The sequence below is a fragment of the Cajanus cajan genome, chromosome 5, assembly GCF_000230855.2.
Source record: "Cajanus cajan strain Asha chromosome 5, NIPB_CcT2T_4, whole genome shotgun sequence".
NCBI lineage: Eukaryota > Viridiplantae > Streptophyta > Magnoliopsida > Fabales > Fabaceae > Cajanus > Cajanus cajan.
Genome location: NC_138521.1, coordinates 7,712,672 through 7,784,760, shown reverse-complemented (window position 1 = coordinate 7,784,760; position 72,089 = coordinate 7,712,672). Strand labels below are relative to the sequence as shown.

At 30.4% G+C, this 72,089-nt stretch overlaps 3 protein-coding genes, 1 long non-coding RNA gene and 1 other non-coding gene across 7 annotated transcripts; 3 read left to right on the top strand and 2 right to left on the bottom strand.

Moving 5' to 3' along the window:
* Positions 1-17,165: 17,165 nt before the first annotated feature.
* On the top strand, positions 17,166-19,794 carry LOC109795854 (B3 domain-containing protein Os03g0120900). Of its 2 annotated transcripts, none has more exons than XM_020355424.3 (3): positions 17,166-17,275; positions 17,773-17,917; positions 18,131-19,794. In XM_020355424.3, exons 2-3 carry the CDS (start codon positions 17,818-17,820, stop codon positions 19,426-19,428), a joined length of 1,398 nt encoding a protein of 465 aa, XP_020211013.1. In that variant the 5' UTR covers positions 17,166-17,275; positions 17,773-17,817; the 3' UTR covers positions 19,429-19,794. The 2 variants fall into 2 exon arrangements, with proteins under 2 accessions (XP_020211013.1, XP_020211006.1); XM_020355417.3 differs by lacking the exon at positions 17,166-17,275 and adding an exon at positions 17,283-17,553.
* A 333-nt stretch (positions 19,795-20,127) lies between these two features.
* LOC109795875 (uncharacterized) lies at positions 20,128-22,304 on the top strand. Its single transcript, XR_003804699.2, has 3 exons — positions 20,128-20,414; positions 20,645-20,713; positions 22,119-22,304. It is a non-coding gene; the product is annotated as an uncharacterized LOC109795875 (long non-coding RNA).
* Positions 22,305-44,096: 21,792 nt separating this feature from the next.
* TRNAM-CAU (transfer RNA methionine (anticodon CAU)) lies at positions 44,097-44,183 on the top strand. The gene is given in 2 exon segments: positions 44,097-44,134; positions 44,148-44,183. It is a non-coding gene; the product is annotated as a tRNA-Met (tRNA).
* A 399-nt stretch (positions 44,184-44,582) lies between these two features.
* LOC109803958 (uncharacterized) lies at positions 44,583-49,678 on the bottom strand. Its single transcript, XM_020365673.3, has 6 exons — positions 49,285-49,678; positions 48,851-49,125; positions 47,835-47,981; positions 47,357-47,728; positions 45,259-45,807; positions 44,583-45,126 (listed from the first exon to the last, which is right to left on the bottom strand). The coding sequence occupies exons 1-6, from the start codon at positions 49,445-49,447 to the stop codon at positions 44,872-44,874; spliced, it is 1,761 nt and encodes a 586-aa protein (XP_020221262.1). The 5' UTR covers positions 49,448-49,678; the 3' UTR covers positions 44,583-44,871.
* A 10,228-nt stretch (positions 49,679-59,906) lies between these two features.
* LOC145958210 (NAC domain-containing protein 69-like) lies at positions 59,907-63,226 on the bottom strand. 2 transcript variants are annotated; one of them, XM_083074860.1, is made up of 4 exons: positions 62,782-63,226; positions 62,411-62,688; positions 61,101-61,565; positions 59,907-60,945 (listed from the first exon to the last, which is right to left on the bottom strand). In XM_083074860.1, the coding sequence occupies exons 1-4, from the start codon at positions 62,942-62,944 to the stop codon at positions 60,898-60,900; spliced, it is 954 nt and encodes a 317-aa protein (XP_082930986.1). In that variant the 5' UTR covers positions 62,945-63,226; the 3' UTR covers positions 59,907-60,897. The 2 variants fall into 2 exon arrangements, with proteins under 2 accessions (XP_082930986.1, XP_082930985.1); XM_083074859.1 differs by having other exon boundaries at positions 59,907-60,620; positions 62,782-63,222.
* Between the last annotated feature and the right edge of the window lie 8,863 nt (positions 63,227-72,089).

Here is a 72,089-nt window from a genome sequence, read left to right as displayed (position 1 = left end):
TTTTCTCAAATCAAACAATATTCGTAACAATATATTTTATTTAAGTGTAGAAATACATTATTTTGTATAAATTTTAACAGATAAAACAGAGGTGATAATTAATTTATTTTAAATAATAATAATAAGAAGAAGAGGAGGAGGAAGTCATACGAATCCTAAAATAATGCCTACGTTAATATGGAAATAAATTAATAAAGCTGTAATTTGTTCTCGAACTACATTTTCATGGATGATAACATTAATAACGATAACAAATTAGTCTAAGATATATATACGCCTTAATTAGGTGAATTACAGACACATATAGATGTAAGACTGTGACTCCGAAAGTCATTGATAGAAACCTTAAAGGCATCTGTTTAAACTTTCTTTAATTTTACCCAAATCGTCAACCTAATAAAACTGATAATGCAGCCAAGTGAACGTTGAATTAATGCGATATGATGAAAATAAAAATAAAAATTAATATAAACTAAGGAATAAGTTTAAATCCATTCATGTTGGGTTACCGAGGCTTTCTTTTATGGTATATATAATGACCCATAACTGTCTCTAAAGTACTTCCCTGGAAATATGGCATACGTATGTAGCTGTCTCTTTTAACACCAGTTATAGTTTGTGTTTAAATTCCTAATTGTTTGCATTCCCTTCAATTCAAAACACTTGCAGTTGAGGGCTAGCTAGCTGGTTAAAAATCCTGGTCCAACCCCAATCCCAATCCCAATCCCCTTCCCTTTTTTTTTTTTTTTTTCTCACTCCAGATTCCCCAATCTCCAATAATGGAAATCTGAAATCTGAGAGCCCCACCTAAAGTTTTGATTATGGAACTTGGAAAATGATATACACAACACAGCAGAAGACCCTAGAAAAATGAACTGTATATCTGCACTCCTGTACTATTTATGCATATATAATATGTTTAGACACATTTCTTTGCCTTACTAATAATAACCATCTACCAACAAGGTAACAAATTAAGTTGATATATAGTTGGATAATTCCTCAAGCATATGCTTGCAGAAACTCGATTTCTGGTGTGGTATATATGGAAATAACTTTGTTAGAAGATAAAAACTCATTTCTACTTATAAAAAAGAATTAGTCAGTGAAAAAAAAAAATTCATCTCTTAGCTGTTAAAGAAACATTTAACCTAAAGTTTTTATGATCATTAACTGAGAGCTGAGAAGTACTTAGTTAACAAGAGCCACGTGGTGATTGCAATAGGATATAATACCATATATATAGAAGTTAAAACAGAAGTCTAGCTACCTCAATTCCTATGAAAATATTATCCATTTTGGCAAATGTCATTTGCATATGATTCGGAGAACATTACTGTCACATGGTAGTGTAAACCTGAAAGGGAAGGAATTAGAGTTTGATATATAATTAAAAAACAGGCCTAGTAGTATTATTAGACGTGGGGATACCAAGTCCATTAGTTAATAACTCCACCTAATTGTAAACAATAAAGAAGGTATAGGTAGAAGAAAGAATTATGAAGGAGAAGAAAATGTTGTATATGGACATTATTATGGCTGACATCAATTTGCTGCAATCTCAATATATGCATATTTTATTTGTTGGAACCAATAAGTGGACTTTGTGCGCACTTATAAGCCCATCCTATATGATTCATTGAGCAAGGCCTAAAGAGAAGGGAGGGCACCTCATAAAGGGTTGGAAAAAAGAGTGTGTATATGGTGCACTGTACAGTTGGGGGTATAGGTAAGGACTATATAGGAGGAGGTGGTCCAAACTACAAACGCTACACATATATAGCTCAAGCTAGCTATATTTGAGAAGACAACAGTTTCACCGTACTGCGAATTATTGTCATCTATACCTGTGTTACACAACTCTCGTCTCTTGTGGAATGGAACCATTATTAATATTAATTCGGTGCAATTCACCTATTAATTCATACCAATCAAACATGATTACCTACCTAGATATTGTGTTTTGATCCAAATAAATCCAACTCAGTATCAAATATTTACAACTATTTATGTATATTGTTCAACCGCAGTTAAACTCCCTGATTTATATATATACCGAAATATATTATGCCCTTCCATGCTATATTTATTTGGATAAAAGAGTTTCAAGGGTGTAATATATTTTTAAAGGAAAAAAACACCTTGTTTGAATAGTAATTGGATTGAGAATTGGGATAATTAAAAGTGTTTTTAAATATAGATTTGTTAACATCAATCTTAATGGTTGATCATCTTGTGTTACTAAAATTAATAAATAAATAATATGTTTATCGAGAGAGAAAGCATTTATTATACTTTTATATTTTTATATTATATAAATATTTTTTTATTGTTGCTTTAAATTAGGTCTAAGGACTGATTTTAATACCAACGTGTTTTAAATATTAATTAGAAAAGAAAATTAAATGACATTTTCTTTTGTTTACTAAGCATTTCCAGTAAAACACAGAAATTAATATTTTTTTTCAGAGTTTTATATGGAAAAGTAATTTATATGGATGTGTTTGGTTTGAAAAAAAAATATATATATATTTTTATTATGTATTTCTTATTTTATGATTTTTTAAACAAAATATAATATAATTTCTGTTATATGTTTTGTTTGCAAATATTTGTGTAGAAAATAGTAAAAACAATATTTCGTTTCATTATTTTCTATATTAGTATTTAAAAAAATGATAAGATTTTGTAATTATTTATAAAGACAAATAAAATTTGTTCAATGCTTCATTTCTTTCTCCCTGAGTTACTATGAATTAGTTGGTAACAAAATCAATAATGATAAATTCAACTATTAAAGAAGAAGTTGTATATACAAGATCACATGCTCTTTCGACACCCTAATATCATATAGGGTAATCGGAATGCAATCGTTAAATTGATTGCTCAGAAAGTCAAGCCACCTTAGAGGGAACCACTTCTTGAGAATTTTTAGACAACTATAAGGTAAGTCAGTTCTTACACAACCTCAACTCGTAGATATTTTTCAAGTTGGCTATGCCTATAGACAGTTTAGCCTCAAAACGATTCTCGTAGAGGTAATTGAGGCTCAAAGATTTGACAAAGGTTATAGAAATTTCCAAATTAAAAAAGGATTCAAGAATATTGGAGTGGAATGGAGTTGTTGCTAGTGAGTGAGGTTTAGGTATTGAGATTGGGGAGGATGTTGAGTTATTGGTGGTATGATCATGACAAAGAGATGTGAGAGCATAGGTTTTCAAAGGACACCTAATTGGATTGTTGGAGGTAAAGCCTTTTGTTAAGACATTAAGGACACTAATCAGTGACATTTCACCAACCACGTACTCTTCAAACAAGATTTTTTTTATAGACAAAAAAGAAAATCAATTAAAGCAATTAATGGAATAGCCTATGACGATTTTGAATTTTCTAAAATTTATTTATTACCTTCGGAATTTAAATAGAAAGTAACCATCTATAGTTACTATATACTTTATTATCTGTTCTATGTTATGTATATGGATTTTTGGACTCTTTGTACCTTTTTAATTTATGCTTCTTTTGTTGATTAAAAAAAAATTAAAATTCTTTGTCCAAACAAATTTGCTAAAATTAAGTAATGCAATATAAAATTCGACTAATTCAAATAGATAAATAACTGGTGGGAGAAAATAGAAAAAATAATTAATTATATTATTATGTTTTACATAACATGTCATACACGAAAATAAAAAGATATAAAATATTGAACTATTAGACTTGAACTAGTAATTGAGAGTTGAAAAGATATATCATTATTATAATATTTATTATTGATTAAAAAATATATAACAAAGTATTAATAAGTTTATAAACTTTTTATACTTCAATCAGCTTTACAAAAACTTTAAATTCAGGATTAGTGATTTTACAAAATTATATTAGACGCATAATGTTATTTACTACTTTGTTACGTCATTATTTTAATCAATAAATTAATAATGTAAAATAATTTTATATTCACAATCGACTTGATATCATGTTGGAATAAATTTTTATTTATTTATTATCAAAGTTATAAATTATATAAAATAATTGTTTGTGAGTGAATAACAATATTGTAAAATCATATAATCAATCATTTTAAATATTTACTTGATTTTAATTAAAAATGTGTAATTTATATATGTTAATCTTAATTATTTATGATAATATTTAATAAAATATTATTTGTTACCCTTTCACATAAAAAATATTTTTTTTATTTTAATAGTAATTATATTGTTGATAAAAAAAATATGCATTAACTTTACTAACAACTAATTTTTGCCAAAAAAAAACTTATATGATCAGATTTAGGTGAAGTATTTTCTTTCAACTACTTTTAATGTATTATTTAAGGAGATATCACTACAACAAAATTTATTTTTAATGACAATTATTTAATGGCAATAATTTAATTGTCACCATATGTAAAAATATTAATGGCTAATATATAATAGCCACTAAAAATATATTTATATTACACTAAAGTTTACTATTAGCGACAATTATTTAGAAAAAACTTAAGTCCCACATTGATTACAGATAAGATAATTAAATAGTATATAAGTGAGTAATAACTATCACCTTACAGGTTCATTTTATAGGATTAACTCCTAATTCACTATTCTAAATTGGTATCAAATCACTCATTGTTACCAACTTCAATAGTGCTATAAAACAATTAGAGACCAACTTTGACCTTATAAATCTCACATCGCTTAAAAGACAACATAATTAAAAAATATATAAATAAAAGACAACTCTCATCTTACAAATCTCATATCGAGTAGAGATAAAAAAGTATATAAGTTATGAATTTAGAAAATGAAATTATAGGAATATATAAATTATTTAAAGTAAAGGAGACAATTGAAAAAAATAACTTTTAATAGCCTTTAAAATGGCTACTAGAATTGTCACTAAAAAAAATAAGTTTTTCCGATAATTTAGTAGATCTTTACCGGCATTTTATATAAATGCCGGTAATAGTATTAGCGACACTGGATACACCAGCCATTAATTAAATGCTGGTAAAAAAATTATGGCCATTTATATGGCCGCTAAATAATAAGTTAATTGCCACAAAAAATTAGTTTTGGTGTAGTGTATAATCGATCTAAAAACAACTTATTTATGTTATATATATAAAGTAGATAAAGTATGTAATGTTATTTATGGAAGTATGAAAGAGAGGGGACCCCAATGTATATTATATTATATTGGTGAAATGGGGATTCAGCTTTATGTAGGCTTTAAATTTGTGTTGGTAGCTAAAAAAAGAGAAGTGTGAGGGCGGCGGCACCTCCTTCCCTTCCTCCCGATTGCCCTAGCCCTAGGGCTTCTACTGGAATCTAGCTAACCTATGTTTCCACTTCTTTCTCTCTCTCTCTCTGTCATAAACTTAACAACTTATGTGACATTTCCTCGGAAATTCTCGGTATGTGTTACCAACTCTTTGCAGTTTAATGCCAGAAGCGTAACAAAAGGGGTTAAAAACAATTATTCATTATTCTATATTGCCACAATTAATTATAATGCAAATCAGGCACGGTTACAAATTAACACTTTATTTTGGGTATGAAATACATTTCCTTCTTTTACTTTCTCTTTCGCATTCAATGGATTCAGATTAGTTGGTAAATTTGAATTTCAATCGCTTTCTCTTGCTCCTCCACTTTTCCAGCTACCAATAACAAACAAAAAAACGAAATAAAATCAGTCTCTGTGTTGCTCTTTTCATAGCATTATTGCATCCTCTACTCTCAACCCAAAGATAACTTTTTTCAGCAAATCATTTCTTTCCTGAATTTAATTTAAATGTAGTAAAAAAAATAGTGTCATCTTTGTTAGGTTTAGATAAACTAGTAATTACTTATACAAAAATAAAATTAATGAATTGAGTCTCTCATTTTTTTAATTCCTTTTTAATGTTAAGTTAGGTGCATAAGTTGATTTTAATTTATGTGAGAAATTGAATTTATTTTACCTTTTTAATTTTTTTTCCTATAAATGCTTATAAGGAAAATTATGCCAAAAATACTCTAATCACACATTATGTATACTTAATTTACTGACTTTATAATAACATTTAGAAGCCATACTTAACATAATAAATAATATTTTTAAAAATACTTATGCTAAATAAATATCCTTAAACATATAGATTATATTTAAATTTATAGTAAATAATTTAAATTATAATATAATTAAGATTATTTTAATTATCAATAATTTTTTTATAAGAATATTTAAATTTAATTTTAAAATAGAGATAAAAGATGATAGCTAGATTGACATAAACGGTTAAGATCAAATATGTAAAAAAAATAGACAAAATATAACTTGAGATGGGTAATATGATTGTTTTTAAAAAAAATATGTTTTTAATCCTCATAAAATGAGTAAATTTTGATTTTGGTTTTTATAAATTTTTTTTATTTTTTTTATTTTAAAATTTGAAACTTTTAAACTACTTACATGTTTATTAGATTGTTAAGTGATCATCATTAATAATAATAATAAATAAATAAAAAGTTAAGTGATCATCTATGATGTTATCATTTGTAATACTTTCTTTGTGTATGACACCTTTAAAAAAATTATAAATCTTTAAAAACAAATATTATCTATACACCTTAAAATAATCATTGAAAACAAAAATAGTAATTTTAAATTTTATATGGGTAAAAATAATATATATATATATATATATATATATATATATATATATAATTTTTATATCGACAACAAAACTAATTTTTGCTCATTTATAAGAATAAAAGACGATGTTCACAAATTTTAGAAAGATAAACAGAAAAATTAAATCTTACAAGAATTAAAATTAAAATTTACTCATTTTTTAGAGACTAAAAAAATATTTAAATATTTTTTAATTAGTTATGAGTTAATTAGTATATATGTAAAATACACCTATAAATGAAGGAAAAGTGAGAATATTAAAATATACAGTTTAATTGAAAGAATGAATATAATAAAAATTTAACTATCTAATTTGTGTATTCTGATTTATCATATAAGAATAAATTTAAAATGAAGACCACACCCTCCATGTACTTTTATCGATCTACAGTCATGTTAGTTATCATATTATTATTATACGTATATATTATAATGATTTGAAAAAATTAATTAAAATGTATTTTAAGTATAAAAGTTTTTAGTGTATACTTAACTAATTATAAATTGTGATATGAGATAAGATTATTAATTTCTAAAATAATTACTTAAACAAGTTTTTCTATGCCCTATCATATTTTTAATTATTTGTTGATGTTAATCATTTTTAATCACATCTTTTGTGTAAAATATTAATCAATTTTGCTAATGATTAATTTTTATTAAAAAATCTGATCGATAACTTTTAAAAAAATTTACTCTATCAGCCACATTCTTTTACATATATAAAACACGAAATACTTTACTTAAGTGAGGTAGAGGTAATATCACTCAAACTCACAATTTGTTGGTTAATGTTATTGTCAAAATTTAACTCATGTTTGAAAAAGATATCTATTCTACCAACTACTAGTCTGCTTAAAGAGTGTGTCAAAAAGAAAAACAACAAAGGGTATGACACTTGTAAACGAGAGTTGTCGTGCATAGAATTGTAATTGTCTAATTGAAATGTGACTAGACTCCATTCCTCTTGCCAAGGCAGATAGATGAACAAGTTTGATCCCTTTTTCCCTAGGTTTCTATACCTCTACTACAACTTGAGTATGACAATGTTAATCTTTTTGCTTGTCTATATCATAGATGCAAATGTGCAATTTATGGTGATTGGAAACTTTGCCCAACCCATAGAAATAGGCACATAGATCACACACTGGACCACATGATGCTTACTTTTCATAAACATGGTCATCTAGAGCTAGCTAGCACCAATTTCAATTAATTGTGTGTAGTCTACAGTATTAAAATGCACTGCTACTGCTAACAATATAATCAACCATCAAAGAGACAAGAACATGTTTGCTTTATGCTTTCAAGAAGCATTACTATCTATGTATGAAAAGGTAAAATATATTTAAAACTCCTGTTTTTATTTTTTATTTAGGTTTACTACACTAGCTAGCTAGCTGTTCTCTATGTAAATAGAAACAAAGCAAAATACTGTTCTAAACAGTAACTAATTAATCTTCTGAGTTTCCAAATACTTTCTCAAATTATATAATGTAATTCTTTCAAACAATAATCAAACGAATTTCAAATTTAGTTTCCTCTCTCTGTGGCTCCCACACTTGCACACAAATATTAATTATAATTCATGATATTTTTATCTTCATGTGAACAATCTCAATGTACGTGTACCCTTTTATTTCTACGTCGTGTTTGCGTGTGTAATGTCATTTTTTAATGTACCATCTCGTGTTTATCAAATATTAATATAGAATTATCGGATTTCAAATATAGTTTGGTTGGATTTACAGCACACAAATATAATGAAATGTATTCTTCTGTTTCTTTTCCCGTTCATTCTTTTTCGCAGAATTGAATGTATCATTATTTAATTTTTGTTTTCTTTTTAACATTTGACCGTATTTCTCGAAATTAGTTTCATACAAACGGAATTTGATAAACACAAAATAAAAGTGAATTCATAGAAACAGTATAGTAGAGGTTGAGGTAGTATACGCGTAATCTTAAATTTGAATCTATAGATGTTATTGTAATTTTTATAATAAATAAATTACTAGATATAAAAGTTAATATGTGAACTAATTAATGCATTGATTGGAGCATCTCTCCCATTCCTTCAAATAAAATTTATTTGCTGATAAAATAAAATATGTTATTAATTATGTCTCTATTAATAAGATTGTTTTAATTAAATTATATTTTTAAAATTTTAAATTAATTTAGTTAAGAGCATTAAATTTGTCAATAATTTAAGTTAATTTTTTTAAAATTACTCTTCACATTTCTCAAGTTAATATTCACTCTTGCTATTTAATTATTTTCTCACATGATTAATTAATATTAAAAAAGAGAATAATGTCAAAATAAAAGAAATAGATATCTAATAAATATCTACGTGTTTATTTATCTTTCCCAAAATCCTAATAAGATAACATGTTTGTATTCTATTAATTTCAAGAATTTACTATTTTTTTGTCTAAATTTTTTTTTCTTAAATGAAGGTATTTTAGAGAAAATATAATTAATACAATTAACAATTAGAAAATGGTCTTATAATTAGGAATAAGTAAAAAAAAAAAAAAGTTATATATATATATATAAGGAAGGATCTAATTACTCTAAGAGTAAATTTAATTAGACTTATTACACTCAATAACTTATGTTCTAAAATTTAATGGTCCAAACTATTAAATTAATTATTCTTAATACTTAAATCAAATTTACAAAGTTTTAAAAATTTTAAAAATATTTTATATTTTATTTTATTAATTCAAATCAACGTATAAAATACTTTATGATTATTCGTTAATTTGAATTAATGAAAAGAAGTATCAAATGGTCTTCAATTTTTTTAAAAAAAATTACAAACTTGATTTATGTATAAAGAATTTTTAATTTATAAAGGATTTGATCCTTAAATCTTGATGTAGTGAAGTAAGTTTAAGTATACTCACTTTTAGAATAAATGTATTTCTCTTTTTCTTTCTCTCTCTCTCTCCCTCTCTCTCTCTCTCTCTCTCTATATATATATATATATATATATATATATATATATATATATATATATATATATATATATATATATATATATATATATATATATATGAGGAAGGTTCAAACGACACCGGTGTAACTTTTACTAAGTGTTACACCGCTCAATAACTTTATATTAAATGTGAATTTTTTAAATTCAACCGTTAGATTGAAAGTTCATATCTCTTAGATCATATATATCAAATTTTATATTAATCTAAGATGATTTGATACTTCATTCTTATAAAACAAAATTGACGTAATATATACATTTTAAAATATACTAAAATATGAACACTTTGATTACCTTCAAGTTGTTGTTCAATTTTAACCCTCCTCATATGTTCTTAATAAATTTATTCATAAAATTTTTTGTTAACATACTATCATCGATTATTCGTTAAAATAATATAATTTTTACACACACTCCAAATGTTAGTAGAACTATTTTAGTATCATATATTAATATTTTAATTATATATATATATATATATATATATATATATATATATATATATATATATAAAAGTTATATTAACAAGACAATGAAGATGTTTGAATTTTTCTCTTTTTGCAGTATTTTAACCACCTACCAATTTTAACTCACCTACCAAATAGTACCCAACATATAACTTGTGTTTATGTGAAATAAGAATATGTCTTATACAAATTTAGAAAGACTTTTAATTTAAGAGCTATTTTACTTTTAATTTATTTGTAAAAGGTTTTTTAGATTCTATCCAAATAAGTTCTAAGCTATTTTATTGATGAAAGCTGAAGCTGCATGCTCGGAGATAATTCTTTTTTCTTTCTATACCACAAGGATTCTTTACGGGTAACAATGTTGATCAAGCCAATATATTATAACAATAATGATTTATCAAATATAATAATATATATCTTAAGAAACTAAATGATTGAAATTACTATAAAATTCACCGATATAATAACTTTATCGTGGCTGATTAAACTAGTTTTTCCGAAGACCACTAATTTAAGCTGTCATATATATATATATATATATATATATATATATATATATATATATATATATATATATATATATATATATATATATATATATATATATATATATATATATATATATATTACATGAGATATATATTAAATTTGATTGAGTACATACCGGAACCGGTAGGTATTGAAGGCTATGAATCAAGTCTTTTTTTTTCTTTGGGCTCTTTTTAATCTTTGGTAATGGAATACCTGTAAAAAAAGACTTTGATGTTTTAGTAAAAAATGATCTCACATGTTAAGGAAACACTTCTAAACTCAATTACTCTATAGATCCATTAATTAATTATGGTACAGTAAATTATTTAATCGATGGTAAGATTGTTAAGAATAAGCAAATCTCACAATAAATAAGTAATAATAAAGTAATTCCATTAAAAGAAAAAAAAATAGAATTAAAAATCTAATCAATGTTTGAAGTTTCTCATGCACAAAAGAAAACCATAATTAACCTAGCTTAAAAATTAGTTCTACATAACAATAAAGAAAACCCCCTAACAATTAGATAACGAGAAATCCTAGAAAATTTTTTAAGGAGAAGGAAGATCTACAATTTCTCTTTGCAAATGCAAAGGAACCAGAGGAAATGTCTTAAGTATTTTCCTTCTCATCCAAAATGCCAAAAATAAAAAATGTCCTCTTATTTTGCCCTTTTGTTATTTTATAAATCTACAAGCAACATGGCGTTGATCTTAGCACAATCATACAACGGATGTATTTCCTTCTGAAAATCATGTCTTTCCAATTTAGTATTGTCGTGCATGACTATGCATCTTCTTGTAAAGCAAAAACTTGAAGTTCTAACATGGTCTGCATAGTACAACACAATCATGCATTCTCATAAGCGAAGACGTCAAGTTTAATCACGATCGTGCATAGCATCAACATGGTCATCCTTCACCCTCCTAATTGACTCTAATAATTATTTAACATGTACAATTATGTATGATGCATGCACAACCATGCTTCCTTCACAACAATTATTTTACCTTTGCTTGAGAATTTGTTACACTTTTGGTATTTTTTTATATATTAAGATTAGGTATTTTATGTTTGAAAGCACTCAAGCTATTCACTAATAATGCATTAAAAAACATTGTAAGTGAAGCTAGGAGCTGTAGAGAGAATTGCTAGATGGTATAAGATTTGGAAGAATTAGGTTTTTCAATTGCATCTCAATGTGTACCATGTCTAATATATAAAATGGAAAATACATGAATTGAGGATGTCATTGCAATCAACTAGCATATAATTATGTTATTTCCTAATATATCTGAAAAGATTATGGTAAGTCAACTAACAGTAACAACGAGACATTTATCAATATAAACATATTGTGTGTATTTGAAATGGACTTAGCTTGACTTTATTTGATGAACAACCATGAGCTAGTGAAGAATTCTGTTAGAAGGGTGTCAAAAGATGTGGTGCTAGGGTGGGTGGGGTGATGATGTAGTTTGGAAGGCATATGGATTGGTGGAGGGGTGTGGCATCTTGTAAAGGTTCACCCTATGTTCCACTTTGGCTAAAGGTACCTTAGTCTTTAGGTCCTTCTTAAAAAAAAATGATTAAAAAAGAACTCGACAGAGATAAGGTTAGTTTGGCATAAGGAAGAAATAAATAAAACATTTTTATAGATAGTGGAAACATGCAATACTTTAGGAAGTGAAAGTTTGTGAGATGGTTTGTAAATCAAAGTTTTACTGGTGTGGTTGATGGGGAGGGTAGTGTTATCACCTATAATGAGTTGATCAATGCCTTGGTACGATTGAGTGAGGTGCAAGCAATTAAGGTCATGAGTGATGTGGTGTGTGGCTCCAGAGTCAAAAATCCATTCGGTGGTGTCTTGTGAGGGGGTGGTATTGTGGATATGATTAGGGGTGTAAGCGAGTTGACTTGGGTCAGATTTGGATAAATCCAATATCCAACTTGATTAAAATTCAACAGGTTGGATTTGTGTTTTTTTTTTTATTTTATAAAATCCAATTCAACCCAATCATGAATAAGCTTGATTGGATTGGGTTAACCAGGTTAACATAAGATAAATTTATTTATTTATTATAAAGTTTTAAATATTTTATAATAGATGTAAATTATTTGTATCCTGTTCCAAATGAAATGTTATTAACTGATAAAACAAATAATGATACAAACTAAATTTTAAAATAAATTTGTTAATTTGCTATATTGTTATCAACTTGAACAACATTAATACAAAATAAAATTTAAGATAAATATGTTGTATTGTTATACATGGCCGGGTCAGGTTGGACCACAGGTGAAAAATAAAAAATCCCATGACCTGACCCGAATAAGGTTGGGTTTTGATCGAGTTAGATTGGGTTTAATCCGAACACTAAAAAAATTTGATCAAAACTTATTGGGTCTGTTTGAGTCGATTCGAGTTTAGATAACCCACTTACACCCCTAGGCATGATGAGAAGATGGACTTGTATGACATCAAGGCGGATAAAGATAACCATGGATTTTGTAGCAAACCTTGTTAGTGTGCCTAGGTTTCTCATTGAACGAACATATGACCTTCTTGGTGGCACCAAGGGATATTGGCAAGTAGTGGAGTAGGAGGAATTGTAGTTGGGTTTGAAACCAATGTATTTGTACATGTTTGATCCTTTGTGGGCAACATGTGTAGTGATAGTTGAAACGAGTCCTTGGTTATAGTCATCTCGTTGGAGGTACTCTCGAAGTTAGTGAGAAGATCACAAAGTTTAGCAAAACCAATAGGTTTTTGTGGGTGTGCAAAGTGTAGCAGTGACCTCTTTACATTTTTCTCTAAGGCCATTGAGGATATGAATGGCAAGGTCATCATCATCCATGAAAGTGGTGATGAGAAAGAGCTCATCGGAGATGGATTTGATGCTATAAAGGTACACTGATACAGACTACATTTCCTTGGTGTAATGTGCTTGAGATACATGATGCATGCTCTTGTTTTGCTCACAAACATCTTTTGTAGGATATCCCATGCTTGCTTCGAGGTAGTTACATTGCCAAGCATGGTGATGGCATGTGTGTCTACTGTGTAGATAATGACAATATACAGGAGTAGTTGATGCTAACGACGCCAATAGTGATAGTCCATTTGCCTTATGATAGGACATGTGGTGGTGCCATCAACAAACCTAAAAGGGTCATAGCCAACAAGGAGGGCATTGAATTGGACCTTCCAAGTTGGATAATTGGTACCATTGACGTTGATGGAGGATTATGTGTTGAGAGCATTTATAAATTGATCTTTATTGAGCATAATGGTGTTGATGGAAGACATGTTGGTAGTTATGGATCGAGCATTAAATGAGAGTTACAAATACCATATAAATTTTGAAAGAATTATATTTTCTAATTGTGTCTCAATGTGTACAAGGTTGTCTAATATATACAAGTGAAGAATGTATGAATTAAGGATGTCATTATAATTATGTTAATGATTACCTATGAGTAGCCTTTTTTTATCTCTTGCATTAGGCATAGCCCTACAAACCCATTAATGAATTGATTTTTTTCTCTTGTATGATTCTTTTTTCATTTAATTTAATTTCTTCTTATTACTTTATTTATGTTAAATTAATTGGTCTGTGTTTGAAATAATCTTAAGGGTTGGAGAAAGATTGAGATGTGAACCTATAATAATGGACATATAAAGGAAGTTAGGTGTAAACTAAGATAGTAGGTTGAACTCGAGAAGGATTAAACAAATTAACAAAGAATTTAAAGGATTTAATTAAACATGGTCACCTTGAGGGTAAGAGGGCGATTGCCTGGATCTTATGACTGAAGGGGACCCGAAAAAATTTAAATAACTTTGAAGAGAGAAGAAAAAATAAATAATCTTTTTACAATGACACTTCAATTTCATTTTGCCAATTTTAAAAAATTCAATTCTCAAATTTCAGCTTATCTCAAAAAAGGTAACAAAATTTCAATTTCTACCAAAAAAAAAATGAAATTAAACATCTATGCACATGTAATATTTAATTTGCATGTGTATGTATTTAATTATGAGTAGAAGGAATATTTTATGTATAATAAAATGTATAATTTTCAACACAATTAGGTGCTTAATTTTTTTTATCAAGCATATATATATACATATTTTAAAATACATATGCATAAAAGACGTTTATTTATTATTTGGCTCTGGTGCATGAATTGTCAGTAGTAGGTCTCACTAACCCACACAATTTAGTGATAACATTTTCACTAAATCATTTAAAGAGTTCTTTACATCTTTTAAAATATTCATTTTAAATTCAATATATTTTTTTGGATAAAAAAAATTATTTAATTTAAAGAATATTTTTAAAGGAATTATATTTACGTATCCAATGGGAAAAAATGCAAGATTCAACGTACGGGTTATTAGATACAAAACACTATCTTGCATCATTGAATCAATTGTTTGGAATTGAATTTGATTTACTCTTTTGTTGAATATTTAAACATGATCTACGAAGTATGCAAGTTTATTAAACCTAAACCTAAACCTAAAATAAATTAATTACTTGGCATACATTACATATGCATATCAAAAACATAATAATATAATTTAATTAAATTGATGAATAGGTACCACATGAAAGGTCAACCACGTGCACGAGAGCAGCTAAATCATCGGTTATGTTTAATTGTGTATTTCAACTTGTTTTCTGGTACACACTTCAACTTCTTTTAATTTCAACTTTCTTGTTATTCCCCCAAGTTACATACTTTATCTACATTCTAGTCTACGAACTAACCACCTTTTATCTTCTTAAGGAAATTTTTTAACTCTGGGGTGACATTACTGCATATTAAATTTTGTTTTATTTAGATTTAATTGATAATTGTAAACAAAATGAGAGAATTAATTGTTTTGTACAATCTCCTAGGTACCTGCAGCTTCCTCTCATTAATTAAATATCACCACATGTGCATGTTTTGATATTGCCATCATTATTATTATTTGGGTGAAACTTGCACACATTTTAATTGATTTATCTTTCTTATTTTGCCAAGCACGCTATTCATACTAAAATTGGAGAAAAAAAATTAAGAATATTTTTTCAGTCTGATCCCTTATAACAAACAAGAATTGAATTTAAATTTCTTCGCTCATATATAATAATCTAATACTTATTTCATAGTAACATTGTACTAATATTAATGTGTACTATATAAAAAGTTGAAAAATAAAAAATTAATTAATATGATTATATAATTATTTAACTGAAATTATTATTTTAATCAGATAAAAAACGAATAAGACATGACATATAAGAAACACACAACTGAATTAGAAGGGGAAAAAAAACATGGTATAGTACAAAGTTATCTCATTTCTAACAATAATGACTACTGGATTTCATAATATAGGTAGATTCGGTTTGGTTCCCCACTTTCCCTTACAACAATTAAGGTGAACTTACAAGAATGAAGTTCCAGCTCAAGAAGTTAAAGAATGAAGGTGGACAACTTTATGCAGTGAAGGAATTCCAAAAATTAGGAAAAGGTAATAAATTATGTATACATGATGATAATGACAATAAAGATGAAAGTAAAAGGTGATATTTGGCATTTTTTTGGGATCCGGGACATTAAATTTGGAGTGAACTAGGGAGTTGGAAGTTTTGAAGAAGGAGTTATTGGTTTAGAATTTGTTTTTTTATTTTTCCTTGAATTTATGCAGTTGAATAATATTGAATGTGGAATCATACATGGTTTGGTTTAGGAGAGAAAATTGAAATGGCATTTGAAAGAGAATGAAGGAAGGGGAAGTGCTGTTGTCTTCTACTGTTTTCTCATTCTCTGTGCTCAGCTAATCTGCCTTTCCTTACGGCTAGGAGGGACCAGCACACAGCACACAGCATACAGCACACAATCAATGACACCAAAAGTCATAGAAGAAAAAAAAATTCTAAACAACCTAACACACTGATAACAAGTAATTGATATGAATGAAAATGAACTCAATCCTAAATTCAAGTTCAAATTATTGTAATTAGAAAAATATATTTGAGAATTATTTTTGATTAAATTATCCATTAAATTGATAAACATTTGATATGGATCACATTGAAAATAACAGTGTGTACTACCTCTCTCCTCTACTACACCGTTGGCATTGCAGCGCCCTCTACTTATCTTCTGTCTTGTAACAACAACTTGACATAGATATTGTTTCCTTTTTCCACATTTAATAATTGCAGGAAACTAAAGAAAGAGATAATGAGGATGCAGATTTAACAAAGTGAAGGTCATTGCTTCTGGAACAACTGGCCTATTAAGTGTAGAACCGGAAGCACATATTGTACAGATTTTTATTTTTATTATTATGATTATTGAAATGTAATATTATTATTATTATTATAATTATCCCAAATGTTATGAAAAGGACTAGTTGCTCACATGACCCCAATACGCACATTATTCATGGGCCCCCCACGTAAGTGTAGTAACCCTCTTTCCCTCTCACTATCTCTCTCTTGTTATGTTAAGAATAAAACTGGGTTGCAACAAACATTTTTGGTTCTTTTTTCCTAGTTGTAAAGAAGCTTCCTCTGAGGTAACTACACTTTGTGTTAGCTAAAACTCACATCCATCTCCATCTCCATCTCTCTAACATGTTCACCTCTTTAGGTCAACAATAACCCCGTTTTCAATCCTCCATGCCTTCTCTTTCTCTAGGGTTTGATGCCTCGTAGTCAAATATGAAGGCACCGACTCTTACAATTCTTTCTTCTATCTAGTACTAAATAACCACCTGCTTTTCTTTGTTTTCTTCACAGCCTCACATATCTGCCCAGTCAAATATCTTCTTAGCCCCAACTATAATTTTCTTTGGTAATTTCTTTATATAATATTTAAATATCATGTCAACTTCTTCCCACTCTAAAATTATGTAAAAAAACTTTAATTTTTATTTATTTATATTATTTAGTTATTTATTTTCCCTCCCCTACTTAGTCCTCCTTCTCTTCTTCCCTTCCCTTTCCTTCATTCCAATGATTTAATATTTTCCTCAATTATTTGGGTGACATTATTTAATTTTGTGAGATCCAGAGGTTATAATTAGCAGAATTGAAGGTGGGGTCAGTGTATAATTTTATGGAGTTGATGCAAGAAGTGAAAGGGTATTCTGATAGCAGAGAGGAGGAGGAGGAAGAGGAGGCAGCAGAAGAAATCATCACAAGAGAAGAAAGCAGCAGTAAGCACCACTACCCCTCTTTGTCTTTATCTTCAATATCAAATTATATACTTCTACTATTACTGCTAGCTGCACCTTCTCATCACCACCATCATCATCATGATGTAATAAATATCCCTCATCAAAAAAATCCATGGTTGGGGATGGATATTCATGATGGTGATGATGAATCTCCAGAGACCAGTGAATCTCACAATTCATGATGTGGGTTAGGGTTGTTACACCAGCACCAGGATGCGGCAGCTTCCAATTTCATCATCAACAATCATCAGCATCACCAGACAACAAATCAGCTAGATTTCATGGACTTGTCACTGGGGAGCAGCAAGGATGAGGGGAATTTGCAAGGATCATCAGGAGGTGGTGTTTATGGTCATCATCATGGAAGTGCTACTGCTAGTTCTTCTGCCAATGGTAACAACCTGCAGCAGCAGCCAGCTGAGAAGGAGCACATGTTTGATAAAGTTGTGACACCTAGTGATGTGGGGAAGCTGAACCGTTTGGTGATACCAAAGCAGCATGCTGAGAAGTATTTCCCTCTTGATTCCTCCACCAATGAGAAGGGGCTGCTGCTGAATTTTGAGGACAGGAATGGCAAGTTATGGAGGTTCAGGTACTCCTATTGGAACAGTAGCCAGAGCTATGTGATGACCAAAGGGTGGAGCCGTTTTGTGAAGGAGAAGAAGCTTGATGCTGGTGACATTGTGTCCTTCCAGCGTGGTGTTGGGGAATTGTATAGGCATAGGTTGTACATAGATTGGAGGAGAAGGTCTAATCATCACCATCACCATCATGGCCCTGACCCTTCAACCACACTCTTCACACCTTTCTTTCTTCCCAATCAGCCTCACTTAATGTCCATCAGATGGGGTGCCACTGCCCATGGCAGATTCTACTCCCTCCCTTCCCCAACCCCACCACGCCACCACCACCATGACCATTTGCAACAACACCTCAATTATAACACCACCATGTATCATCACCCCTTTGCTGCTTCTGCAAGTGCAAACAATGGATCAACTCATCACTACAACTACCATAATGACATGACTTCAGGATCTGGCTCAGTCTTTTACCTCAGGTCAACACCCCCATCAATGCCTATTTCTGATCACCAAACCTTGGGCACAAGGCAACAACAAGAGGGAGGCAATGCTTCTCTTTCCCCTATGATCATTGATTCTGTTCCGGTTGCTCATAACCATCATCACCATCCCTACCATGGCGCCAAGAGTGGTTCTAGTGCTAGTACTAGTCCTAGCACTGCAGGCAAAAGGCTAAGACTATTTGGGGTGAACATGGAATGTGCTTCTTCAACATCAGAAGATCCCAAATGCTTCAGCCTGTTGTCCTCATCATCTTCGGTGGCACATTCTCCTTCACTGCCACCTCTTCAGCTTTTGAGGGAAGACACTCTCTCATCATCATCATCATCAGCAAGGTTTGGGGATCAGAGAGGGGAACCTTCAATGCTTTTTGATCTGGACCCTTCTTTGCAGTACCGGCAGTGATAAACAAATTGATGAAGAACACAAATAATGAAGAAGATACCAGTTTGATCTAAAGTTTACCTGGGCTACCAACACTCTCTTTTGTGGCATTTTTATTATATTTTACATTTTTTCTTTCATCTTTTTTATTTTATTTTATTTCATCAGCTACAAAGGAAAGAAAAGGCTCCCAGGCTTTCTTCTTCTTTTGATCAGTAATTAGTGTTTAGCTTTTGCACGTTTTGGCGTTTTTAGTTCGTTTAGAACTGCTCAATGAATTAATTAGCTGGGGATTTGGGCCCTGAAGAAATGGAACATCCATCCTTTCACAACCTAAAGAGGGAAATGAAATCCATGGAGATCAATTACATTTAGACCTTTTTTCAATTGTGTATAATACAATACTAATATATATATATATATATATATATATATATTATTTATTATTATATATTATATTATATATAGTATATATGTCTTTTGTTCTTTCTATTTTAATATTAGTTCAATGCTGTGCTCCCTCTCTCTCTTTCCGTTTACTGCATTTAATGATACACAGAAAAGCTTGTTGCTTTCTTCTTTCCTCTAATGTTTCTGTTAGCCTTGTTGGGCTGATGTCGTTCACAACACTGCTGCTTCTGCTAGCTGCTGCTGCTTAGTTAGGCATTTTAGCTTTGCAGATAAAGCGCAGAAAGTTGTACAGCTGTAAAAGGGTAATTATTTTCCTCTTCTTATTCCTCCTCCATCCATTTACGTTACTTTTTCCACTTACTATGCCACCTATAACATTGTTACCATAAATTATTTATTTATTTACTACTACTACTACCCCTCTTCCTCTATCTCCCTCCACTTTCCTACTTACATTTTTTATTTTTGGTGACATGGTCTTGTGATTTCTCCTATTCATCAGCCGCCTTCTTGTCTGGATTAGCACTGCATACAAAGGTGATATTTGGTAAATCAAAAATTGAGGCCGTGTCCCCCATTTACTCTTACCTTAAAGAGTAAGTAGCCTGATTCTGATGCTTATCTATTTATTTTTGTCTGATATCTGATTCTTACCTTAATTTATGAGATACAACTTATGTAGTCTATAGACATCAGTCATTTACTTTATGGATTTAGATTCCTCCTGCGATGCCTAATTAGTCTTTGTCACAGTCTTATACTGTTGATAGTTGAAAATGAAACTCATTGGTTATTTACCTACATACATTTTTTGGATTTGTCACAGATATTGCAATAATTACAGCAAAGACTTTTGGACGACACTGAATCAAGGAGCTTTAGTTTGGTGATCGAGGTGATCAATTATCAGCTTACAGTTTTTTTCTATTTTCTTTTGAGTTTGTGTGTGAAACTTGACATTATATGGTGGATATAAAACATATGCTATGATAAGAAAAGAAAGTGAAACTTTTCCTTTCACAAAAATTGTCGTTTTGATTCATCCGAGATGTTTAGAACGTACACTTATTGATTTGATTGATCTATCTAATTAAAGGGGGGAAATAATACCTTTTGAAACTATGGTGTGAATTAATATGAACTGGGTACAGAGAGTGTTAATTGTGTATCTCTGATGGGGCACATCGATGCACTTTGTTTTAGGTTTGTTCACATGGACCTTTCACATTTTAGTATTCATATATTTTGTTCGTGTTTATTTGGTGTAATAGAGTCATAGCAATCACCATGTTGGAAGATATTATATTGGCATTTAATGCAAAAATACACCGTTGATGGCATAAAAAGGAGATATCAAACAGAATGTTATGTTCTCACGGTGTAAAATGGGGAAAGCAAAAGCAACATATGGGACAGTAAGATCAACAGTAAGCAAGACAAGACATACATGGGAGCAGGACTTTTGTTTTGGCTACACAGACTTGAATGTGATGCTTTTCTGTTAAAATAATAGGAGTATCTCAGATCCTTGGGTAGTAAAGTCAATTTCCATGAGCTCTCGAAAGTCTTGGAAGAATCCTCAAGACTGCTGGAAATTAAAGAATGAAAGAGACTAGAAATAGAACCTTTTTATGGGGGGGATGATCAAGTGCTTGGAACCCAACAAGAAGCCAGGAAAAAATTAATATATAGTTAAGATCAAACAAGGCACAAAAATAAAATAAAATAATAAGATTCAAAATCTTTCTTTGTTTTGTTCTCTTTAATGTTTATTGTATTCTATTATATATATGTTCTCTCCTATATATCATCCTTGCTAGTTTATGTTAATTAGTAGTCATGATCTTGCACACATAAAGTTAGTTCAGGAAATCAAATGATATTCAAGAGGAAAGGCACAAACAGATTGATTTTATTCTTCATACATATATATGCATGCATGAAATATACATATATACCTGGCATTAATCATGAGTTAAGAACATCCCTAGAGTTCTTTAGTTGATTAAAGTTAACCATATATAAATTCGTGGGATTAATTATTCCCTAGCTAGTATTAGGCTTCATGTTAATTTAATTATAAATCAGACTTTATATTCATATGATGACTTAGTATGTATATTGTTTGTTAGCAACGTGAAGGTTATCATTGTTTTTGGAATTGCATAATTCCATGATAGTGTGTTAATTAAAGGCAATGTTTGTCAGTTATACGGTGGTATATTGATACTAATGTTAACAGTTCCATCCACTTTACGTATGATTTATTAATGTTTGCAAATTATTGGCGTGTTATGCAGAAGGAAATAGAAGCTCCACCAAATCAGACCTTATAATTTAAAGACTTGACAGCTGCCATTTCAATGAGATATTATAAATATTTATCCGAGGTACATTTTTTCTAATGTGTATAGGCCACAATAGGACCATACATATTCAAGCTCTGATATTAAGTCAAGAAATTAATTAGATAATACTTGCAGTAATCATATAAATTGCATTATCTTTCAACATATAGTATTCAATTTAACTGCAATATACTCTGAAGAAATTATCAACAGATGGATATAATTTATCATAAAATAACTGAATGTAGATAATAATTATTTTCAGTGCCTGGTTGATTAGTTCAACATCTTTTTATAGGTACCTAACAATAGCATGCTTTCAAGTGCATTTGTCGTCTATTAATTAACCTCTCTAATGTTAGAAAGTAATTTTTAGATGTTTCTCCCTGAAACAGTGATAGGTATTTATTTCTAAATATTGCAATAAAATAACAAGTATAAATGTCATATATGTTTAAGTAAAGCACTGAAGGATCATGAATTACATTAGAAAAACAGTAGGCATAAAAAACTTTAAATTAATACTAAATTAATGGTCCTGGATTTGAATTTTACTGAGTATAGTTGGATGGCTGGTTGCATTCACTCCCATCTAATAAATATGCAACAAGTTTGGAATGTCATTAATATATCATAGCAACACACAATGTATTGGTTGAGTTTCTATGAATTCCATGCATTTAATTTTGATACGTTGCTATACTTACATTATTATTTAATATTGTCATCACTTAATGAATCGTCAGTTATAATATAATTAAAAATATTGAGTAATGTTGACATAAAATTTATCTGAGTGTAGTAAATTAAAGAACATTTCGTCATAATTTGTTGGTTTAAAAGTAAAACTTTAAGACCATAAAATTTCTTCACATGCAACTTCTGTAATCTCAAATTAGCATGCAATAGAAGCATGATTATTTCCTTAGTGATGGTATTCCCTGTGCCTTCCAAAAGCTAATAACTCTAAAAGATGATAACAGTTACAAGAAATAATTATGCGGATGAGATTTTACTATAATTAGTCTCACTTTTTACTACAGTATAAAAAAAAAAATTAGATATTTTTTCCTCGAGTCTTGCCGACTATGCCATTTAGTCAAGGGATTAATGAACACACTCTCTCTCTCTCTCTTATTTGTCAATTTTTAGAAGAGTTTATTTCTAATTTTCTTTGTCGTTTTAAAAGTTCAAACAACATTTTTTTTTATTAATTATTAGTTAATGAAAAAAATATCATATTTCTTAATTTGGATATTAAATATTTAAATGACACTTATAAGGAGTGGAAATAATAATTTTTTTATTAAAAATCATGAATGCATTGGAAATCATAATAAAAGTGCATTAATATAACACTTTTTAAAAATTATTTTTAATTCTTAAACTAAAGACTTTGGATAGTATTTACTCGTTTTTTTACACTCTTACTAACTTCGATCCATATTAAGAATATGGGAGAAAAACTTTGTTAAGATGAACCGTAACTAAATGTCACATTAGATGTTATAACAGTTGCTTTTGAAAAATGCAAATACTACTATATATACTGAACTTTAATGCATTATTGATTCATCATTTTCGATTTATTATTATTATTATTATTATTATTATTATTATTATTATTATTATTAATGTCCTAAGTTGAAAAGTTGTTATTTGACCAATTAGTCAAATCTAAAATGATAAATTAATTATAATATATGAAATAGATTAATATTATGTCATATTTTTCATTATAAAGTTTGTGATATATCATCACATCACACCTCATAGTTTATATTGGTCCCTTAACCCTGCAAATTAAAATTGTTTTTCTCCCATTATTTGATACTTAATTAACTTATGAAAATCCTTTCAAATACTTGGTCACCACACATGCATAGTTTTAAATTCTTTGATAGCATTTCAGCTCTAAAGTGCTTTGAAGTTAATTTTTCTATCTAGTAATAAAAAAAATTATTTATTAATCCCTACTTTTTGTATTTCATTTAATTATTCTAAATATATTTTTATTTCATTAACAATGTATATATTTTCAATAAATGTTTATGATATCTGACATTTAAAACTAGTCAATGAATTTTGCTGGGAAAAGAAACCCTCAGTACATATAGTGATATATCACTTTTCTCATTCTTGATTGTGTAAAACTTTTATGCTAATAGTGGTCCACATTTAATTTTATGGTGATTTCTTTTAACACTTTATGGTATCACTTATTTATATTGATGTTTATATTGCAAGAATATTGTTGTGATCTATTTTTTTATATATTATTTATTGATAAGCTCCATAAATTTAATCCCTGATAAAACTAACTTTTATACCGATGAATATATAATAATTTCTCTTTTTTTTTTTTTTTACTTTGAGAATCATACATATATATATATATATATATATATATATATATATATATATATATAATTATAATAATACCGGTATAATTTTTACTAAATATTACATCGTTCAATAACTTGATATTAAATATGAATTTTGTAAATTCAACTATTAGATTAAAAATTCATATCACTTTATATGTTTATATCAAATTTTGTTAAAATTGAACAACAACTTGAAAGTAATCAAAATGTTCATATTTTAGTATATTTTGAAATGTATATATTATGTCAATTTTGTTCTATAAGAATGACATATCAAATTTTCTTGGATTAATATAAAATTTTGTATATATGATCTAAGAGTAAATAACTTTCAATTTAATGGTTGGATTTACAAAATTCACATTTAATATAAAGTTATTAAGCAGTGTAATTAATACTTAGTGAAAGTTATACCGGTATTATTATAACCCTTATATATATATATATATATATATATATATATATATATATATATATATATATATTTATTTATTTGTTACCTAAACTATTATTAAGATAATGCTTGTTTCTTATAACAACTTGGTAATATTGCTTTTTTACCTTCGGCAGTACGAGAGATTAAATCATCTCTTATGGTATCTTCAGTCTTCAAATATCCGCAACTTAATTAATAAACTTTGGTCTCTCCAAAGTTAATTTTTGTAAGGATAGCTATTACTTTCTACATTGTGTACATACATACAATTAACTCAATTAATAAGCAAGAAAACTAGTTTAATTTATTTCTTGTTTTTACTGTCTTGCATGTTTGTACCGGGGAAAGGTTCCTGATACATCATATATATATATATATATATATATATATATATCTTAGACAAAAATTCAAGTTCATTTTGGACCCTATTCTAACATTTTTATTTTCACTTTTATTTTTATTGACACCACTGCACGTAGATGTGAGTTCTCTAATTGGGGAAAAAATAATATCCTAATTCTTGTCTAGCTTGAGATAGGAGGTTTGAAGAAAATGATATGATTCATTTTAACAATAAAGATAATATTGTCTGGTAAACACTGAAAGTAGATAAATAACTACTGTAATACTTACATGTCCAAGAAAGTAAAATATGACAAAAATGGATACTTTGTTGGTTGATTTATTCTAAAAATCATTGTGTTTATATTTCCTTTACTTCTTTTATATTATATCTGTCTACTTCAAGTATATAATATCAACACTACCTTCTCTCTATACTTTCTACAATTATCGTTGTAAATATATTTAATTTTCAATTTTTCCCCATTTCATTAATTATTTATACAATTGCTTTTTGAAGATTTTATCTCAAAGTTAGGTAAGTAAGTACTTTGAAAATTAAATTTAATATGTGAATATTTATTATATGAAAATACTTTTTTGTATCAACAAAAAACATTATTTATCCTTTTTTAATATAAAATATCGAATACCCTAAAATAGATAGAAGGGGAGGAGAAATTAATCAAATACTCCTATCAAATGATTTGCATTGAAAAAAAAAAAAATACATATATATATATATATATACACATATATATATATATACATACATATATATATATATATATATATATATATATATATATATATATATATATATTACAAAGTCAACATCCATTCAAATAGCCAAAACCAATCAAGTCCTCAAAAAGGTCAAAAATAAAATAGTAAAAGGTGCTTTATTATGAACTAATGAGATAACGTTAAAGATAAAACATATTCATCACTAAAAGTGATATCACAAACAAAATGAGTAATAAGATGGAATTCTTAACCAGATTCTAATTAGAGAAGAAACAGTTTTGTTTCTATCTATTATATTTCTATCTACAACTTCTAAAATAATAAAAGGTTCACTCCATTTATAATTGAAACGAATATTTTCTGTCTCTAATTCATTTACATAAAGGCAATAATCGTATGTTGTTTACATACTTTTAAATTTATAAATAATATATGAATCATTCTATAATTTTTAAAATGGATTTAAGTTAATGTTCTTTTTGTTCTTACAAAATTATATCATCTCTATATTTCTGAGAAGTTAATTTTGTCAAGCTATGTTGACCAATTTATCAGTTCTCCAGAAAAAACAACAAATTTATAGGGCATCACTGATTTGGGAAATTTAACTGTGAGCATGCATTAAGTAAGTTTAGGGATCAAAGTCAGAATTAATATTCAGACATGTAAAAATAAAAGGTAAAGATTTTTTAAAATGGAGGATGAAAAGCAAAATTTAAATATTTTTATAAGCACGATAAACATATTTAACCCTTTTTTATATAAGTTAACGAGTATATAATATAGACTGAGAAGAAACAAGTTATAGAAGAAGAAAAAGAAAGTTAAATTTAAAAAATAATTATTGATAAGGGGGAATTTCTGAAAGAATGAAAGTGATAATAAGACACGTAGAGAGATGATAAAATGAGATGATATGATATAAAAAAAATTGGAACGACAAGTCGCATTCTTGCTTTAATTAAGTAATGTGATATTTTTCTATTAGAGGTAATGGTGAAAAAGATTAGGGTATTAGAGTCAGAGATCTGAGATGGCCTTTGAATGAAGGGTGCCCCCACCCTATAAAAGCTAGAGTAGAGGGGCTATAGCTAATTAAGAGCTAGGTTGCATTATTAATAGTATTTATTTACGATCTATCTATAAAGTAGATTGTACCGTAAAGTTAGCTTCGATTACCTTTTACTTCCCATGGCGTGCCCTTCCATTTATTAACTGTAAATTGGATCATTGGACGCATGCACTGTACATCAGTGATCAATCCAAATCATTGTAATTGTACTCAACCCTCAATGGACCACTCCCCATTCCATTTTCTTTTCTTTTATTCCCACTCCTTCACTTGCTATTTGCTACTTCTAACTAATCAATCTTCCACTTTTTAGTTTTTTGATTTTTATCACCATCTTGTGATATGGATAAATATTTTATTTTTACACCGGCTCAACTTTAGTAGTGCAAATTAATTAATTGTTAAAATTTTCACTAGTTCAATATATGATTAATTGTTGGGGTGTCTTATATAGATTATTTCCTTCACCAACAATTAGGGTTAAATTTTTAGAAGACTTGCAAGTTTAGATATACACCGTGTGATTCTAATGGCGCAGCTGTTAGCTAGTAGCTTTCAAAGCCCTAAAACTTAAGAAGATATATACATGCAAGTACCTATTCCAAAAGTAAATGTTTTAAAGCTACCAGCAGCTTTATATGTTATTGAGCAAGACGAATATTCGTAGTTCCAAAATTAAAATGTAAAAAACACACATATATATATGTCAAATAATAAAATAAAATCTGCACATTCATTTGGTCGAAATTCTATACATATTATGCGCGTGAGGTACCATTAAAATTCTAACAACCTAGTTAACACTGAACTGTAACCTAATTAAGGACAAATTAAAAGCATGATGGTATTAATTATTATTATTATTATTACCTGATGCTAAAAAGAAAAATGGTTTGGAATGGATGATGGAGCATGCAGGACCAGAGAGAGAGGGTGAAGAATGAGATGCATGGGAGTGTCCATGCCATGGCAGGAGGGAAGTGAACCACAAAAGTGACACATCCTTTGGGTATAAGTTTTTGCTGGGGCTTTCCATGTTTCCCGAGATAACAGTTATATAAATATATATGCATGCACATTCATTTCGATTCAGGACCATGCACCCTTAAAAGGGAGATAGATAGAGATCAGGACCAGACTTGAAAACGAAAGAACCCACCAATCACCATAACATAACCAAACTCTAGTACAAACCATCTTTACCACTCACAGTTATTACATTTCCATCTAAGTAGATATCTTCTTTCTTTTACTCACTTTACATTAAAATTAAATGTCTAAGTTTCTTGTATAGCCAACTTATAAATTGAAAAATTCTACCGTTTATATACTCTTTATACATCATCATATTATCTGTGGTTCAAATTGATGTACAACTTAGATTTTTTCAATATCAACGCAATAAATTGTGCAGGAATAGTAGTAACTGGTAATATACATGAGACATACTCTTAAGAAATTGATTGGACAAGATAGAAACATATAGTCAAGAAAAGATGGTTTGTGAAAACGTAAGCTAAAGATAGATGGATGGTTTTGAAGTTACATGAAGGGTTTGGGTAGCTGGCTAGCTGGCTAGCGTTCCACATGCCTTGTTCTTTCCTTTTGTCTGTTTTGGTTTTATTACACCAAATTTGAAAGGAACAAGAGAATGTAATGTGTACGAAGTTTCTTTAGTGGCACCCATGTTGTTACTTCGGGATGTGGTCTGATCTCGATTGTGGTGCATGTGGGTTATATATATATTGTCGTGATTTTACTGTTGTAGAACAGATGCATGTGGAAATTGTATCTCTCGTAAATGGGGTTTGTAGTTAGGTAACGCACTAATGCTTGATGAGACAGAGCAATGTTGGAAGGAAAGTGTACGGCATGGAGAACACATTATGCAAAAGCCATATTTCGAACCCCCTACATATGCTACTACTACTTTTCAATTTTAATGTGTTTATACATGTTTTCGTTATGCATTCCGATCCAGAAGTCTGATCCCAAGTATATTCTTCTCTAATTGGGATGCCACTCCAAGTGCACATCATAGATTGATGTAAGAAGAGAGTTGCTACGGTACCCTAAAAAATCGAGGAATTTCAATATATTTTTCTATGTAAATTCATACAAGATTTAAAAAATAATAATTTAATTATAAAATAAATAATCTAAATTATACTTATAAAATAAAAAGTAAGATAAAATTATAGAAATTAAAATTATAAAATTTTAATAATATTATAAAATATTAAAAAAAATAAAAAAAATTAATAAATAGTAGAAATAAAAAATTATTAAAATTACAATATAGAAATTCAAAAATTTAAGACAAAAAGATAAAAAGTATACTTAAAAAATTATTAAAATTAAAATATAGAAATTCAAAATTTTAAGTGAAAAAATAAAAATATACTTAAAAAATTATTAAAATTAAATTATTTAAATATATAATAATATTATTACAAATAAATTAGAATATATAAAATAAAAATAAAATGACTAAATAATTTAAAATTTGAAAGAATAAAATATCATAAATATTATTTAAATAAATTATTAAAAATATAAAATATAAAAAACTGTACCAATACCTTCTCAAATAAAATGGGTACCATAAAATTTCTTTTATTTTAAATGGGAAGAAGCTAGTTATACCTTAATTATAGTTATATAAAAAAATCTGATGAAATATATTATAATTCTAAGTGTCAAGCTAATTTATGAAATCATAAAAGGATTTATCCAATCATTTATTATATATATATATATATATATATATTATTTTAATTATATTATTAAAGATTTTTAGATATAATATTTTTAATAAAAACTTTCCGGTTTTTGACAGTTTATGCACATTTGACAGTGAAAATTGAGGTTCATGTTTTGACTTGAAATACGTTGTTTTATATGAGGGGACCGAGTATGAATGGAACCACCAGAGTTTGGCAGAGATGATATTGAATGAGCAACTAATGCAATGATGTACGATTACTCACGAGAAAGAAGAATAAAGTAATTTGATTAAACTAAGAGATCAAAGAAGATTTCCTTTTTTGTTGCTTTTTTTTTTTCATTGTATGGAGCAATTAGCTGGAATATAATTGTAATTGTTCCTTCTATATATGCTCAAAGTAATACTGAAAAGGATTGTTTAAGATCAAAATACCTAGATCACTTCTGTACTTGTTTTATTTGAGAAAATAAAAATAATTTAATTTCAAAATATAATTTAAAGTGACTTAAAAAATAATTTATATGATGTGTAATTTATTTTCAATCGTCACACTTGATTTTCTTAAAAACCAAAATAAAACTCAGACATTGACAAATTAGGGTAAGCGAGCACTTTGTGCAGATAACTAGCTAATTGTATTATATATAGAAGTTAATATATTTCTTTTTTAGAAATCAAGTCATTCTGTCTATTAATTATTCAATGAAATTATGTAAGATAAATACATTTCATCAATAATTCAGTGGTCCTAGACATCAAAAACTGATAGCATCATTTATTTTATGATCACATCATAAATATGAATTAGCAATTAACGTTATGTAGAGGTGTGAAATCAATTAGGTTGATTCTCCCGATCTGACTTTTTTTTTGGGATTGTCATTTTGAACTATCATACCAAATTGGTTTAATTGAAAAAATTAAATCTAATTTTTTACAATAAAAAAAATAAAAAATAAAACATAATTAATTGATATTATATATTATCATAAAATATCTAGTTATTTTTGTGCAATCATAAAACATTATCACTACAACCTTTTTAGAATATTTTTATACTTTTTTTTTAAAATTTCATACCTCAAAAGTATTAAGCTTAATTTTCTTAGCTTTTTTGATATCTTGATTTTGGTCATTAGTAACCTTATTATTGCTTTTATTACCAATAATAATAACAAAAGGATTAGTAGCAATAGTAGGCTCTTTTTGTGTTAAGTGAAGTTTTTATTGTATCTAAATCATCCTTCATGGTATAAAAAATGTCATCAACATCAATGACTACTATATTTAAAATTAAACAAGTTTTTTTTTTTTTGATCAGCTAAGAGAAATTTGTATTAAGGAGGCACTAGGGGTGCCAAACCCAAATACAGAAATGTTGAGAAATAGAAAAAGTTACGGATAGTGTTATGCTACTCCACCCTAAAATTAAACAAGTTTACTCATTTAGTTCACAATTTTTACAATATAAGCCTTAAAAAAATAACATACTTAGTATTTGGTAAGAGTTGGAACTAGGAGTAACACTAACAACAAGCAATAAAGCAAGAGATGATTAACTAAGTGACAAACATGATGTTTGTGGCTTGAGCAGCGACGGTAAGTCATTATCATGACTCGGTGAGTACATGCATAAGCATGACTTTGTCTTCTTCTTCAACAAACAAAACAGAGAGGATAAGTCAAGGATCAAGCCATCAAAGTCATAATAAGAGTGGTGCAACTCTCACAGCGATTAATCCTAATTCTAAGTTTGTAACCACAACTTGTAAGCAAATACAAATTAAAGAGTGAAAGACTATTACTATTATTATATTTTATTTTATTATTTTATAATACATGATAAATTTATAGATTAATGGTAATTCAAATTATTTCACTTATTAGTTTAACAAACACTACAAGAAAATGGTGAATAAGCAGCGAAAAATAAGCGTCGGCTAATAGCTGATGCAAATAGTGTCGGAAAAGCCGACGCTATTTTAAGATTTAGCGTCGACTTTTCCGACGCTAAACTTAAAATATTTAATTTAAATTTATTTTAAGTTTAGCGTCAGAAAAGCCGACGCTATTCTTTAAATATAGTGTCGACTTTTCCGACACTAATTTAATTTAAATTTAAATTAAGTTAGTGTCGGAATAGCCGACGCTATATTTAAAGAATAGCGCCGGCTTTTCCGACGCTAAACTTAAAATAAATTTAAATTAAATTTATTTTAAGTTTAGCGTCGGAAAAGCCGACGCTATATTTAAATAATATACGTGCTTTCAGAGAGATAAAAATAATTTTTCCAATGTTATATACGCATAATGTGTTCTAGTACACTTGGTTATCAAGTTCACTTAAGACCTCAAGGTTCACGGATCGAGTCCTAGGAATGTTAAAAATACGAACGAATAAATGATAAGCGAGATAAAGAAGATAAAGAAAAAAATAAAATAAAATTTGTGTCAACATAGTGTCGGTTTAACCGACAATAAAAAATTAAAATAAATAAATTTGTTAGTGACGGCTTGTAGACACCCAATTTTATCCGGGGGGCATACAAACACCAAAATAGGACATTAGAGGGCCCAAAAGCCAAATTAACTACCCAAAAGCCAAATTAACTATTTTTAGTGGCCCAGAACGGGCCGTTCTAAAATTGGAACGGGTCGTTCCCAAGTTCGGAACGGACCGTTCCGAGACTCCAAAAAGGGCCTAAAATTGTAGGTTGGAACGAGCCGTTCTAGACCAGAACGGGTCGTTCCAAACCATTCAAAGGGCCTAAAATATTTTGTTTGGAACGGGTCGTTCCAAAATCAAAACGGGCCGTTCTAGAGTGTAGAGTTAACATATAACGATCGGATCCAGAACGGGCCGTTCCGAATCCAGAACGGGTCGTTCCGGCCCATATCTGATGCCTATAAATAGAGATCTCGGGCACAGTTCTCAGGGCGGCCAGAGAAATTTCGAATAAGACTCCTTTGAGCACGAAAATTCTCTATATCTCTCCCCTCTATTGTATTTCTTGAGATTTGTGCCGTATCTCTATCTTCTCTCTCCCTCCTATTGTATTTCTTGAGATTTGTGAGACATACTGTAGTGTGAAAGGTTGCCACAAAGTACCTAAAATCTCCCTATTTTGAAGATCAAATAGAGCTCATTCAAGAGGTATTTCAGTTAATTTCTTTCTTTCCTTTTTTTATTTCTTATCTATAATAATTATTGTTATAATAAAAATAATCATGTAGACATTTTAGGGTTAATTGTATTATTTAAATTTCAAGCATGTAAATAATCATTAATAAAAGGGGACTTAATATTTATATTATTATTGTTTATAATGTTAATTTCGTCATAGGGTATCAATTAAGGCCGTTGTAGGTGTGTTAAATACCTTCTCTACACGTAACCGACCCCCGAACCCAATTTTGGTTATCAAGGCCATTATTGGATATTTTAAAAATCATTTCTTTTTCCAATGTTTTGAGTAAAACATTGGTGGCGACTCCATGAACTCATTTTTCAAAACCATTAATTAAGGATTAGTCTCGTGTTTGGGCATTCCTTAATTGATGAGACTTTTAAAAGGATGTCTAAACCATTAGTCGCAAGATTATAAATTTTTGGGTTACGACAGATGGCGACTCCGCTGGGGACGTTTAAAGAGGCTCAGGCCCATTTAATTGATGAAGTTAATAAAATAAAAATAATAATTTAAATATTTATTTCTCTTTACTTTGTTTGCTTTATTTGTTTGGCTTAATTATCTGTATGCTTGCTTAAATTCTGCATATGTTTGAATTAACAAATTGCACACAAACCATAGCATACAACAGTCCCCCTACACCCGGGGAGCCTGCGAGCCTTGTCGGAAATCACACTCAAGGTGATAACCGGTTACTCTAGCCTGAAATACTACGACAGACCTTAGAGTTTGCTAGGTGACGGCGACAGAGATACTGGGTCCCTATAATGGGGGCACCTTGGGGGCCTTAAGACCAAAGTGAGGATAATTAGAACTGCCCTATACAATGCACTTTTTTTTAACAGGGACCACAGACCATGGATGTATATGCGACTGTTTGTGGATTGTATGAGCATATGTTTGTTGCATTTTTTCTATTCAAATCATTCATTTATTTTTTATAATTTCCCTAAGGTAAAGAAAAACACAAAAAATTAAAAATACATTATCATGTGAGAGAAAACCTGGTGTGAAAATAAGATTTGTGAGAAGCATACATTCCTTCCTTAAAAAAAGGGGGGGCATCATGCATTTTCTACAAAATAAAAAAAAAGAGGGAACATGCATATCATATATTTAGGATCACAAGGGGATTCGTATCAAAGACGAGAAATCAGTGTGACCTCTGTTACATCATAAAATATTATGAAGAGGAACACCGATAACTCACCTCTCGACAAGGATGAGCCATCAAGTCTTTGATAGAAACTCCCTTCATGCATTACCATTTAAATAAAGTTGATAGGAAACTATCTTTTCCCTTAAAGGTGGTTTTTCAACATTCCATACTCACACAAGCTCAAAAGATAAAAGCTGTGGAAGGCCTAGAGGAAAGAAATCGTGTCCTTAATGAGGAGCTTGAACAACTCAAGGAATAAATGGGTAGAATGCTTGAGGCCATGAATAAATTGCAGCACGACAATAGTACTAGCAATGTCGGTGATGTTTCCAAAGATCATCTGAACGCCTGGGAAGAAAGACTGAGAGCTGTGGAAGGCCACAGTCTTGACGTTCAAGAGGCTGTGAATATGTGTCTGGTGCAGGATATCCAATTCCCCGCCAAGTTCAAAATCCCTGACTTTCAAAAGTACACTGGAGCCAGTTGTCCAAAAGGACATCTAACAATGTACTGTAGGAAGATGGCAGCCTATGTGAGCAATGAAAAGCTCCTAATTCACTATTTTCAAGAAAGCCTTTCAGATGTTGCTCTCAATTGGTACATGCAACTGGATGGAGGGAAGATCTAGACATGGAAACAGTTAGCCGACGCCTTTCTTCGTCGATACAAGTACAACATCGACCTGGTTCCTGATAGGTCTGATTTGCAAAGCTTAGCAAGAAGGGCGACGAGTCCTTCAAAACCTATGCACAGAGATGGAAAGAAATGGTTGCGCAAGTAGAGCCTTCATTATCTGATAAGGAGATGGTAACAATGTTCATCAATTCCTTAAGTGGACCCTATTATGACAAGATGATAGGGAACACTTCGACTCTCTTTACCGACATAGTCACTATCGACGAAAGAGTTGAGCAAGGTCTAAAAAGTGGGAAGATAGGAAAATCCCCTGAAAGCCAAGGGTATAAGAAGATTTTTGGGGAAAATGGAATTAATGTTCTAACCTCTTCCGCTACTCCTCGAACGACCAAAGCATCACGAAAAGCGGAAAGGGAACTAGACAAAATTCCTATAAGCTACACAGAGCTATTTCCCCAATTGATGAAGGCATCCATGCTGGTAAGAACCCCACCACAAAGAAAGCAAAAACTGCCTTACCCGCTATGGTATAGGCCATAGGAAACATGCGATTATCACGCTGGGCAGTAGGCCACTCCATAGAAAATTGCAAGGCTTTGAAATCTCGTGTACAAGAGCTTATTGACGCCGGGCTGCTCAAGTTTGAGGCCAACACAACACACATCAAGGAATGACTAGATGAGTAACCATCTTGGAATGACAGTTGTTAGGGGCTCTCTTTTTTCCAAAAAAAAAAAAATATTTGCTCAAACTCATAACCTTCGCCCACGGTCACGAGTTCAAAATAAGAGCTTGTACAAGTTTTTTTTTGCATTCATCAAATAATATACGTCATTTCATAAATCTCTTGTGATTATTCTTTTCTCTCTTGTGTCACACATCTAATTCCAAAATCAATCACCAGAAAAAAAAACAAACAAACATGACTGAAGATAATAAAATTAATCAAAACTCTGAACATCTACGACGTATTGTCTGAGTCTGAGGTAGATAAGGAGATCATTTCCTCAAAACACACATAGATGAGAAAGTGATCAAATGCATAACCATAAGATTCTCATTGCGCAAAAGGAGTCTTACAAAATCTTCAACTCAATTTCGCTTAACAAAGGAAGCACAAATCTCAGTCCATAAAAGAACTCCCAATACTTGTAGGCCGAGGCATCATCTTTCTCCTTGGTGTATGCAACGAGGGCAGTGTTAATCATTAAAGGCACTGGTCCTCCCAGACCCAGATGGCAAGAGGTTTTGTCAAAGCAAAGAAGTGTTATGCCAAAAAAAATATATCACTTGCAAAATACTGCTAGGATGAAAACTCGCAAAGGGCATCTTAGGCAAGCAAAAAAAAAATTCATTCAAAATCAAAAGTTCTCGCTAAGACACGACTTAGGCAAAAATTAGGGATCTAAAAAGAAAAATAGCAAGTGACAACTCTCCAAGTTGGAATCCAATAGGCAGCTTGAATACTTCTATAAGAGGCCGAAATACGAAGACTCTGCCCAAGACTCAGAAATGTAGTTCAAGATAATTAGGAGAATGATTATAATAAGGCTAAAACCCTATTTTGGTCCCTTATATTAATTGTTTGTTTCAATTTAGTCCCACTTTTATTTTTGGTTTCAATTTGGTCCCAAACTAATTAATTGGTTTCAATTTAGTCCCAAATTAATTAATTGGTTACAATGTGGGACTTCCGTCCAAATTATTTAAACGGAGTTAACTTTTGGTCACGTGGATGCCACGTAGATGCATACGTGGATGCCACGTAGATGACAATTTTTGGCTAAAAACCTATTTTGGTCCCTTATAATAATTGTTTGTTTCAATTTAGTCTCATTTTATTTTTGGTTTCAATTTGGTCCCAAATTAATTAATTGGTTTCAATTTGGTCCCAAATTAATTAATTGGTTTCAATTTGATCCCAAATATATTAATTGGTTTCAATTTGGGACTTCCGTCCAAATTATTTAAACGAAGTTAACTTTTGGCCACGTGGATGCAGTTTTGATCCCTCAAGTATTACAATTGTGCAGTTTTGATCCCCAAGATTTTAATTGGGTAATATTAGTCCTTAAAGAATTGCAATTGCGCGATTTTGGTCCTTCAATTTTTAATTGAACAATTTTAGTCCCTCAAATATCATAATAGTACGATTTTAGTTTCTCCCATTAAAAATTAATAATTTTAATATATATATATAATGTTTTAAAATTAAACAATTATAATATACGTTAATTTGAATAGATAAATAATTTTTTAATTTTAAAACATTATATATATATATATATATATATATATAAAATTATTAATTTTTAATGGGAGAAACTAAAATCGTACTATTATGATATTCGAGGGACTAAAATTGTTCAATTAAAAATTGAAGGGCCAAAATCGCGCAATTGCAATTCTTTAAGGACTAAAATTACCCAATTAAAATCTTGGGGATCAAAACTGCACAATTGTAATACTTGAGGGATCAAAATTGCATCCACGTGGTCAAAAGTTAACTCCGTTTACATAATTTGGACGAAAGTCCCAAATTGAAACCAATTAATATATTTGGGACCAAATTGAAACCAATTAATTAATTTGGGACCAAATTGAAACAAAAAATAAAATTGGGACTAAATTGAAACAAACAATTATTATAAGGGACCAAAATAGGTTTTTAGCAAAAAATTGTCATCCACGTGGCATCCACGTATGCATCTACGTGGCATCCACGTGGCCAAAAGTTAACTCCGTTTAAATAATTTGGACGGAAGTCCCACATTGAAACCAATTAATTAATTTGGGACTAAATTGAAATCAATTAATTAGTTTGGGATCAAATTGAAACCAAAAATAAAAGTGGAACTAAATTGAAACAAACAATTAATATAAGGGACCAAAATAGGGTTTTAGCCTTATAATAATTATCCAAGGAAATGTTTGTTTAAAAAAAAAAAAAAACTTAAACACTCAACTACCTATTCATTTTAAATCATCCTACCTCCACTGACCATCTTTTCTGTCCAATCTTAATGACGTATATTGTTGATGGTTGTCAAAATTTAAACAAGTACAAAAAAATGAAAATGACCCGCTGGGATAAAAACCGTAAAGGGCGTCTTAGGCAAAAATTAGGGCAAATGAAAAGAGCAAAAAATCCCCGCTAGGATACATCCTAGGCAAAAATTAGGGTTTCTAAACAAAAAAAAGGAGCCCCGAGATTACTCAATACACCAAACGGCCAATATGACTAATGTTGCACATCAATCAAAGCAATCCATTCGTGGGAAAGAGAAAAGAAAAGCCACCATCTAAAAAAGGGGAAACTAAAATATTCATCGCATGCATCTAAAAAAGGCATCTCACACACTTAGAAAACTTTCTTTATTAAAGGGGAATTATTCAAAATATGCAATAACTATCATCATGCATAAATAAGCATTCAACATTTTTTTGCATCTCAACAAGAAAAGCCAAAAAGGGAAACATAAGTTCCGATCGATATCATCCCAACAAGAGGAAAAAGCAGCCCAAACTAGGGGCATCAACAATCATCAAACAGGAAAGCATAAACAACCAGTCATCAACGAATAGAAAAAAAACCTACCACAAGCAGGCGCCTGGAGAGGCATCACAATACTCAAGTGGCAGGGGCAACACTAGATCCTTGTCAGCCATCCACTTCTCTGCCCACCAACACAGGGACACAACAAACATCTCCTGCCCATCCACCTAGGGGCAGTCTTTCATTCCACAACCATCCATCAACAATCAAATAATCAGTCATCAATGAATCAAAAGGACTCAACATTACGCCTGGAGAGGCATCACAATACTCACAAGGTAGGGGCAACACTAGAATCCCTGTCACTCATCAACTCCTTTGCCCAGCATCACAAGGGCACCACCTACCAGTAATCCTCGTCTTCATCAGACGTCCTCCCAAAAAAAAAGGGGGGGCAATCACATTATCATCATCAGCAGGCAGCCTGGAGAGGCCAGGCATAATAATACTCATCATTTACTCCTTTGCCCACCATCACAAGGGCACCACCTACCAGCAATCCCCGTCTTCATCAGACGTCCTCCCAAAGAAAAGGGGAATCACATCATCATCATCAGCAGGCAGCCTGGAGAGGTCAGGCATAATAATACTCATCATTTACTCCTTTGCCCACCATCACAAGGGCACCACCTACCAGCAATCCTCGTCTTCATCAGACGTCCTCCCATAGAAAAAGGGCAATCGCATCATCAACATCAGCAGGCAGCCTGGAGAGGCTAGGCATAATAATACTCAGCATTCAGCAGGCGGCCTAGAGAGGCAGGCATAATAATACTCAACATCAGCAGGCAGCCTGGAGAGGCAGGCATAATAATACTCACCGTTCAGCAGGCAGCCTGGAGAGGCCAGACATAATAATACTCACCGTTCAGCAGGTAGCCTGGAGAGGCTAGGCATAGTAATACTCACCGTTCAGCAGGCAGCCTGGAGAGGCCAGCCATAATAATACTCCTTCTTAAACAAGCTACAAATAAAGGGACACATTATCACAAGAGAAACAATGGAGCTTCTACTCGAAGACTGAAGATCAGGTGTACAGTTCGTCAACCTTGTTACCCAACAGAGTACGCAATCAATGTTCAACTGCTCTAAAGGGTGAGGATACGAGTAAATACACATGTCCAAGGGAAGCAACGTAGAAGCACCAACACAGAGATGAGAAGAAAACCCAGACGAAATGTCTATGTCTTTACTTGCCTTTGAAAAAGCAACACAACTATTCCAAAGGACAAGTAAAGAGGGGCAGCTATAGACACCCAATTTCATCCGGGGGGGCATACAAACACCAAAATAGGACATCAGAGGGCCCAAAAGCCAAATCAACTATTTTTAGTGGCCCGAAACGGGCCGTTCCAAAATCGGAACGGGCCGTTCCCAAGTTCGAAACGGGCCATTCTCGAACTGGAACGCGCCGTTCCGAGACTCCAAAAAGGGCCTAAAATTGTAGGTTGGAACGGGCCGTTCTAGACTAGAATGGGCCGTTCCAAACCATTCAAAGGGCCTAAAATATTTGGTTTGGAACGGGTCGTTCCAAAATCAGAACGGGCCGTTCCGGCCCACATCTGATGCCTATAAATAGAGATCTCGGGCACAGTTCTCAGGGCAGCCAGTGAAATTTCGAATAAGACTCCTTTGAGCACGAAAATTCTCTATATCTCTCCCCTCTATTGTATTTCTTGAGATTTGTGTTGCATCTCTATCTTCTCTCTCCCTCCTATTGTATTTCTTGAGATTTGTGAGGCATACTGTAGTGTGAAAGGTTGCCACAAAGCACCTAAAATCTCCCTATTTTGAAGATCCAATAGAGCTCATTCAAGTGGTATTTCAATTAATTTCTTTCTTTCCTTTTTGTTATTTCTTATCTATAATAATTATTGTTATAATAAAAACAATCATGTAGACATTTTAGGGTTAATTGTATTATTTAAATTTCAAGCATGTAAATAATCATTAATAAAAAGGGACTTAATATTTATATTATTATTGTTTATAATGTTAATTTCGTCATAGGGTACCAATTAAGGGCGTTGTAGGGGTGTTAAATACCTTCTCTACACGTAACCGACCCCCGAACCCAATTTTGGTTATCAAGGCCATTATTGGATATTTTAAAAATCTTTTCTTTTTCCAATGTTTTGAGTAAAACATTGGTGGCGACTCCATGAACTCATTTTTCAAAACCATTAATTAAGGATTAGTCTGGTGTCCGGGCATTCCTTAATTGATGAGACTTTTAAAAGCATGTCTAAACCATTAGTCGCAAGATTGGAAATTTTCGGGTTGCGACACGGCTTAGCCGACACAAAAAAAATTGTGTCGACTTATTTAGCGTCGGCCAAAAACCGACGAATAACTGACAATATTACGTCGGCTTTTATGATTTAGAGTCGGCTTTTGGCCGACTCTAAATTGAAACATTCTTGTAGTGGAACTAGCCTGTAAGTTTGCAAGTCAGTCCCACATGTACCCATTTGACTTGTCAAGTTTAGCGGGTAAAACCAAAATAGTCTGATTCTATTTAGGTCATCTTTTACAAGACTTAGTTTAACCTTATTTGCATACTGGCCCATGAGACAGAGTCCAAATTGATAGCTCTGAGGTTATGTAATGGTTTGAATTTCATTGAGGAGGAATAATATATACTTGTCAAGAGGGTTATATCTTCTTTATTATTTTTTGGGTATTTGCACACGCAACTCCAAAACGATAAAATAACTAGTGTCTTCTTTGAACCCAAGTCTTCATGATTTTGTTTTTGATCATTATTCAAAAGGTTTCTTACCAATGAAACATCTATGTGATTTATAAACTTTTCTTTCTTCTTTTGTTCTAATGACATAAAACCTTATCCCAACAATCCTCCCTTCAAATAAAAAGGTCTAACATTTCATTTAATGGAATGTGTTTTTTATATTATATTTTTTTTATTGTTATTTGTTTTATGGGTTATTAGTTGTCACCAAATTCAACCAAAAGCTTTGATACTACCATTAGGGTTCTTTTACTTCATACACAACTTCATAATAATGACAAGATATTATTTACTTTGAGTTTGGATCCTTATAATTTTACTTTTAATCATCATCCAAAAGATTTTTTTATCAATAGAGTGTGTATGTATTTTATAAACTTTTATTTTTCTTCTTATTCTAACGACGTAGAACTTTATCCCAATAATATCTACTAATTTCACAAATGATTAATTTTTCTAAAAAGTTTTGTTAACTGTTTTTAGTATAGTATTTTCTTCCAACTATATTCTGTTAACTATAAAGCTTAAATTCAAATATTTACTTAAAGAAATTCATTTTTAAATAAACTACTTGTAATGATTAAAAAAAAAAACTACTTGTTAGTATTTATTGCATCATATAATCTTAATTTCTAGATAGATTTTATACCTCATTTCAACACAAAAGAAGGAGTCTTAATTTTTGTATCATTTAAAGTTTAAACTACATCAAAGGTTATTAAAAATGGACCAGCAAAAGGTTAACATGATGACAGATAGTTCTGCTATTTAAATATGTTGATTAGGATTTAATATTTGGAAATGCATATAAAAAAAATCTTTTAGAAAATGAAATTTTGATTTCAATAATTTTTACATTTTTAAGATAATAATCTTAATAAAATACCACTGGTTTGAGGTTAACTAAATCCAAAATTTAGTTCACCCTAGGATACTGTGATAAAGTGAAATACGCATTTTTGTTTATGTATATTATCTACTGCTATAAAAATTTGTCTATGGACAATTTTTTTATTTATTATTGTATAATTCAAATTTGTAGATCTGTGTTAAATATAATGATATATTGATATAATACAATTTTCTATCAATAAATTTATTTTATTAAAAGACTCTAACTTAGTTGGTTAAATAATGTGCGTAAATTATTATAATTTCTTTAATACTAAGTTTAATTTCTATGAATAAAAAAAGTATTTTCGTTTTCCGTAGCGTGCTCTAATTTTGAGCCTTTTAATTAAAAATTGTTAACGTAAAATTATAAGTTTATCAAGAGGTTTAACCATTTAATACTTTATCATTTTTTGTTTACAGTTATAATTGTTAATTATAAATAACATCAATTAATATTTGTATAATTTCATAATCCATTATATATATATATATATATATATATATATTTTAAGCAGTTTTTTTTTTTTTTTTTTTTTTTAACTTTTCATCATAATTTGACTTTATTATCAACGTTATTATATGCCTTTTATCCCTTTTGTAACAGACTAGCAGTGTTTTTTTTTTTTTTTTGTTCGTCTCTGGAGCATCCACTGTTAATAACAGTGATTAATCTTCTCGCTACGTTAGATGCACTTCAAAGAGTAAAATAGCTAGTCCAAAATTTAACGTAGCTGCATACACAAGACAGGATTCGACAGAAGTGCTGGATGCATAACAGATAATTAGTGGATAAATTTTTCTCATCAATCATATCATTCACGGCCCAACAAGCTTAGGCCGAATTTTTCATGTCCCATAAGAGCTCTGTAATCTGTATCCAAAACCCCTCTCTCTGTACTATAATTTTTATATAGCTCAATACACTTGCCAATTATTATTTTTTTTTCTCCTTTCCCATGTCATACAATTCATAATATTGAAAGGGTTAAATACTAATGTTTTAACTTCTCAAAATATGAAGTAATTTTTTTTTATTTCTCAAATTTAAAATTAGTTTGTTTTTTATCTTGATAATTGACTTTGAGCCTAGTAAAATCTACATTTAAGGTAGATTTGGTGGTCTACTAACAGAATTAAATCAATAAATAATAAAAGAGTCACGCACATTTAGTATATAGAACCTAACTTTCTTATAGATTGTATAAATTTTACTCATAATATCAAATATAAAAAAACATACTAAACCAAACACATTTTGTTTTTGCTAACTCGATTGCATTTGTTAACTAACCAAACACATTTTGTAGTCGTTGCTCAGTGACAAGTGACAACATCTCATTACTGAGCTATACCACAATTATTTGTCTTTGGTGCGAGAACAAAGCCTGGGCTGTGGATTGTTGCTGTATATTCTTCATTGAAGAATCACTTTGGGAATAGAATATATATATTGCATCTTGAATTCTCTCTCAAATCTTTGTTCTCTTGTTAAAAGTTCAATGTTTCCTCTCTTTTTTTTCCCCTTTTTTATATATAAGAAGTTCAATGTTTCCTATTGATTAATTTTTTGGTTTAAGTTTAGATATTTAAAATTTGTGACTTGATTTATTTTTTATTCCATGTGAATCATTGACCCATGCACTATTGATATTGATTCTTTGTTCCCAATGTTTTTTTTTTCTTGATGTAGATAAATTGGTTAATTAAAAACTAGATTTTGAGTAGAATTTTGGAATCCAAGACACGCAAATTATGGATCTAAGGAATTACAGCATGATGTGTGCATTCTTTTGAGTGTTTAAACTTGAGGCTTGTAAGTCACTAAGTTGTATCTATTTGACTCATACTTGTCTTATTCTTTACTTAGATTTATTCAAAAAAAAAAATCAGATCTAAATTAAGCTAATCTTTTTTTATTTTAGTTTGTTGACTTGGTTTAAATATTTTTTTTCTCTAAAATTTAATCAGTGACTGATGTGATCATGTATCCGCATAGTTAAAACATAAAAGAGAGCACAACAATATAAAGGGGGGTGGTGGCGCAGTTGGCTAGCGCGTAGGTCTCATAGCTTCGTTGAGTTATCCTGAGGTCGAGAGTTCGAGCCTCTCTCACCCCATAAGTTTTTTTACCCATTTGTCAGTGTATAGTATTTATTTTTAATCCAAAAGCTATTTCAGTTAAATTATCAAATGTATGTTAAAATAATCAAATATAAATGTCATTATCTTAACGGTTTACACCTGTAAATTTAAAGAAATAAAGTGTAAAATTCATGGCAGGCAAGAGTGTAGTAAATAATAAAGAAACAACTTAAAGTTGTCGAAATGTGTTTTTTTTTTCTTAATCGAAGAATGATGTCTCTGATCATAATAAGGAAAGATTAGTCCTTAATTGTTAACTTTGGAACATGTAATCTATATTCACGAAGAAAAAAAAATATCACTATAATCTTATATAAGTTAATCATGTGGGAGAGTTATTTAAAAAGAATAAAAATAAATAAATAAGCAAGCTGTTGGAAGAGCTTTAAATGAACCTCAATCAGAGGTTACAGGCATATCCAGAAATCCAGATAGGCCATTCTATTTCATTCAACAATACTATCAAGAAACACCAAACATATTAGCTACATTGAAGGAAGTCTACATTCATAGAATACTATAGAAGTTCAGCTTTATAAAACACAAGAAATGTACATAACAGAGGACTAAAAAGCACAATAGCAGTTCAGAGTATGAAACAAGATACAAGCTGTGAGTGCAGAAATTCCATTATGTTAAGAAGGATGCAGTATGATTGCATCATTAAGAGACCCCTTTGAGTTTCACCTTTTGCACCACGTCATGGTGAAAATCAAAACCATGCCAAGACCAAGCAGAACTCCAGGTGAAGAGAAACCATGATCTTTGCACAAACGGAGTCTCCAACTGAATGAAAGAACCCTTTCCAATGATCCCAGATGATAGATGGTTCTTGGTTTCCAAGTTCTTTCCTGAAATGGTACCCTGACCTTTTCTCTGCTCTTGGTTTAACTTTATTGTGTGTGTTTTCTTCAGTACCTGCAGAATACATCATATGGAGCAAAGGTTTATCATAACATGATAAAATTAAATTTGCTTCAAATGAAGCTTGCTTCTCATCACAAATACAAGCTTATCCATGTCTTTAGTGCAACAGCTTAGTTTTCTGACCTTTTGTTGGGATAATACTTGGCTTAAAATATTCCTCTTTGTTTGAGATTTTCTGGAGCAGCTCTCAGTGACACAAAGATGCATAATGTCAGTTGTCAGAAAATATTTATTTTGGCATTTTCTTGGAGGTGAAGGAGAGGGGCTGGCCCTAATTAAGCGAATAAAGGAAGGTTCATTTGTAATTAAGTCATCATAAGCATCCTGTTCCCAGAACTCGGCAGAAGAACTGCCCTTTTTCTCTTGGTTTACTTCATTTTTAGATGACAATGAAGGAGGGCAAGCATTAACAGAATCATTTATTGTTTGAACTGTTGACATAATCAGGTTTTCTTTCGAACAATTATGTTCACTAAATGCTGATGAAGTAGTGTCTTGAATGTTGTCATACTTGAACAATTTCACTGGCAAAGGAGTCTCCAAGTATCTGGAAGAACTCTTTCCATTTAGAGTAGATGATTGATTGCTTGTGCTTCCGAATGCTTTCTTGCATCGGTTCCCTGAGCTTTTAACTGTTCTTCGTTTGACTCCAGTATGTGTTTCCTTCTGTGCCTACAAAATATGAAAATACATCATACAGAGGAAAGGTTTAACAATGACAAGCTAAAGTTAAAATTTGCTTTAAATGAAGCATGTTTCTCTTCAGAAAGGCAGGCTTCTCAATATCTGTGGTGTAGAAGCTTGGCTTTCTCACCTCTTGTACAGCTTTGGTCAAACCCTTTCTATGTTCTTGGGAGCATCATCTCTCAGTGACACAAAGTTGATTGACACTGGATGATATATTGATATTTACTTTTGCATCTTCTTGAAGGTGACGGATATCCAGGGCTAGCACTCTGGATAAGGTACCTATGGAGTGAGTCACCAAATGCATTCGCTCCCAAGAAATCATAATATGATGATTTCACCATTGATATTACTTGGTTTTCCCTTGAACCACTATGTTCATTACACACTGATGAACTAGTGCATAGAATATTGCCATGTTATAACAATTTCAACAGAAAATAAATAGATGGAGCTAATCTTTGAGGCATTTGGTTGGCAGACACCCTGTCCCTGATTCTCAAGTACTTTGTTTTTGTCTCTGATACTTTTATGTCAGTAATTCTCAAGTAATTATCAGTAATTCTCAAGTAATTCCCGATGTGTTTATAAGTAGTGTCCTTACACAGGTTTTTCTCCGTTTGACCCCTCAAAAGCGAGGGAATACACTTTGTTTGACCCCTCAAAAGCGAGGGAATACACTTTGTTTGACCCCTCAAAAGCGAGGGAATACACTTTGTTTGACCCCTCAATTCAAGGGTTAATTATGCAGGTACTTGTTGGTAATCTTCTAAGAGCATTTCCAATGGTGTTTATGAATTACTTAACAATAAAATATTGTTTTAGTAATTCTCAATGTGTTTATAAGCAGTGTCCCTACACAGCTTTTTCTCAGTTTGACCCCTCTAAAGTGAGGGAATACACTTTGGAGGATAAAGAACATTTATAACTGTTAATTAAGAAATTAATTGTGATTTTATCGATTCAAGAGCTTATTATGCACGTACTTGTATCTTATTATAATTTCAACTTGTGATCTTCTAAGAGCATTTTTAATGGTAGTTGCTTATGGATTGCTTGACAATTAAATATTGTTTTAGTATTTCCCATGTGATTTTGAATTGCTTAAAATTAAAGAGAATGGCTTGTATAAGCCATTCCTTATAGGTTGCTTAGGAATTGTGTGTGAACTAAGATATTTGTGAGATATTGAAGAGTGAAAAGATATTTGTGAACCAAGTAATTTGTTGATAGAAATTTGTATTTGAGGGAAAATTAAGTAGGTTCTTTAAAATTGAGGTGGCTTGTATTGACTCAAAGAGATTAAGTGAGTCGTTTATATGAATAGTGTTTCAGATGCTCTAACCAAAGATTATAAAATTTGTTTGTCCAAGTGTGTTTAGTGGGCTTAGTTAGGACCATCTTGCTTATATACCCTTGATCTTGTTTTTAACAGATTTATATGTTTCTATCCCATTAATATGGGACTTATTCTCCAACTAAGTACTTTATCCTCCAAAAGTACACCCCTTCACTCTAAAGGAATAATCTTTACCTGTGCAGATAGTGGTTCACCATCTGTTTCTTTGCTTTCATAATATGCCTCCTTCAGAGCAGTTATTGTTTCTATACCAAAAGCAGGTATAGTTTCATTAGTGTTAAAGGCATCCTCGCCAACTAAAATTTCATTCAAGAACTTATCGATATATATATTATCAAGATGGTCTTCCTCTTCAATGGTTTCCATTTGAATATGCATAGTATTGTTTTTCTCCCCAATATATGCACTGGGAAATGAAGAACCTCGGGAAGATGATTCTTGTTCAATGCAAATTGTAGATTGTTGAATTGAGGGCAATTCATATTCCTCTGCTTGAGGAGGTGCTGGAAAGATTGATTCCAGATTCACTTCTGGTAAAGTATATACCTGAAACAAATGTGAACCAAGTGTTACTTCTTAGTTTGTTTAAGTATAGAAACCATATGTTTAGAATCAGTTCTTAATATGCCCCATAAAGGATGCTTCTACTCACATTTGGAATTTTATCATCAGTTTCTTGGTTCTCAAAGTCAGCAACAATATGGTTACTTGAGTCCCCTTCACCATGTATCAATTTATCAGTTTCCGTTTCTGCTTTTTTCTCAGCTTTGTTCATTAAGCGACACAAGACAAAATCTCTCTGCATAAAGTGAAGAAATGATCAACATTAATTTGTTACATATTTGTCCTTTGTGCAACATAAGACAAGCAAATATCATGCTTCAAAATCTTTAGCCTAAAAGCTTTGGTAGATTCTTCATCCAGTACATTAAAAAAAAAAAAAAAAAAAGAAGATAAACCAGCAGAAAAGGTGATCTCTCATTGAAATTAGTGATGAATAATCAATCTCACTAAACAATCCAACATGAGAAAAATTGGATCATTATGTAAGGGTTATTTTACGGTATTTGTCTTTGAGAGGATATATTGATCAAAAGAAGGCTTATATCTTTTTATTTTTATCATGGTATTTGCACACACAATTTCACAATATTTGGATATTGTCCACTTTAAACTTTCACCTTCATGACTCTGTTTTTGATCATCACCCAAAAAGTCTCTAACTAATGAAATATGTATATGCTTTATGAAACCTTTGTTTCTCTTGTGGTTCTAAAGATGTGAGACTTGGTTTGTATATCAACAATCCTCCCCTTCAAAAAAGACCTAACATCCTATGCCTTAGAATCTGTCTTTTTTATATCACTATATCATTTTTTTGTTATAATCATAGAAAGATATGCGAATTGGTTTGTATGCCAACACATTAAATGACTATAAAACTAAACAATTGTCCGTGTCAATTAAGTAACTTGGCCATTAACTTTCTATGGTGAAAATGACCACCAGTAAAACATCTAAGGAAATTCAAACATTTTCCTAATTTAAGGTGTAGTCGTCATTTTTAATGCCAAAAAGTTAAAACACACAAATTCCAAAGACAGGCAAGTTTGATCAAGTACGTAATAACAAAGTGGTAAAGCAAAATAATAACATTCCGTTCCCTACCTTGTCTTGAGGAAAGGTAACTGCATGATATTCATGAATAACCCACTTGGTCCTGAGAGCATCAGAACTACGACCCTTGTAGAAAACCAAAGTCTTCTTAGTGCCTATGACATTTTTGCTGCCTCGGCTCTTAATTTCACGGTCTTTACCAGTTGGCTTCCAGAATCCAGCTTTGGTTTTCCTGTTACACTTCTTCCTTCTGTCCTTTGTGAACTTCAAACCAAGAGGACTAAAGAAAAACCATTCTTGATCATCCGATTTTACCTTGGAAAATGCTATCATCACAGTTTATGGAAGAACAAAATAACCAAAAAAAAAAAGAAAATACTAGAGATTAATCAATCAATAATACTATAATATTAATCAAGAACATTAAAGTAGAAAAGGGGGGCACGTTTTTTTCCATCCTAATTGACGAGTTATAAATACAATACCTGGTAAGCCCCAAGGCTCAAACTTGCATACATCAATCTCAGCTATGACATTATGCACTGTGGAATGGTTACCAAGCAACTTGTGCTTTAAGTAGTGACCCACAAGCTCTTCATCAGTTGGGTGGAATCTGAATCCCACAGGCATTGAAGCTGGGCTACCCATCACTAGTTGAACTGTGATTTTCACACAAAGAAGAAGAAGAGGAAGCGGAAGAGAAACAAGTGTGAAGTTAACCAAGAGGACTTGACTGTGGGGTGATATTGACTTACATTTCTATATAATAATTAGAGATTATTAAACTTTTTATAAATTAAAATATTTAAATACGTGCCTTACAGTAATTAATTAAAATTATGAACTTGTAAAGTATCTAATAATTTCTGCCGCATCAAAGACAACTTAACTAAGAAGCCAAACTGTACTATCTATGATGATGGCCATGTGTGTATGTGAGGAAATGACTATTTGTGACTAAAGTAGGACTATAAAGTATCTAAAGTAGAACTTGACTACTTGTGACTAGTCATGTTTAGACACGTAAGGAAATGGGTCTCACAACCCAAAAAGTATTTATAATTTAACAAAAAAAAATATAGATAATCATTATATTGTTTTTAATTAGTTTTTATATAAAATATAATCGAATTTTCATCATAAATTAAAATATTTAAAAATATACTACTTATGTTTTATTTATAAAATCTAAGTTAAATCAATTATTTATTTTTTTTATATATAAAATATAATTGATAGTATTTAATGTAAATTATTTTTAGACTAAAATACTCTAATTAAAACATATTCTTTTAATTTATGAAATAAATTAGTTATAAACATTTTAATAGATGTGCATTGTAATTAGTTAGTTAAAGGAGTGTCGTATTAATTATGAAAAAAAAATAGTGTATGACATGCACTTTACTTAATTAGGAGAGAGGTGAACATAAATTAAGAGAAAAAAGCAATTCAAAGATAATGTATAAAATATATAAAAATAAGATTAACTTATTTTTATCAACAAATTAATTACTTTTCTAAATTTTAGTAAATTAAGTATTTAGGTGTTATGTATAGAAACATAAATATGGAGATATTATCATACAAAAATTAGATACAATCACGAATACTTGTTATTTAGAATTGTCTAATAATTTCTTGTGTTTGTATGTAAGCAAATTGATGTAAGAGAATTGAGTGGCTTTCGTCCGTTTGAGACCGTAAGTTTTATCCACACAAGTTATATGCATCTTGACACAATTTCACCCTATTCATTTTATAAGTCAATTTTCATTTTATAAGTCAATTTTGTTGAGTCTAAACCTTTTATATTTTAATTATGACAAGCCTTTCAAAAAAAAAATTCATTAGCCTTTTGATATTTAGGTTACTAATGAGTTTTCTTAGTATGTTCAAAATAGAGCTATTAAAATGGGACACCCAGCTCAGCCTGACCCAACCCACCACAGATTGACCAATAGGTGAGTCAACCCAACCTAGCTCATTTTCTAGTGAGCTTATAAAAAATGAGTCTGGCTTAACCACCACAGGTTGATGAGTTTAACGAGTTGACTCACTTAATTTAAAAAAAAATTAAAAAAAATTCCCTAATTTCTAGCTAGGCATAGCTATGCAAATTGGAAACTAAAATTTCCAACCAAGAGGAACATGGCTCTTTGTGAAACAGTGGTGGATGGTGGTGGTAATTACACAAGGGTAATCACGTGGGGGCAATGCATGGTGAGGAAGAGGAAGGGGTTGATAGGTTGTGCGTGAAACGATGGTAGTATACGATGGTGGTCGCACAATGGAAATCATGTGGTGGTAGTTGCATATTGGTCGTCGCACGATGGTGGTGTGTGGTGTGGAAGAGTCTGTGTATGTGAAACATATCGGTTGTGCGGTAGTGCACTTGTGGTGGTAGTGTGTGGTGTGGAAGAGTCTGTGGATGTGGAACGCGGCGGTCGGGCAGTGACGGTGCACGATGGTGGTCACGTGGTGTTGCTGCACAAAGACATCAAAAAGGAGAAAAAGAACGCGAAAGACAAAACCCTAAATTCTTAACACGAAATGCCTAAGTGAATGAAATCAAGTAACCTTCCATCTCCATCCCTCCCTTCCTTGCCTAACCTTCATAGGCTAGGCATATTGGATTTTAATTATTTTTTTTATGTTAAAGCCTTAGTGGGTTGGGCTATAGGTTCGTTTTCATTTATTTTTGCATTAGTGGGTTGGTGAGCCAACTTGGCTCACCATGGATTCAACCTCATGGTGAGTCGGGTTCTTAGTGGGCTAGATTGAATTTTCAATAGCACTAAAATTTGCAAAATATTTTAAGCCTAACCCGACTCAAACCCTTGATGGGCTAGATTGACTCATGGGTTGTGGCTCATTTTGACAACTTTAATTCATAACATTAGTTAAAGTAAACTCAAGATTGATTCAAAATGACTTGTGGACAAGAAAGAACAAGTTTAAGCCAAATAAAATAGAATCAATTTGACACAAATATTATAATGAAGTTTTAGAATGTAGAACTCAAAATGACTCAGAATGAATGTCTCAACTATGCATTCAATAGTGAAAATCTTTAAAAGACTATGAAGTCTATTTATTTGATGTTTTAAGATCTAGGAACTCATATGAGGAAATCTTGGTGGTTATGAAAAGCCTGGAGAAGTATCTACATTCTTCATGAATAAGTCAAGAGCTTATATGGATTAGATCATGTGTAAAATTGCAAATGAAGTTGCATATGATGTTGATCTAGACTAAAAACCATGTCTATTGTATTTTGCATATATCTTGAGCTGTAGATATGATCATTGAGCCAAAATTTATGGTTGTGGAAAGCTAAAATAATTATTTGCAACCTTTTATGAATAAATCGTGCATTGGAAAAACCTATATCATGGATAAACATGGTAATCAAAATGAAAATTTTTTGAGTTGCAGCACTACTATAGTGCAATATTTTGAGCATATTTGGATTGATTTTTAGCCAGACTTGGTGGCTTTGGAAATATAGAATTTTTTTTACAACTTCGATGAAGAAGTCTTGGGATAATAAGGTCTCTATCATGGACAAATTATGTCTACAATATAAAAATGATGATCTATCTAGAACAATATGATGCTACTACAATGTTTTGGGAATAACTTGTGCTATAGAGATCCAAATAAAATGAAATCAATTCTTAATGATCAAGGATAGATTTACCTACAAGTTTTATGAAGACAAAAAAAATAATTTGGCCATTTGAAGAGTCAAAATACTTAATTATAGAGACTATATCAATAAAGTTCCATATCAAAGAAAATGAAACATAGAACAAGTGCGAAAGGCACCTTGTTTGGAAAGCCTTGCTAGTGTAAGAAAAATATGTGATTTCACCATAGAACTTAAGGAACCAAACATGCTCAAACGACTAGTTCATCCCATGTGGCCTGTATATATTGACCAAATATAGCTACAAAACATAGAGGAGAAATTTTGCATCATTCAAAGTCATTAATCAACTCCTCTCTACTCCAAAACATCTTTGAAATTGAAAATGCAGAAAATGGAGTGAAGTACAACACATCTACCATGAAAATTCCAACCATGAGTGTTGATTAGCTATATATTACCCCCAAACACTTTTTCTTGGTATGTAATATGTTTTTATCCCAAATCACCCAAATGGATAAAAGTTTGGTTGTGAGAAAAGTGATAGGGAGAATCCATGGAATGTGGGTAGCTTAGAGAGTCTTTAAGATGATAGTCTAGAAAAGCTAGAATGAAATAATACTTCGGCAATCTGAAAAGGTGAAAAAAATGCTTGTATTTTGTATTTCTCATGGATAGGTGGGTTTTATGGTTGAGTAGATGCTTGGAGAGGTGGAGAATACTCATGATGCCTAAAGAGGTGGACAACACTTGTGATGCCTAGAAACGTGGAAAATACTTGCGATTTCTAGAAAGGTGTAGAATACTTGTGATGTCTATAGAGGCAAAAAATACTAAATTGTCTATCCTATGAACAAGTGAATGTCATGGTTGAGTGGGTGCTCCAAGCCAAGACCAAGAAGGTGTTGTGGTGAGGTAGTTTTTGAAGTCTAAAGTGGCTGGCAAGGAAATCTAGTAGAGAATTGGTATTGTTGTTAATGTATCCAATAATGGTGTTGGTAATATTAATGAAAATCTCATCAGTTTTGGCGAGGACTAGATGTAACCCTAGGTTTTGGATGAAGCAATATAAAATCATTGTGTACAATCTTCTCTTACCTTTCTTTTACACTGTGTTATTAACTGTCATACATATTGCATATGCATCATAAGAGTTTTGATATATTCTAAGCATAACCATCAGTACAATAACCTTCTGAGTGCTTAATAGACTTCTAAGATAGAATAATATTTTGAACTATATCTTTTTTTAATATAATAAATAACACAAAAGCCTTTGAATACTAAACCTCGATAGCCTAAAGTAATTTTTTATAACATTAATTTTATGAGAAATACTTTTGATTTGTAAATGATGTTCTAAGCATAAACATTGACTAAAATATCATCTAAGATAATTATATTCTTTTGAACATAAGCTCATGAATAATGATATTATTATTTTGAGTAACTAAGTCATTTATATCTAGATCTTCGAAACACCAAAACAACTTGAGTAAAAGTTTAGAAAGGTAAAAGTTTCAGAAAAAAAAAAAAAACTAAGTCAATTCAACTCCCTCACCCGCCCTCCCCCTCTCTTGTGAAATTATGACCACTTCAAATTCAAATTGGGTCATTTTTTAATATTTTATTTGCATTCATTTTCTTTTTAATTTTTAAGTTAAATAGAAGTTTTTATCTTTATTTTATTGTTTAAATTCACTTTTTATCATTTACTTTTCAAAGTATTCATGTTAATTTTTTTTATTTTTTAAGTTTGAATTTATATTATTTTGAAACAATAAATATTTTTTGATTTTAGAATTCCAATTTTTTTGTCTGTTTGTTAACTTTCTTTATCAATTGCTCATGAGATTTTCTTTTCACAATTTTTATACATAGTCTTTTTTAATTAGGATATTATTTGAGTTTCTATAATTTTATTAGGATGAATCTAATAACACAAATTTCATGTTTTGTATTAATAAAAAAGGTTTAAAATGTTTTACAATCAAAAGTAATTTCTATTGTAAACAAACAACATTAAATCAAATTTGAAAGTTAAAAAAATGAATATATAAACCCTATCTGATATAGAAATAGACCTTTACAAATGCTATGATTTACAGAAAACCAAAAATGAAATGGAAGAAAATGTTGAAACAAAGAAAATTGAGAGAGAGAAAGAAAGAGTCATGTTGTGAATGTTATAGCTTTTTTTTGTATTATCATTACTCTGAATAGAATCACATTACAAGCTTTATATAGGTTTTCTTAGCATCTCTACTCATTACCTAGTTTAGTTACATTTTGTAATAAGGTAATAACAAAAACAATACTATGTTAGCTACCAATGCACTAACCATACTAAACCTATACAAAAATCATGTTATAAGAGAAACTATACTAAGCTAACAACATAAAGTCCTGAGCCAACTAACAATTCTCCACCTTGGATTGACTTTACATTACACAACCTTTGTTAACTAAAGCAATGTTAAAATCCTTTTCCACCCTTGAAATTCCCTCCTTCAACTTGAATAACCATTTGCAACTAACAAGTTTTTTTCCATTTGGCTTATCAACACCAACAACCAATTACCATTCTTGTGCAAGAAATTTAATTCCTTATTCATGGCTACAAATCTAGTTCGAAGATTGCTTGTTGTTCACCGTTTCTTCATAATTGTTAGGCTCATCTCCTCTAATCTTCTTTGCTATAGTAAGTGAAAAAGCAACCATATCAACATAACCAAATTTATTTAGCGGCTTAATGGTTCTTCTACCTTTAACTTTAGCCAAAACATACTCTTGTTGAGTAGTGTCTCCAATATGCTCATGATCCTCAATTTCATATTCTGCAAAAGGCTTTTGAATTTTAAATTTGTGTAATGGCTCCACCTCCAAATAAACCTTCTCATTAATAGCCAATTCATGAGGCTGCTAACTTGAATCCTTATTTGAGTAGAACATCTCTAATTCTCTAAACATAACATTTTTGTTGATTAATACCCGAGGTTGCCCCTTCTCCATGCACCATAATCTAAACCCTTTCGCACCTTGAGGGTAACCTAGAAACATGCATTTTAGAGCCCTTGGTTCAAGCTTCCATCGGTCTATAGGAGCATAAGCCACACTCTCAAATACTTTCAAATTCTATAGGCTTGGAGGATGACTAGACCACATCTCTTCTAGTTTTTTCCTTCCAATAGTAGTGGATGAACTTCTATTTACCAAATGAGAAACTATGATCACTACTTTAGCCCATTAACAATTAACAAGCATCTAACCCTCTACATACAATCATTTTCATTCTCTCAGCAAGTCCATTTTATTAAGGAATCCTTCTAACAGCCTTGAGCCTATCAATCCTGTTTTTCTTACAAAATTGGTCAAATTCTTCATAACAAAACTCCAACCCATTATCAGTTATAAACCTCTTGATCATTCTATTGGTTTGAGTTTCAATTAAAGCCTTACATTCTTTAAATTTTGCAAAAGACTCATTCTTATTCTCAAAAATGCAATTCTATACAAATTCTTAAGAAATCATCAATGATGAGTAGGAAATAACGTGCTTTACTGTGAGAGGAAACTCTTGATGGCCCCCACAAGTCACTATGAATGTAGTTAAGAGTACCTTTTGCATGATGAGTAATAGTGACAAACTTTAGTCTCTTTGTTTTCCCAAAGATGTAGTGTTCACAAAATTCTAGTGCCTCAATATAGTTTTTGCCTTGCAAATTTTGTTTGCTCCCTTCAAACCTTCTTCACTAATATGACCAAGCCTTATATGTCAAAGGCTACTTGAGACTAGTCTATTTCAGAAACTGCAACAACAGTGCCCACCAAAGTGCCCCCTTGAAGAAAATACAAATCATTATCTAATTTTCAGTTTATTAGCACCATGGACCCCTTTTTGATTCTTATAACTCCACCTTCAACATCCTTGTACCCATAGCCTTGTTTATCAAACATCTAAAGAGAAATTAGATTTTTCTTCAAATTAGGCACATGTCTCACCCTTTGCAAGATCCACATTTCTCCATTTGCAAGTTTTAGCTTTATGGCACAATTCCAATCACTTTACAAACCTTTTTATTGCCTAACATAACTTTTCCTCCATGGATTTCATTATAGTAAATAAACTAGTCCTTGTGAGGACACATATGGAATGTGCATCTAGAATCAAGAACCCATTTTAGTCTAAATTCTTTTAAAATGAACATCAATTCAACATTCTTTATCCTTCTAAAACAACATCAACATCACATCTGTAACTTCTTGATTCTCCATACTTCTTTTTCTACTTATTTTCAAGGCAATTCTTCTTGAGAAGTTCCTCATTCCCACAAATAAGGCGCTTCCTCTACTTGCCCTCTTTTGACTTGAATCTTGAACCCTTCATGATCTTAGAATCTCTATTTATGGCATGCCCCTTTTGTAAAACCCTTATGTTGGTTAATCTTCTTCTCCCTTAGCCCTCTTCTGCAATTCCTTTGGAGATCAAGCAACTTGAAGCCCATTTGATAACATAGCATCTTTGTAATAAATGGTTGTGTATAAGAGGTTGTCAAATTGATTTGGAAATGATCTCAATAGTAGTGGTGCCTAGTGTTTATCATCAATCTTGATCTCAATATTTTCAAGAACAAGAATGATCTTGTTGAAATTATCCAAGTGATCATCCAATGCCTTGCCTGCTGGCATCTCGAAGGTGTAAAAATTATGCTTCAAATATAACTTGTTGGCCAAGGATTTGGTCATATACAGGCTCTCCAATTTGAGCCAAACAATAGTAATAGTCTTTCCATTTGAGACTTCCTTAAGAACCTTGTCTCTATGGGGACAAAAATAAGGTGCTATGGCTTTATTTAGCATCTCTTTCTTCTCCTAGTATGTAACTATGGTGGGTATTTTTTTTTCTCCTTGAGGAACCTCCTCTAGCCATTGATGGACCGATATAGCTCTCATCTTCATTCTCCATTGGATGAAATCATTCTTGCTTGTAAACTTCCTAATATCATACATTGTAGAACTCATTCTTCTTGTTCCAACAAAGAACACCCCAAAGAAAGAATTCAACCTTAGCTCTAAATACCAATCTGTTATAGAAATAGACCTTTACATGATGCTATGATTTCAGAAAATCAAAAATGAGATGAACGAAAATGGAGAAATAGAGAAAATCAAGAGAAAGTTCTATTGTGAATGTTATGGTTTTCCTGTATTATTATTACTCTTAATAGAATCACATTACAAATCTTACTTAAGTTTTGTTAGTATCTCTATTCACTAACTAGTTCAATTACATTCTGTTAAGACAATAATCAAAATAATACTAAGATAACAACATAAAGTCCTATGCCAACTAACATAAATCTTTTAAAAATAAGGGGAAAATTTTAAATTAAGGGAAATGATATATATATATATATATATATATATATATATTATTTAATATACTTCAAGAAAAAACTTGTTTGAACAAAGAATAATAATATTTATATAAGATGTGAGATTGATGTAGAAGATAAAAAAAAAAGATGTGATTTCTAATATGATAAAAAATATTAAAATAATGTGTGTTATAAAAATAGATACCAACAAATATTAGTCATTTTTACATCAATATTTTGGATAAAAAAATTTGAATGTATTTTTCTATAATAAAAAAATGAAATAAGTTTCAACTTAAGTTTAGGGTATGTGTGTGCTATGATGAAGTAAAAATAGATACTATTAGTCATTTTTACTATATATACCAATAGTTTGGATGAACAAATTTGAAAGCATTCTTAGGGAAGAAAAATAAGAATAAAAAAATAAAATAAATTTTGTCTTTAAGTTAAAATTAACTCATATATAAGTTAAAAATAATTTTTTTAAAAATTAATAGGTAAGTTATTACAAATTAACTTATGCATAAGTTAATTTTAACTTATAAAAAAAATTATTTCATTATCTCTTCTTATTTTTTTTATTAAATATACTTTTAAAATAATTTATCCAAGCAGATTTGAAGACACGTACATCACATAAAATGATAATATAAAAGGATTGTTATAGAAAAAATTCTAAAATTAAAAAAAAAACACTTAATTGTTTTTTTTTAGAAAGAGTTTCATATTCATAACTAATGGTATAAAAATTTTAGAATGTGTTTGAATTGAAAGATTTTAATGAAGTAATTCAATTTTTTTTTGAAGAATTTCAAATGCTTTGAAGTGAAATACTTTATTTAGATGGATAGTTTATAAAGAATTTTAAATGTAATTATTTATAAAATTTCTTAAAATTGTAGAATTTCAAATTTTTCAGAAGGTAAAAATTTGAAATTTTTTTTTTCTTACCTCCGTGTTCTTTCTTTCAAAGTTGACATAAAATATCAACTATTTTTTTAATCAGATTATTTTTTAAATTATTATATTAAAAATTGGTTAATATTTAGTTTTAGAAAATTAATTCTCAAAATTTCAATGTGGTGTGTCTCTCTATAATAAATAAAATGATGAAAATAAATAAATCTAAAAATGATGTTATACAAATTGTTTTTTTTTATATAAGCAAAATAAATTAAGGGGAGTACAAGGGGTACCCCAACCCATTACAAAATACAAATTGTTGTATAATTCTTGTTGTAGTGTAATATTATTAAAAAAATTATTAGATAATTAATCAATCAAATATCATAATTGGAAAGACTTTTTAATTAAATAACATTATAATAATCTAAAATTATTTTACATAGTTAATGTATTACCTATTTTATCTTTAAAAGAAGTAGGGGTAAGTGGGTAACATAAGACTTGCACGCCAAGTTTCTTTGTTGCTTCCACCATCTCACTTCATTGTCTTTCCATCTACATCCGACAAAATGTCATCTTAATATCATATCTTTGGAGTCAATTTGTTTTCCTCACCATTCCAAGACCAAGTGATTGTATTTGTCCTTTAGGCTGCATTTTGTAATGGTAGTTTGTTATGGCTTTTTTTCATTGTTGTCAAAGTAGATAACATGTGTATGTACGTATGCATGCCCGTTAGAGTTGCAAGTTGAGAGGAAACACTAACCTCAATATTTAGATTTTATATTCTAGTTAAGCATTTCTTATTACAACAAAGATCTTTATAAAGTTTTCTCCCTTTTGCCTTAAAAAATTGGACCGGGCTTGGCTCATTATATATTATTGGTCACAGACTCAGAAAATCTTCTCAAAGTTGATTCCATAGACAATGCAAAATGGACCCTTAAAAAGGGGATTAATTCTTTTGTCTTTTTCATATATTTTCCATAAAATCTAAATATTTCTCATAAGGCCTAGAGCATCATTAGGCATCTAGTTTGTTCTTTTGATCCAGAATAAGGCATTCTTGCAGCAGAAAAACAATGGTCAACTGAGAATCACTAAGATAAAGGCAGCTGACATCATCAACCCTTCTTTTAGTTAATAGGGGATAATTGCATTGTTCATCTTAAACAAAAACTAATAAAATATAATATTCAACACTAAAATCACACACAATACATTAATCCAGAGATACATTTGCTATCCCAAAGACAGCTCCTATAATGATAATTCTCTACCCGCAAATTGCAAATAACTACGTACACTTCCTAATTACACAATCTAATATATATAAAAAGACATTCGTTTATTTAAGGAATAAGTATTTTTAGACTTACTCCGTTCAATAACTCATGTTTTACATCAAATTTTATCATTATAAATCCTAATACACAACTGCTGCCATGCAGTTTTTGATAGAGTTATTTTCTAATAGATTTGCTATTAGAAAACCGGCTATTTTATATCACACATACTCCTAATAATTAACTATCACCGATCCATTAATGGAACTAACTTGAAACTTAGTTCCCATCATATGCAGTTGTTTGGTCTTAGATGATACAGTATTGATTTTTCCATCTCCTTGGAGTGGAAGGAGAACCGAAAATTTCAATACAATTGATCTTGAAAGACTTATCTACTGTCGAGTTACAAGAGGATGTCTCCGCTTCCTAGAAATCATTTTCAAATATCTGTTGGTTTCCTTCATGGTTGGAAGATACAAAACATGTGCCACCATGAACAGCATCATGTATGATTTAAACCTTTTTTATGGGTAGTATTCGTCTGAGTTAGGATATTCATTACACATTGCTGAAGTATCCATGTAAAAGCCATCCTGTAATGATTTTAGAAGAAAATAAATAAATGAATTCAAATATCGAAGTGCCCAAAATAAAGAGAACAAATATCACAAACCCAAGAAAAAGAATACTTAATTTTGAACTCCTAGGGACTATGTTGGGAAGAGATGCAAGGGTAAAAATTGGTACAAAAAATATATTACTTTGTCTCCATTTCCTTCCCTTCACAACTTATCCCTTCATCAAAGCATGCTCTAAGCCTCTAAAGTCTTAGTAATGTTCCATGAATCGATCATGACTCAGAAATAAACATCAAAACCAACTCAAACCAAACATTTCAGCCAAGTGTCTTTTCAAAATCTGTAGGAGAAAATCACTAAATATGGTAAAACTGGTGCAAATTTCACATCACCACAATGCACACTGCAATTTAACCTATAGAACCAATGACAGTTCAGAAAAAAATAGAGATTAACACCCCAATATTATATGGTCATTAGACAATTTATATTTACCAGTTTAGAGACGATTTCAGTATCTGTATCACTGCTTTCACAGTATAACATTTTCAATGACTCTGATTGGGTGAAATTGTTGAAAGAAGCATGCATACTTTCTTCATCAGCTAAACTGTCATCAACTAAAATTGAATTGAGGAACTCGTCTTCCTCTGTAGTTTTAAATGAAGTGTGCATAATGTTGTTTTCATTTCTAAAATAGGCATCGTAAAATGGGTAATTTGGAAAAGATGGTTCTCCCATCTCAGCACCAGTTGGAGACTGTTGTGTTGGGGAGAAATATTTCTCTGCTTGATATGTTGCTTGAGAGATTGTTTCCATTCCTCTAAAATTACCTCCCTGATTTTCAAAGTCAGAAACCGTGCCTCCACTGGGTTCCCCTTCATCATAGAACAATGCATCAGTTCCTCCGTCAGTTGTCTTCTCAGGTTTCTTCATCAAGCGACATAATACAAAAGTCCTCTGCAAAATTGTGAGGATAATCAACATTTATTTGTTTCAAATTGCCACAGCCAAGACAAATCAGGCTAATGCTTCAGAAGCTTATTTCCTGAACGATTCTATATTCACAGCAAATTATACAGAAAAAATTGACAGTCTTGGACGAAAACTGATGATGAATTTTGCATGTTTAGATAAAAGATTTAATTAAACACAATCCAATAAGTCAAATGAGAGCTTATCCATAAGCTTTATGCATGAGCTCGTTGGATTAAACAAAAAAGATCTTGTTTTGGTAATCTTCCAAGTAAAAATAATTGAAATAAGCTAGAAAGAGGTTCATAGATCACTTTTATAAGCCCAAACATCTCTTCCATGCCCCCTTTGTCTTCAAGCAAGACCGAGTGGAGAAAAATGGGTGATGAATAAAGTACGACAAAAAAGAAACAAGGGATCCAATAACAATAATAACCTTCAAAAGCCAGAATAATAATAGGATAGTAAACAACATCAAAAAGCTAAAACGTACACAATAGAGACAGAAATTTAGTAGAAAAAGTTAGGAAAAAAAGAAAAACCTTCTTTAAATATAAACCTTCGAGTTCGACCCTAAACTTATAAAACTTTTCCTATAAGTTTTTTTTTTTTATTTTAAGTAAAACTCATAAATTTTTTCTTCATATATGACTTCTCTCTTATTTATGATGATAAATTCCCTCATCTTAAAAGTCACTATTTATTAATCTAAGACAAAAGTCATCCTCAAGTCCTAATAATATAAAATGATGCAAATCTTGAAAATAAATATAATGTTTTTTATTTTAAACAGCATCCTAACTAATATCTAACCGATATTTCATTTCAACCTGGGATTGATGAAAGGTGGCATCATGATATTCGTGAATAACCCAGTTGGACCTGACACCACGGGGAACACGGCCTTCATAGAAAACAAGGGTCTTCTTAGTCCCAATGACAGTGTTGGTGTCCAAGCTCCTAATGTCACGTTCTTTGCCGGTGGTTTTCCAGAAGCCACACTTGGTTGTCCTGTTAAACCTTCTACTGTTTGAATACTTGAAATCAACAGGACTGAAGAAAAACCATTCTGGGTCATTGAATCGTATGGCTGATTCCGCTAACATCACTATTTGAAGAAAAAAAAAATGAAACAACATTGAAGAAAATAAAGAGAAGAGGAAGAAAAAAGAAAAGTTGATGGCATGATGATGAAGGGTACCTGGTACATGCCAAGGATCGACCTGGCAAAGATCAATGACAGGGATGACTTGCACACGTGGATCATCACTAAGCAACTTGTGTTTGAGGTAAAAGCCGACAAGCTCATCATCTCTTGGACGGAATCCTAGTCCTACAAGATCCGGATAACCTCTGCTCTCCATCGCTTTTGGCAACACTCAACACTTGACTCACTGTGATTGTAGTTTGCAACACAGAAAGAAGAAAAGATTATGAAGCAACAACAAACAGAAGATAATGAAGTATGCGAGTGCTTGTTTGTTTGCGTTGTGAAGATTCGCTCCTCAATTTATAATGCAAAGACATTGACTACTAAGGAAAACTTTACTCCTTAGCTAACAAGTTATCCATGGAATAACAACATATCTAAATAGGAAAGGAAGCGAGTTTGATTCTGCATCAGTAAGTATTTTTTATAAAAAATTTATTGAGTCTTGAGGTCTACCATGTGGTTACTTTGCACACTTTGCTCTTACCCAACTCACACTTAAACAAAAACGTAGCTACCTATGTTCTACTGTTAACATGAACCTTTTTTTGAAAAAAAAATAATATTAATAATTGGAATACGTCCTTTGGCTTTCAATTATAACAAATCTTTTTATTTAATAGTTGTAAGGCTTTTCTTACAATACAAAAATCGATTTGATACTTTTAAATTGATTTATATTTTTATTAAAAGAATATTTGATCTGAAAGCCATATTCGAGTTGATATGAATTTATAAATCAAAATATATTGCAATATTATTTAAGTTATTAACACTAATAATAATTGTATTTAAAAATGTTTTTTTATTAAATAAAAAAATAGGTTAACAACTTATAAAAAATGATTTTTTTTTCTTTATCTAAGTTTATTTTTTTTCCTCTTGAAATGAATGAAAGACAAATGATAAGGTTTAAATGATTTTTTTAGTAATCGTAGTTTATTTTTATTTTGGTTCGTATAACTTTTAGAAAATATTTAGGAACTAAAATACGACGACAAAACCAAAAATATAGAAGATGATCCTTCTTGAAAATAAATTTATTCTAATCACTAACTATAAGTTTACCTGTTTGGGCACATCAATAATTTTTGTATATCATACTTGAATCTCCACGTCGACCGAGGGCTCTAAAATGTGAAAAAAGAAAAAAGAAAAAAAGGGATGTACTGGTAAAAGACACTCTCACATTTAAATTAGAATAGGTTAGAGTATTGATAATAACAATCAATGAACAATAGTTTTATCTTGTTTTATGTGACTATTTATACTAATTGTAATGAGTTTAGTCTTTGAGCCTTGTTACAATTAGGTAATACAACTAGTAATGACAGATTATCATTTAATCTTGCTTACATTTCATGTTAATCATTGTTTGTACACTTAGAGGTCCTTTAACTTGTAGCGATCAACATATTTGAGTCATCTCGGATTGGTCAGTGACCGAAATTAAGGGCCGAGAGGTGCCTTCATGAGTATATCTTGTTTCTTCTCAAAGCATAGGGGCTGAGTCAAGGCGAATGTTTCGAGATCCTCCCATTTTAGTTGGTTACGTAGGACATCGAAATGGTCGAAGACTGAGGTGATGGCTCACTCCTACTTTAGGTTTAGTGTTCGGTAACCAAGATTATTAAGAAGGAGTGACACGCAGATGGCACATGAATCTTGGTTCTAGTCTGATATAGCTCATCTCGGTCTTCGACAGCCAAGACTACCAACTAGGAGTGACACACAGATGGCATGTGACTCTAGGTTCTAGTCTGGTATAATAAGTTATTAGAATAAATATATAAGGTGTAGATTCTACTGATCAAAGAAATGTATAATGATAGGGTTGAGATAATATATTTGAGTTTATAAATTTAAATTTTATTATCGTTATTATAATATTTTATTAGTAAAAAGTTAATTAATAAGTAATTAAAATAACATATAGTGATAAAAGTTGAGATAATTGTTATGTATTTGACAAGTATATCAATTATCATAAGTAATAAATTAGACAAAAGTTTAAGTTATTAAATTGATATAGATGCGAGTTATAATTGTTTAATATAATTGTAATACTAAACAAATGATTTGATAGAAATTTATATTTGTTTAACAAGAATTATTAAATTTTAGTGAAAATAAAATCACTACAATAAAAATGCTGATTTATGATGGAAACAGGTAAATTTTTGTTTCGTACTTGTAAAATGAGTAAAATATTTTTTTTTTTATTTTCACCCCTCTAAAATATAAATTCACTAGTTTGATTGTTTTAAGGTAGATAAATAATATTTATTTTAAAAAACTATTCCGACAGAAATATAAATCCGTCAGAAATTTTCGACGGAATATTCTGTCGGAAAATTTCCATTAAGAATTTCTAACGGATTTATTTTTCCGTCGGAAATTTCTGATGGAGTTTTTCGACGGATTTATATTTTCGTCGAAAAATTTTCAACGGAAAATTCTGTCAGAAATTTTCGATGGAAAAATAAATCCGTCGAAAAATATAAAATTTCCGACAGATCCATATCCGTCGAAAATTTTCTGTCAAAAATTTGCGTTTTTTTTTTTTGTTGTGAATAAAGCAGTAAATTGTAAAGAGTTTAAACTTATAATGAGAATAGCCAAAGATTGATTCACTATTTTTTCATGTAAAACCTCTTAATTTTTCATTTAATGTTGAAATTGTACAATTAATTTGACAACCCACAACTATATTTATACCCTAATTCCTTAGATAAGAAATTTTAGATTATTTAAGGAAAATCTTAATTCCTTGAAAATTTTTGTAAAGTAATCATACATTAAGATCAGGGGTCGAAAGTCAATTGATAAGGTTTATCCCAATTCCTTAGTAATAAATGTTATCAGCATTTTATCTAGGTCATAATTTTAAAAATAGTTTCTCAACCTCAATAAAAAATTATAAATCATGCATTGATTGATCAAGTCACAAGCATTAAGTACAAGAATAAAATAATTAACTAAATAACTTTATTGAGTGAAAAACACGTAGAAAATTACAAAGTTCCAATAACTATCTCAACCTCCAACAATAGAGACATAGTCACTCATGAATAAGAATTACACAATAAAAGAGGGATATTTGAGTGACTCATGATTACAAAGTAACCTCACAAGAACTTTCTCTAAACTCTCTAGAATTATGCTTAGAAAGGTAATTATGGATATAGAGACCTTCTAGAGACCCTATTTTTATAATAAATTTCTAATGAACTTTTAGGTCATATGTGTTTGCTCAAAGTGCTCTTGTAGTTCACTCTAAGCGAGCATATGTGTACTTTCAGAGATGGTCTTTGGCTTCAATTGCTCAAAACACTCTTGTGATAGCTCTAAGCAAATTTTCTCGCTTAAAGTATCCAAGTAGTTCACTGTGAGTGAGCTAGTATAGTCTTTCAGGGTTGGTCTCTGACTTCACTCACTTAGAGCACTCTTATGATGACTTTAAGCGAATTTCACTCGCTCTAAGTGAGTACTCTGCTCACTTTAAGTAAGCTAATCATCATCTTTAGGTTGCTTTCTAACTTGGCTCACTTTTCAAGCTTTAGTTTAGTCATTCGAAGCGAAATTTACTTGCTCTGAGCGAATCTTCAATTTGACTTGCAGCGATACTTGTCCCTTGAGATTTGTAGTTTTCAAATTATTTTTTTCTTCTTATGTTCTAACTCAATCAGAGAAAAATATTAAAAATACCTAACATTTAAACAATTAAACCTTAATTATAAATTAACTTATGAGTAAGTGTTTTGAGACAAAAAATAGATTTAGAAGCATGAATTATTTAAATAATTACATAAATTGAATATAGTTGTGCTTGACCAACACTTAGGATTTGTACTATTTTTAAACTGGATGATATTGTACATGTATTGTGTGTGTGTGTATATATATATATATATTTGTAGAGTTGTTTTAATACTTATATTTATATACATGTTATAGTTTGCATATCCATTTATTTTGAGTATAAATCCTTCTGTATGAGTTAGTTCCGATGCTAGTAGTTGTGATTCATAAGTGTAATGGTCATGGTGAGTCATTACATTTTTCTTTACTTAGTTGTTGAGTTGTAAAATGTAAGGACTTATCAAATCGTTACATAGTGATACAAGTACAAATATAGGGATAAAGACTTATATACTCAAACTCGATTTCTCATGTTGAAAAAAATCTATACTCAGTCAAAATAGATTTTCTCCATCAAAATCGAATCAAGTCAAATAAGTGTTCGTGAATGCAATTTAAATGTCGTGCCTATACACAAGTGAAAAAGCACTAGTGCAAAAAAGAGTTATCTCTCATTCTTGTTATAAAGTTTGAGAGGCATAGATTCAAACTTTATATATTAGATAAATCTTAATGTTTTTAAAAATAAAATTATAATTATAAAAATAATATAATGAAATTATTTATTTAGTTGTATTTCTATTCGATTTCTCATAGTAATATGATGGAGGATGTAAAAAAAAATTCTATCTTTTTTCTTAATTATTAAAAAGTGTAATAGTCAAATAAAATACACGAAACAAAAAAATATATTAAATTATATATGTAATTGTAGATTTAGTTATAATTAAATATATTGTAATCTTCGATCAACATGATCATCATTATTGTTATTTTACAACAATTTTATAACAACATTAAAAAGAAAATATATGAAAGACACGATTGATCCAAACATAAGATTAATAAGGCTCCTGTCTTCGACTTTCTTAAAAAAATAGTTTGCATTAATATTTATATAAATTTTTTACATCTATAACTCAAAAGTCACTTTTATAGTATTTTTAAAAGTATACTTTAAAATGTTCATCTCTAAAAGATATATAAATATAATTATTTTTTAAAAACTATTTTCAAAACAATTTTTTATTTATATTAAAAAATATTATTACTAATATTAAGAAAAAAAAACTTTACTTTATAATTTGTTTTACGTTTAACGATGTGTTGGATCATTCTTGATAAAAGGTCATTTTTATTTTATGTTTGAAGAAATCACCATTTTATTTTTTAAAATTACAATAAAATACTATAACGCATTAAAATATACATTAATCTTTATAATTAAGAACTCTTTATTAAAATTTAATTATTTTATCTTAGCTCCCAAATTTAGTCACTTATCATTATTTTAACTTTAAATATACATCAGTATTATTATTTAAAGTCACACATTTTAGTAAAATTTAAACTAATATAGTTGATAAAATGTATTTTTGATAATTTATTTAAAACTTATTTGATTTTAAAGAATAATGGTGACAGCGTTGCACACTTTTGGAAACTAAAATGATAGTTTGTTCTAAATCTAATTTCATAAATTTATGGAATTTTATTTTTCAAAAAACATAAATAAATAGAAAAGTAACGACGGAGATTCCTATATATATATAAATTATTTTTTTTGTAAAGATAGAAAAGATTACAAAGATAGTAGCAATGATGATTGAACGTAGGTCTTCATGCTTTTAACTATCTCTTTTCACTCAACTACTAGACTAACTTAGTGATTATAAACATTTTTTTTTAACACCACACAAGTTATTGTTTTATAATTTATATATTGTTCTCTCTCCTTGGGATCACAAGTAGTCTTTGATGTTATGCATTGGATTAATGATTAATGAAAGTACGAAAACTAAATGAAGGTTGTTAATATAGGCAAAATGGCTTCCATTAACAAGAAAAATAATTATTCCTTTGCATGGTTAATCAATTAGAGTTGGAATAACATATATTAATTAGGAACATCGTGTGTTCAAGGCAACTGATAAATAGTTATTAATTCAGCATTTTTGGGTTTTTTTTATAAAGATTTTTGTAATTATGCAAAACTACTGATGTTGTAATAGAATTTATATTTTAATTTAGATATACCTATCGTTATTTAAAAATTACATTATCTGCACCAATGGATTAATTTATTTATTTTTCCTTTTCTTTAGTTTGAATGCATAATAGGCAATATTTTTAGGCCTGTGTAGATATAGTAAATAAATAATGAAGTGTTTATGCAAATATCGAATAAGAATAAATCTCCTTCGTGATACAATTCATAGGTCATTTTCAATGAAACAGATTTTAATTTATTTAAAATATTTTTCATTTTATATGATATAATTGTAAGCTGTTATGAGTCTCCATCTACTAGTGCAAAATCAATCTTTTACTTCATCTCTTTGTCGTCGGATATACAAATAAGCAACGTAAAAAAGACGCGATGGCAATTTTAAAAATAAGTCGAAATATTTTACGTCAGACTACATAGGATCTGACGTAAAATTTGAAATCTACGTCAGACAGAAGCCACTATCGACGTAGATTTGAAATTTTACGTCGAACCCTTAGTTTGACGCAAAAACTTTTTTATATCCCTAGGCGCGCCTTAGTCTTCCTCGCGCGTGCGACCTAGGTTAATCTGAAAAGTGTTTGGGCGATTTCCGGCAAAGGTGAGAGCGAGTTCTGGTTGCGTTTTGAGCTCCAGCGACTTCCGATGAAGGGCGGCTCGTCATTGGTGGGTCATTCTCCATCTTTTTGACCGATTGAAATCCGGTGAAGGGCGTTTCTAAGTTTTCGGCGAAGGTGAGTTGCTATTTCCGGCAAGTCTCCGTTCATTTCCCTTTCATTACCTATATATGAATCTTCGACATTTTTGTTGGGAGAGGCTTTGGTGTCGTGGTAGATGTTGGGATTTGTGAGGTCGGGGATGGTGACAGTAGCAGTTGGGCGATGCATGAGGTTGTTTCATGCGCGTAGAGGGCCAGGAGGACGACCTCGAAGCCGGCCTAGGGCTTCTGGTCGGCGACACGGGAGAGGTAGACGCCGCTGATGACGGGGAGGATGTTTTACGTCGGATATGGTGGATCCGATATAAATTTACATATCCCGCATTAACGTCGAACTTATTTACGACATAAAAAGTCCAAAATAACCGACATAAAATACCTATTTTGCATTAGTGGTCACTAAGACTCATGACCGATGTTTTTCAAATCAATATAATTTTTAAAAAAAATTGTTACCTACTAATCAGATTATAGTTATAGATGAAAGTAATACAAGTAGCTTTAAATACAAACTTAAAGTGTTTTTTTTTTAATTATTAAAAAAATTATTTATTTTTAATAAAAAAAATCTCAAAAATATTTGTGCCTTATATTCAAACATACTAATTGATTTGTAGATTTTTGTTTGTCTTGGTCTCCAAGTTTCTTCCTTGGCCTATCATTTTAATTCCTTGCTCTTTCAGTTAAAAAAAAAGAAGAGAATATTATTTATTCTATTTCTATGCATGTTTTTCTTTAATTCTTTTCATGGTTTGTTATGCTACCCACTAATAGGCACATGATTACAAAGTTTGAGATCCTTTTCAACATTTTAACATATAGCCATGCTAACTTCCAAATTCTAACTGGTGCTACTGCCACTTGTAAACATAACATTTTGATGAAAGCTAATTAAAAAATTATGACAATAGATTTAAGAAAAATATTAACAATACCATTTTTTATTTATTAAAAGTGACACACTGGTTCTTTTTATTCATTTGAATTACCATTTTCAAGAATCAATGATGATTTTGTCCAGAATTATATTGCCATAGGATTCACCGTTTTTGGGATCAATTATCTATTACAAAGGAAATAAAAATATTTTAAACATTGCGGTAGCTCATATTTATTATCTTGAAATTTAAGTAATTAATTTTACTATTTTTTAGGGACCAATATATCCTGACCTTTACTCTTAAAATAGAAAAGAGGGACATAAGGGAAATAATAGAGACATTAAAATAAAAACAATAGAAAAGTTGATTGAGCTTGAGATGATATTTTTTATTTGTATTTTCATTACTTAATTAAAAGCATAATAAAATGTTAAAAAATAATTAAAAAAAGTATATTCCTAACCTTTATCGTTTAAGAATTACCATGATGGATAAAATAGTGATGAAGAAGAATAAAAGTTTGAAAGATGAGGAATTACGTAGTGCTTAGTGCGTAAAGTACTACGTCATATAGACGAGAATTTCTATAGGTCCACACGCTTTTGCTTTACACAACATTGGTCTCCATACCGTACAACGAGTAAAGACACCAATCTTTGTAAATGATAATACTATATAATAAAAGTAAGGTCGATATAAAATAAATAAAAATCAAAGGTCACATTAAAAACTCTCCATTACACTCACTCATTAAAAAAAGAGAAAATAATTTTTTTTCATCATTTATTACTGCATTACTTATACTGCAAATCCAGCTGTTAATTTTGAGGGATTGATTAGTGTGGTTAGTCGTAGTCATGGACTTAGCCCAAGTCAATATTTAAACTCAGTTCAGTGCGGTTATTTATTACAAATGACATCAATTTATTTATTTTTTAAATAACAAGTGATAAGGTGAGATTTTATGGAAATCAGATTCCTATGAATTTTTGAAAAGCAATTTGTAAAAGTATCAACTTATGAAACAGTAAGACTTGCTCCCCAAGTTTACATTTCAAGTTCTGAACTCTGTCTTGTCTTGTAACACAACATGGAATCTTTTGAGTCAATTTTCTTCGTTGCCCCCACCATTTCAAAATCATTTTATTTGTCCTTAGGCCTTAAGGTGCTTCTGATAATGGTGGTTTGTTATGCTCCCCACAGGCTTTTTGTCCTTTAAAAATGGAAACTTGTTCTGTGAAAAAGCAGTTGTATGAGTACAAGATTCGAAATTCAGTTAACTTAATACTTGACTGAAGTAGTTATAATGTTATATTTGGTTCCGTCTTCCATTTCAAAACTTTTATTTTTTTAATAGGCAAACATCTAATTTGGTTGATGAAATTTTTTTTTCATTTAGATCCTTAAATTTTAACTCTATAATACAACTTAATCTTTTCATTATTATTAATTCTATTAATTTCTTAACTACTAAAGTGTTAAGTTAACTCTTATCTACTCTCCCAATTGAGTGATTATTTTAAAAAGATCTTAAATAAGGATATGTCAATCTAATATAAGTGTTTCTACTATGTTTAATGAATCACAAAACTTTTCTACTAAAAGTGAAAAAATGTTTAATGATAATAACTCTCTATTATAGTGGAACCATGACTTTGTTAAGGATTGAACAAACAACTAGAAACTTAAAGAATTTTTTGTCACTTGTCCTCTACTACTCTAGTGTTGTTAGCTGACATTCCGCTTCAATAATATTTCAAACCCTTGTCTCATAGCAATGAGTTTTATGTCTTACACAGATCAGTTTCATGGGTGAAAAGAAATAAGTTAT

What these genes read in the sequence shown, in the direction of transcription:
- LOC109795854 (XM_020355424.3), top strand. Translation starts at nt 17,818, where the DNA reads ATGGAGTTGATGCAAGAAGTGAAAGGGTATTCTGATAGCAGAGAGGAG. An exon ending in CACAAGAGAAGAAAGCAGCA is followed by an intron (nt 17,918 to 18,130) that starts GTAAGCACCACT and finishes GATGTGGGTTAG; the next exon opens with GGTTGTTACACCAGCACCAG.
- LOC109803958 (XM_020365673.3), bottom strand. Translation starts at nt 49,447, where the DNA reads ATGGGTAGCCCAGCTTCAATGCCTGTGGGATTCAGATTCCACCCAACT. An exon ending in TTACCTTTCCTCAAGACAAG is followed by an intron (nt 47,982 to 48,850) that starts GTAGGGAACGGA and finishes CACTTTATGCAG; the next exon opens with AGAGATTTTGTCTTGTGTCG. An exon ending in AAGTATTATCCCAACAAAAG is followed by an intron (nt 45,127 to 45,258) that starts GTCAGAAAACTA and finishes TGTATTCTGCAG; the next exon opens with GTACTGAAGAAAACACACAC.
- LOC145958210 (XM_083074859.1), bottom strand. Translation starts at nt 62,944, where the DNA reads ATGGAGAGCAGAGGTTATCCGGATCTTGTAGGACTAGGATTCCGTCCA. An exon ending in CGATCCTTGGCATGTACCAG is followed by an intron (nt 62,689 to 62,781) that starts GTACCCTTCATC and finishes TTCTTCAAATAG; the next exon opens with TGATGTTAGCGGAATCAGCC. An exon ending in CCACCTTTCATCAATCCCAG is followed by an intron (nt 61,566 to 62,410) that starts GTTGAAATGAAA and finishes ACAATTTTGCAG; the next exon opens with AGGACTTTTGTATTATGTCG.